The sequence below is a fragment of the Lonchura striata genome, chromosome 5, assembly GCF_050655825.1.
Source record: "Lonchura striata isolate lonStrDom1 chromosome 5, ASM5065582v1, whole genome shotgun sequence".
In the NCBI taxonomy this organism is placed as follows: domain Eukaryota; kingdom Metazoa; phylum Chordata; class Aves; order Passeriformes; family Estrildidae; genus Lonchura; species Lonchura striata.
In genome coordinates, this window is record NC_140707.1 from 62,557,013 (window position 1) to 62,629,101 (window position 72,089).

Here is a 72,089-nt window from a genome sequence, read left to right on the forward strand (position 1 = left end):
GGTATACTGAACTGGCAGGCTTTTAGTGTACCCTGGAATCTTACTGTTCAATCTCAGATAGTTGATTTTGATGTCAGTCATTCCAGACAGGTGAATAGTTATTATCATCTATATAGATAGGGAAGCAAAGACAAATATAGGGTCTGAATTGGCAGAATGCAGAATAGTGACAGCTTCCACTGACTTCAGGAGCTGTTACTGCTCATCAATTTTACAGCTCAAGTTATTTGTGTTGACTGTTATACAAAGATACACTTGTTTTTTAATGAGTTTTGTCTTTCTAAAGAATCACACGAAAGTTATTCCAGGAAATACTGTCTTTCTCTACATCAGAAACTTCATGGTGTAAATTCTACACTTTCATTAAGTGCATCAGGCAAGCATCAATAAAGCAAATTCTTTAGGAGCCATTAGTACATCATAATCACAATCTCTCTGGCTCACCCAGGATGAGGCAAATGACAGATTTTAGAGCTCTCTTCAGGGATCACCTTTTTCTCTTTAATTTAAATGACTATATCTATGCTTATTTTTGCTATGTCAAATACTCTTATACCTATTACAAAAACTAACACAGGCTTCAGACAGCAGTTAAAGATCTGTTTCCATCTATGTCTCCTTTATTACTTAAAGGTTTAATAGCAAACAACAAATCCCTTGCAGTGCAGCAAAGCAGTTGGCCAGTTGCTAAAATCCCAGACTACACTTGTACTTCAATGCTCTGCTGAAGAGGGATGGAGTGTTGATCTGAGGCCAGAACACAATGCCTGGGGCCTCCAAAGTTATTTGTTTCAGTACCAGAATTAGAACTCAAGTTCCCCATTCCCCAGCAGGTATGCAGGTCACTACAACTGTGCTTTACCTCTTATTGAAGTTGATTCTAATAATAATAATAATACCATTTCCACTGGGGTAACAAATCAAACAGAAATAATTGGAGATGGGGGAAACAGTTTCATATTTCAATTTAATGCATCAGCTCTTTTTTCCCCATGAGTAATTTACAGCTCATATGAAAGCAGACAGAGACTAGATTTCACAGATTTTTTTTTTCTTTTCTCTTAGCTTTATTGCTGGTAAAGTAGAAAGAGTGTGTAATTGCTTTTGTTTCCAAATATCTGTGATAATGATCATTTTTAATTTAATAAAATTAAATTAGGAGTTTTTCTTACCAGCTAAAACATTACTTCTCCTCACAGAACTTGATGACAAGTGGGTGAAAATTTATTCACGTACATCATGATGTAAAGATCACACAATGAATGACTTGATTCTTTAAAGTTATAACCAGTCAAAATCAAGACATTCTGAATAACACACCCTCAAAAGAAAAGGTTATTTGTTTCCAGCTGTTACTTAGCATGGTAGACTAAGTTCATCTCCATAAAATGCAAAATAAAATAATACTCTGTGTCATTATGGCTGCGGAACTGTAAGGAATGCTTTAGCAACGTTACAAACGCTCCCTGCCCGCGGAGCTGCAGCGACTCCGGCTCAGCTCGGTGCCAACACGAGCTCGTGTGCGTGCAGGGGTGGGGAAGGCAGAGATCAATCATGCCTCTGATGAAGGATGCTTCAACATCCATCTTCTCAGCCCCCAGATGGAAGCTGTGTGTTTCGCTGGGATGAAGACAGATTAGGCACCGATTCAGTAAAGCACTTGCAGGTGTAGGTTTGAGAGGGCAGGGGGACAAGAAAGAAGAGACAAGATTTTTTTTTAAAAATCTGCTAAAGATGAAACAAGGTACCTCATATCACATTCATAAAGAAATGGCTTTTGGATTTTCTGTCCAGACTACAGAATTCTTGTTAATAGCTAGTTGCCAAAACAGATGCCCTGATTAATGAGAACAGATGGATTTCTCCAGAGGGTGTGCAGATTTAGGCATTACTTTCACTAAATGAAATGCTAATGATCTGGCACCGTGCTTCTCTGTGTGGATTAGATGCCAGTAATATTTTATTTGTATTTGGTGGAGTTAGAATGATCCCTTTTAGGCCTTCTTTGATATAAAATTCTAGTATTATGTATCACCTCCAGATCCCTAAAAGCTATAAATAAACGAGACAAATTCTTTTGCAGGATTTTATTGCTTGCAAACTCTTTTAGTAGATTATACACTTCTTACAGGTTCTTCTCAAGATTTAGAGGAATGTCTGGTTTTGTTATGATAATTGCATTTTCACAAGGCAAATTAATAACTTGATTCATTCTGGTAAGAAAATGAGATTACATTAAATTTTTTGCTATTATATTCAGCACAAGTTTGTTTCCTTGATTTTTTTTTCCACCACAATTTCCAAGTAAAATTAATCTGAAAATTTTGTACTAAACACATTTTTTGTGGAACCAGTCGATTTTGTTTCCCAAATCTGCCATAACCTAATATTTCTGGTGCTAAAAAAAAATAATATTTAAAAAACCCACAAAAGGTTAATGAATTCTGCTCAGAAGTAGCTGACTCAAATCCCTCTCTTATTCTGTAATCTAAAAATTTTCTTTGGTGGAATAAAAGGTTTTTGTCTGTTATGTTTTTATTTTCCTGATTTGCCAGTTTGGTTATTTCAAGACAAATCTTTTATCTGCACAATTCACACCTGCCTGGCTATATATTCTGTAATGTTTTTTGTTTCTGGGAAGACTGTGAGGAAAATAACGCAGAACTCAATAATTTATAAGGGGGCTTTAGGACTAATCTGTCTTTACAATAAGGAAAAAAAATCTCATTAATCTCCAGAGGATCCCTAGCTGCTACTTGCTTTATAGAACCTGCATCTATAGCCTAGCAGATACATAAGCTTCAAACAACTTTTTTTCATTTTTAAATAGATGTTTTTGCTAAATGCCATTTCCTTTCAGAATTATAAACTCCTTTAGGAGTTTAAAGCAGCAAACTCCTTTAAGAAAAGTACTCACTGGAGGTGGGTGTAAAAATTAGAGACCAGGACTAGAAAGATGACAGGACAATAAAACAGTATAAAAGAAATAAAGGAGCTTGACATTTACAATCATCATAATGACTAACTGACAGGGAAATTGGCCACTGACATTTTTCCTAAGAATAAATAAATTTACAGTTTCTCTGATCAGGTACTGAATACTGGCAGAGAGAAAGATGTGTCAGTAATATCCAGAAGTGGCAGTAGATTTGGGTAGCAGGATCTGGAGCTCTCCAGCCAGGCTGTGTCAGTGCTGTGGGCTGTGTCCACAGCTCAGAGGTGCCCCCACAGCAGGGACTCCAGAGGAGCTGGGGTGAGGTCTCACAGCCTGGCAAGGGTCACTCTTCTGCCATCCCTGTGCCATCAGGGATTTGCCAACCCTTTACTTTCTGTGATGTTGTTTCAGGAGTATAAAATTTGTGTCAGACTGTCTAATCCATGGTACTACACTGAGGAAGACAGGACAGCTTAAAATAACTTAAATTTGATGCAGAGTATCTTCAGTTTCCTTGATTTAATTAAAGGAGGATAGGACACCACTTGGAGCAGAGATCTGATGATGACTTCCCTTTCATAATTAATTTTCCATACCAGCTGTCTTGCCCCTTGTAAATCCATTTCACAGATTCCACAGTTTCTGTTCTCTCTTATTGAGAGTACTGTATGCTATCTTGTCCATGAACTGTACAGAAATCTCAATTACAGTGACACCATTGCATTCACCAGCTATATTTGTTCCCTCAAAAATGTATCAGATTTGACAGGTTCTGGATGCTATGAATTCATGGTGATTGACATTAATTATATTCCTTGCCTTTAGTTACTTATTAATCACCTAAATCTCTTATTCAGTTTTCACCTTCTATGGAGCTGTGTAGGACTTCAGATCTGAGGGAAAAAAACTCAGAATAAGGCAATGTGGATAATTCCAACTTAGTAAATAGTCAGAAATACCAAAATCTTGCAGCTAAATAAGTAATCTTGCCAAATAGCCAGTGGAACTCCTCTGTTCCTACCCATCATGCTAAATATACCAGTCAAAATTCATCTTCAGCTCTTCATTGGAACTTCCAGGAGTGCATTAATATACGGAATGAAGGCGGGCTTTAAACTTTCTGACAGTTTATAATTGCAGTGCAGCAAACTTGCCCACCAGAAAAAGGGATGTAGTCTGAGTCCTGTTATATGTTATTCTTTGCATTAACCCATTGAAATTCAAACTCTTTATTGCAAAACTGAAATGTGAGACCCATTTTTGTACTGGTGTTGAAGGCTTAAGCACTGTACTGGTGCTGCTTAAGCCATGCTAAAGACAAGTGAGTCCTGTGTGTGACAGTGGGGAATGTAAACCATTTCCTTTATCTGTAGCACTCAAAAAATGTTAGGTAGTGGCATTTGTATCTGAACTGAATGTTGCCATAAATGCAGCCACCCATGCTGCTGGCTTTGCTGTCTGCCTCAAAAAGATAACAATAGAGAGCCTTGACCGTATGGTATTTATGCTGCATTAGCTGCCTGGTAGATCCCACATATGTTTCAGGCCAGCAGGATGAATACTGCATTTTCTTACCCTCTCTTTTCCTCTCAAAAGGGAATGAGACTCTAGACCTCAAGCCTTTGTAGTGCTGGAGTCAGACAGCAGCATCCACTGAGACAGCTGAGTCCCTCCATGGCAGGGCAGGATTTCACACAGAGGGAGCTCTCCATAGTGCTCCTGCTGAATGGTGGAGCAGCCCTGGGGTTCTCTCCCATTTCAAATGCTTTGGGAAGGAAATTAACTCTCCCTGAATTTGTAGAAGCATTTTGTGAGAAACTGGTATCTTATTAAATTTGCTGTAAAAATGCCAAGAGAAAAACATTTATGAATGGAGAAATTAAATCCCTGAAAAGGAAACTTCTGGAAAGGAAGTGGAAGATTAATGTTGCCAACATTCTGTGGATTTTGTTTTTTGTTTGGGTTTTTTTTTGGCACTGTTCAGCTCAATCTGTCAAATGGCCACCTTGTAGTAAACAGTTTTTTTGGCAAATTACCATAAGAATTAAAGCAAAACCTTTAAATTCCCACATGAAACTAAAAAGCACTCTACCAGATCTGATTAATTCTAACATAATCACTGTTAGATTCCTTTTATGTACGGTTTGCATAAGGCTAAGGTAGATGTAGCACTGAAAAAATTCTTAGAGTACAGATTATTCGAGTCTCACTGTATATCAGACTGAGTACAAGAATGACTTCTTTGGTTTTGGGACACACTCCAGCAGCTTCTGACACTGGTGGAAGGAATGCTGTGGCTTTTGATGTCTACAAACCCAGCTCAGGTCTTGAAAGAAATGTAGTGAAAGAGAACCAATTCTTACAGCCAGATAATAATGAAAGAAAAACTAATTTTAAACATTTCCATGATCACAGTTCTGTGACAACTGCAAACCCAGTTTGTACAGTTTACAAGAAAAAAATACTTTTCATTTTTCAAACTCAACCTGGGATTAGAGACCCAGGTAGATTTTTCCAGCTAATGCATCAGCTTGGAAAAAAATTACAAATATCCAGGAGTTACAGCTTTGCTAACAAGTCTGCATGTGATGCATAAAGCAGAATTTGAGCCTAGCTCTCATTCTCAAAAGTTTAATTGGCTCCCTTGGGCAAACTGTGAAGAAAAGAAACTGACATTACTCTAGAACTGAGGTGGCCTAAAAGCAGTTTCAGATCATAGGAAATGTAATGGTCGGCCCTGAGTTACTTTATTGGTGCATCTTCAAGGCAGGATTTTACACAATTTTTGAGTGCACAAAAATATTTATTTCTTAACAGTAATAGTAGAATGCTGGGAATAACATGCCAGTGAGACCAGTTCAACATCCACAGATTTACCCCTTTCTCATGACTACAGGAATTACAGACAAGTCTTAAATGGACATGTAAACTTTAAGGAAATATTAGGGAAGAGCTGTGTTACTCAAAATAGACTGATGATTATTTTTGCCAAGCTGCTATTTTCAGTCAGCTTTTTTTGGTCTTTCTTTTCTCCTCTCCTCAGGTTCTTATAGCTTTTCATGTCAGTATTCATATCAAAAGACTTTGAATTACTGATAATTCCCAAATCATTCCTCTTAGTCTATCTTTTTTAATCTTACGTGGTCTTGCTTTACACAGATTGACAACGTTTTTGACAGCAAAACTGAGCCATTGTTATATAACTGATATAGGGTAGGATTCACTGCTGAGAAAAGGTTGCTGAATCTACTTTGTTTTTCTTACTCTTATTCTTTCCTCTCTTCCAGCTTCTGCTTCCAAAAGAAAAGAGTCAATACACAGAGACAGGCATGATATCTTGAGTATAGCTTCAGTTTAGAACTCTGGGTTTATAGCGAAGCTGGAGAGAACGTAATTCAATTGTTTCCGCAATGGGGCTAAATTGTTTCTGAGAGGGGGAAATGCGTTTCACGGTGCCTGGCTGGGAGATGATGCTAAACTATCACTGAAATTGAGATGACTGATGAAGCAGGAGCTGATGCTGAGTGACAGGGCTGTGTTCTAATCGGAGGACACGGGCACTGGCTGTGCTCGTGAGCACAGGGCTGCTGCAGGGCAGGTTGGCTGGCACCAGCTCTGCCTACCAGCCAAGGGCTGGCTCACAGTCCTGCCCATGCTTTGTTCCCTTCCCTGATGGATGGCAGACTGCAGGGTCTGTAAGACTCGGAGAGAAAGCCAGCTTCTGCTTGGAAATTCAGTCCAGAGCCAACTGGCATGGCAAAAGAGCTGAGTAGCAGTGGTTTGTTACAGATGAGTGACCCTTTTCAGGACAAGGCACTAACTGCTTTTATTCTTCCAAATGCTGACATTTTCCCCAATTTTTTTTGCTGACTGGCTGGAGTTAAGCTGTTGGTTCTTGAAATGCTGCTCTCTTCAGCCAGTCCTTGTGGAGAAGAACTTTGGCTGTGCTGCTGTACTGGTATTTATGGAGGTCTGTGATAAGTTGATGCTGGCTAGGTACCAAATGCCCACCAAAGACCTTCTACCACTCCTGGGAAGGACAGGGGAGAGAAAACACAAGGAAAGGTTTGTGAGTTGACGTAATGACAGAAACAGATCATCAGCAGGAACACTCACCAATTATGGACTCAACTTTGGGGAAAAAAATATTATCAATCAAATCAAAATTAGATACAAAGAAACAAAAAACTAAATCCTAAAACACCTTTCCTGTGCCATTCCCTTCTTCCCAGGCTTAACTTCACTCCTGATTCTCTACCTTCTTGACCCCAGGGACACAGGGGGACAGGAATGGGGGCTGCAGTCAGTTCATCACATTGTCTCTGCTACCCTTTCCTCCTCATGGAGAGGTCTAGGACTCCTCACACTTTTCCCCTGCTCCATGGGACACCTTCCTCGATGAACTTCTGCAAGCGACTCCTTCCTGTGGCCTGCCACCCTTCACAAACTGTTCCAGGGTGAGTCGCTCTTCCATGGGATGCAGTCCTCCAGGAACAGGCTGCTCCAGCTTGTGTCACCCATGGAGTCACCAGTCCTACCAGCAGACCTGCTCCAGCATGGACTCCTCTCCTCACTGGCTCACAGCCTCCTTTGGGCATCCAACTGCTCCAGCATGGGGTCCTCCATGGGCTGCTGGTGCATCTCTGCTCCACTATGGATCTTCACAGGCTACAGGGGCACAGCTGCCTCACCATGGGCTGCCAGGGAATGTCAGCTGAAGCAGGGGAATATCAGCTGGGCACCTTCTCCACTGGTCCTGGTGGAGCTGTTCATCTCCAACCTGGACACCCTGCTGGTATTGGCTCTATGGGACACAGGTGAAGCTTACAGCACATTCTCACAGAAACCACCCCTGTAGCCATCCTCACTACCAATGGCCACACAAACCCAATGCAAAGTCTAGGAGAGGAAGAGAAGAGTTAATAAAGTATTTTTAATAATGTTTAGTCAAGTAGTGTTCCTTCAGAGTTTTGTATTCTGAAAATGCATCCAAAACCCAGCAAAGAAAAATCCCTTTTGTTATTTTCTATTTTCTCTTTCCTTTATGATGTAAATGCTATTATATTTCCAACTGTACCCAGATTACCATTAATGCAAATAAAACTAGATGAAAAGAATGGTACCACACTGCCATTTTTGAGAATAGTAATGTTGCATCTTGCAATGCCTGATTACCAAAACCCAAAGATAATAATTGGTCCAATTCTGAACAACAATCGGTAGCATCATGAGTATGAAAACCAATATATTGCAATTACATAATTGAAATAGGATTATATTTATTTATTGGATAATTGAAATATATTGAAAATAGATAACAAAAAAATAACCAATTTCAAGATATTGAAATTTCTTCTTTATGCTGATTCTGATCACACCAGGTTTGTGTTTGCATGAAACCTTTGTTCAGGAGTGTATACCTGTAAAAGATCTAGAAGACCTCTTCTGAACAGAGTCCCATTGATTTCAACAGGTTAATGCAGCTCTGGAACTTACTCCATGACACTAAATTAAAAGGAATTTAGCATAATGCCTTTTCTGTTGTGTTTCTTACTCATAATTTTCTTGTTATATCCTCATAAACCCTCCAAAGCTCAAGTAGAAAATCAAATTCTTTGCTTGTCACAATTTAAACTTGAATTCAATTACTCCTGTTCCCATGCTGCTTGGATAGCATAGTCCTATATGGACAACAAAATAAGAAAAAGTATGGTAATTACCATGCCCATAGGCAGTATGTCAGCCTGTGAGACAGGCAGTGGCTTAAAAGGTAGTCTGATTTTTCTTTAAGTGGCTTGTCTTTTTATTTGATGACATAAGAAACACAGTAGGCTAGATATTCTGCTAGGGTAATGGGGTGAAACTGTACCCATTTATAGCACCAGAGTTCCCACAGCAGCATATAATTTATAGTTTTTTATGTAACAATGTTCGCTGTTAGTACATCTGAAACCAAACCAATCTTTGTGAGACAGATGGCTCTTATTATTGGAACAAAAAAGATTTCCTAAAACAAAAGATCACACTCCTAGTTTTCCAGTAAAGGTTCAGTGGTGTTGTTTTGGGTCTTTTTGGCTAAGGTAATAAAAATGGGCATTTGAAGAATGAGGCAGGTTTGGGCAAAATTCTCATGCCATACCCTCCATTGTACTGCTTTAAACTGGGACATATATAAACTCTGCCTTCATTTAATGTAAATATTGGCCTATATAAAAACCCCTCTTAGACTTTCAAATTATTTAAAAACAGGTATGTTCTTTTAACTGCTTCTTGCTTGCCTTGCTGTGGAGAAAGTAGGCACTGATCAATATCCTGTGGCACATAGGAAAATGTGAGTCCACTGTGTGTGCCTCAGGGTTTGCTGGGTTTTATGCCTGTGCCCCAAACTGCTGAGTTACTGAGACGTTTCAAGGCCTGTTTCCTTTGCTGCTAGCATCTCATAATGGTAACACTAAGTTCAAAATTAAAAATCAGTCTCTAGGTTCCCAGAATAACTTTGTTAACTCAGTGAAGGGAATGTATTTCTTGTTTTGTGGCATCTCAACAGCCTGACTCCCCTAAGGTAAGCATAATTTGCCTCTCATGACTAGTTTATTTCAAACTGTGGGTTCCACAAAAAGAGAAGGAACTGAAAAAAAAATTCCAAGAGAGCTAAAGATCACTTGGAAGTCAGTTTCTTAAAAAAGTAGGAAAGAGAATTTCTTCTGGGATATGCACCTTGTAGGTGGTGAGTCACAGTGGAAGGTGTACTTCTCCTTCAGAGTGGGTGACAGACACTCCCTCTCTTCTGTCCTATGTGGTCTCCATTTGAGAGCTAATTACAACTGTGGCAGGATCATATCATGATCAAGAGCACAAGTTTGTGCACTTGGCTGAGGTCTTGGGGATTCATGACAGCTGATCTATTAGGAAAACAGTACTCCTTTTGGGCACAATACCCACAAAAATGTGGTGTCATAAACTAGTAGATGCCGTCCACCTCTGTGATCTGCAGTGATACTATACCTAGGGGGTTCAGCTACTTGATTTTTGTAAAAGCAAATCTAATAAATTCAATTCTCACTTCCCACTCTCACAAAGAGTGGGATTTTTTTTTAATTATTATTATATTTATTATATTATTATATTATATATTATATATATAATTATATTATATATATCATATTATTATATTTATTATTTATTTATTATTATTCCACTCTCACAAACAGAAGATTTATTTCAGGATGTTGTTTGGAATAAGTTTTTTTCTTGTACACATGTTGTATTTTTATCTGTTCTTCCTTTGCTCAGTGTAAGTGTCAACAATTTATTAATGGCAGGGGAAAAAAAGTCATATTCTGTATAGCAAAACAGGAAATTAAGAAAGATTTTTATTATTTTTTAGCTTGAACCAATTTTTTTTCTTGTTTTTGCATATAAAATTGTCTCCTTTGCTTCTAGTATATTGTAATGGTACAGCTGGCCTCAAGATGAAAAAGCAGTTTCTATCCAGAAGGCACAGTACATATACTGAGGAAAATCTGCAAGAAACATTGGTAACAATGGTCTCTTTGCAAAGTATTTATTGCTTTAGTCAAGCTCATAACTTTGAATGCCTCATATTTCTGTACCCAGGAAGAGTCCTGTGACAGAATTATTATTTTTAGAAATTGTTGGTCACCTGCATTGCCATTCATTTAAGAGACAAAACTATTGTTTCTACACTCTTTGTTCCCATATAGAAAATGAAAATAATTCCAAAACATATAAAGACCAATACATCACAAAAGACAGGTTTGTGTATTGCAAACATAATTTCTGCATGCAGAGATAATCTGAGTGTCTTGCAAATGGAGACCACAGAAGTCAACCATGACAGCAAGCCAAAAGCACTGTTAATGATCAAATTGTACATGCAAATCAGGCAGGTAGGCACATGATGATTCAGATTGGCACCTTGAGGACTCAGATGTTGAGGGTATGAACTGTAGCTGGAATAAAGTGATCTAATGTATCAAACTTATGAAAATGTTCTAGCTAATAATTTACTATCCATAAATAGACCTTCTCGAGGAGCAAAATAATTTGTACTCTGAGATATGAGAATCCATTTTTAAATGCTATTCTTTTACCGAATTACACAGTCAGGGCAATAACAAAAGCTCAGTTGCAACTAGGCAACTGGGTGTGGGTCTTTTCTTTTGAGCTCCTCTGCAGAACGACGATGGATTCTAGCTGCAGGCAACACTTTCTGTGTCTCCAGAACCTTGGCTGAAAGGTATCAGCTCCAGCTGCTCTGTCAGGTTTCAGATCACCATTGTGACCGGGTGTTAAGATGATGAGCATTGTCCAAGAGAGATGCTACTCTAGAGGAAGGAATAGATGTAAAAATTACAATTTCCTATTTCTGTAGGATACCTCACTCAGAGAAATCTACTTTTTTTTCCCCTTTTGTGTAGTGCCATTTAAGTACTTTAAATTATACTTTTAAATGGGTAAAAAGTAGTTTTTCTGATGTCCAAGTGATTTAGGAATGCAAGCCCAACTGGAGAGTAACTTCATAAAGATGTTTATTATTTAAGATAATAAACAAACTTTGATGATGAAAGCTAATGCTAGTAGAGCCAGAACATTTAGTAGGACAGATATTCTTAGATGGTGGGACTTAGCAGACAAGTTAAGGTTTTTTATAACCTGTGACTTCTAATCAACAAGATGTCTCCTGAAAGCACCACGTGCATCAAATGCAACTGAAACTACAGAGCTTTCAGAATTTAATTATGCAAACATTTGGCTAGGGCAAGAAGGTTTACTTTACTGATCTTTTGGTAACTGATCCAGTTTCATGACATGTTCAGGGCTTTGCTTTCATATGTGGTCTACATGACCTACATGTGTGATAAAGCATGCAAGAAAGGAGCTGTGTTTCTCCTTCCAAGTGGCAGAACCTCAGGTTGTGTTTAGACTGTTCTGGCTTGATTCATTCTATTCTTCCCAACTTCCCTAAGTCACTGATGTCCTAACAGACAATCCCAGTTTCCATACCTTGAATCCCCTAAAACTGTTTTAATTTGGGCATTTGAGTCAGGCTGATTTCATTTATGTCCCTTATGGATGTCAGAGCACTTTAATACAGGCTGTTGCTTTAGAACAGCGTAGTGAATAACATAAATATCTGTTCAGAGAATATACAATAAATACTGTATCATTACCAAATTATTTACTTCAACCAAATATTGGTGCCAGGATACAAGTCAAATTAATGGTGTTCAACAGTGCATAGTGTTCACATAATATCTTTATCATATAAGCTTTAAACTGGTCTTGTCTGACAGAAATACAACAAGTGAACACCCTTTTATATGCTATAAAACCCACTCTATCTGATTTGTGAAAGCCAAACTGTATCTAATTACCACAATAATTTTCTGAGTCTTTATTCACATTTCATAAATGAACTAAAGAAGAGCCTCTAACTGAAGACTCAATCGAGCATTTTGATGAGATGAATGAAGAAAAAATGTCCATCAACTCAAAGCTCATATCTATAATCCTCCTGACCAACTGAATTTTAAGCACAGCAGACTTCTGCCTATATTCAACCAGGCTTTGAAGCTATATTTGGTCCTCTAGGAACTGTTCATGAATAACTTTGGTTCTTCTATTCATTACCAAAGCACTGTTCAAGAAAAGAAACTCTCTAAATAAAGATGTCTGTCTATAAGATATTTTTCTAATCTTGAAAATGCTGATTTCTTATCTTGCCACAACAATGAGGCATTCTGTTTTTCCCAAAAGGGGCAGTTTGCTTTTTGTACCTGTTTATAAATTCCTATGTACTTTGTTAAAATTGACCTCAGTCTAAGCAGCTGGTTTTGAAATAACTTGACCAGGTGACTACTGCATTTACAAATATACTTCCTATTTATAGTTTATTTACAAATTTGTAATTAGTCAGTGTAACAAACCAAGTTGTTTCCATGTGACCAGAATTCCCAACACTTTTTGTTCTCTTCTAGGGACAGCAGCACAGGAAGGATTCATTCGGGTAGTCTGTGAAAAAAAAGAGGACATGAAAGAGTCACTCTTTCAAAGACAAAATATTCATAGATATATCTCAGCACACCGTCTCACCTTTTCATCTCAGTAATTATTGTGGTTTTACAGAGCAGAATTGTTTCCTTTAAGAGCACTTGCTGACAAATGTGCTTGTCTCATTGTCCATGCCTTTCATTCTGCCTTTTCTGCTGGACATAGAGAAGTCACCTTCTCCACTGCTTGGTATGAAAATCATGGATCTTCTCCAGAAAAGGCTCAAGCATCATCTAAACCTTTACTTAATCATACACAAGTTTTCAGCCTGAATTGGAATCCTTTTGGCATTTCTCTTGGTCTGCTATCAGCCCACTGAGGTTGGGGTGTGGCTCTACTCACAAAGCGCAGTCTAAAATCAGTGCAAGGTTTGGGCACAGCTTAGGCCAGGTCTGATCATCCATGCTGCCAGGTCATCTTGCATTGTGACAAGTTTTCCTCTCAGTGATCTCTGCTTGGATGTTTCATTGGAAGTTCTTTAGTCAGGTTCCACAGCTCTTACCCACAATAAATTCTGTGATGTTCTGTAGCAAATGATTGGCAAATTGTGAGGGGAAAAAACGTGGTTTTTCTGAGCACTGTGGGACACTGAGATTGATCTTTTTTCTGGCAATTAAACTTCTCATTGTAGTGTGAAAGATCTAAAAACAAGAGAAACAGTGAGACCTATCTTTTCTCTTTAAGACAGGTGGAAAATGTCACTATATCTGTATAAGAAGGTTTTATGATTGGCTGGAAAGGTTCTGCTGAGACAGCAATGCCTTCATTCTCAGACACTGCTCCTTTTGTGAGCTCTGACCGCCAAGTAATCAATCCTATGAGCTGCACTATTTAGGATTTGTGAGCTTCCATGTACATGCTGTGGTCTGAATTAGCCTCCAGCAAGGCCCTGCCTTGCCATGACAATAATACACTGTATTTCTTTTGCTGTCATCTGGCAGGAGAGAATCTTACTCCACAAGCCTATCTGTTGCCAGTGCTATTCACAAGGGAACAGGGACTCAGTGGACAGAGGTGGGCAGTGGCAAACAGGGGCATCAGCAGCACAGTGAGCTGTTTCCCTGTTTGAACCTGGGTTTCTGCCAAAGAGTGAAATCTGCAGCTACAACCACTCACCATCTCTTACATCTCCTTTCTTGGCTAGAGAAGGGCTCAGTGTTCCCTCATGAGCACTTTCAGCCACACCCAAGTATTAATTGTTCAGTAAATTGTTTTAGTAAAGCTTGAATTATCAGCTTATTACAATTTTAATGACTAGGAGATTGACAGAAGCTGAAGTCATACTACCTGTGATGTATTATTTTTTATAATTGTGGATCTGCTTTCTGTTCATCCAGGAAGAAATCTGTATACAAGCATGATATTTATAAGGTTTTATTCCTGTTCTGGGCAAGATTTATGTGAAGAATCACAAGCTGCTTCTAACATTTACTATGCATCCAACTTGGATTAAACCTCGCATGAAAGATTTTATCTCTTGGTTTCCAAATTTGCAGAAGGTCTTATCCAAACTTGTTTTTAGTATATAAATGCTCAGGCAAATCACTGCCTATAACAGAAAGGTAGAAAGGCTTAGAAAATATGACCTTAGAATGCAAAAACTTTTACATGGAATACATTGGCGCAAAGAGAAAGAGAATCAATTTTTGGATGCATCTACAATGAACAGGAGAAGTAGTAATGAGGCTAAATTGTATCAAAGGAGATTTGGGATAGACATTAGGGAAAACTCTCTAATGGTGGTGATAATTAACCACTAAATAGCTAAACTTGAGAGAACATGGGCTCTTCCCCATGGTTACAGCTTTTTAATAATGAAAAACCACCTATGAGAAGCAGATTAGGTTTCTCCGTTTCTCCCTTGCTGCAGGGACTAGATGCCCTCCTGCAATCTCGCCTGTAACTTTATTAGCATTATCTGGTGAGTCAGAATGAGACTATGGATTTATTGATTATTGTAATTTTGTAATAAATGCTATGTAGAATTGATGATTTAGATGCATTTACATAGTGCAAACATTTTCACAGAATGGTGTTCAGACAAAGCAGATAATTCCAATTGTGAAGTGCATACTAGAATTAAAACTGCTGGCTTCCCTTGTTTTCTCCCTGGAAAACAATTTCAATATTTGTTTTATAGACAATTAGATAAGAGTTTGTAAGGTATTTTGCTGTGAATTGCAGGCTTACATTTTTTTTCCCTCTGTAAACTGAGAAATTTTGTGGACTACTTAGGGCAGTTTGATAGCAAACAAATGTACATACTTTTCTTTCATAGAGACAGAATTTTTACCCTTTGGAGGTGTTGCACTAAAAAGTCTTAAATAAAGATAGCAGAGATGGATCCAAGTGTTTGGAGAAAAGTTTTGAGTGTGACCTAATCAGTTAGATCTGAACAGATTATTTTGACTGCATTTTTATTCTGTGAATTGGCTGAATTAGATTCACTCTTGTATAGATAAAAAGACATTTTTTTCTGTTTTTATTTATAGCTTTGGTGGAGAAACGATTGCACCTGGTCATATTCACAGATAAAACCTTTCACATTTCACAGAAAAAATTATGTCATTTTTTTAATGGAAAAAAAGAACTTTTGCTACATAAAAATGTTACTCATTTCAGAGGACACTCTTTCTGCCAGCAGGGCCTTGCAATTTTGCAAAAGCTACTTGTGGAATCAGCAGTTATTTCACAAGTTATGCCCAAGTGTGCTTATGTGTCTAAATAATATACTTGCAGAAAGGTTGTGTAAAGGACAATATGGAGCCATGTTTCAGCAAGGGATCAGTGTGAAGTTGAAAATCCCAGCTGGAGCACATGAGAGAGAATCCTCAGGGATATGTTAAACATCAAAAGAAAAGCAAAGACAAGCAGGCAGGTAGAGGAGAGGATGATTGTCAGAAGGAAAGGGAGTAGATGGACATGAAAGCAGAAATCTAACTGAAATACAAATTCAAAAAACTTCTCAAAAGACCAGATGCTCAATTTTTGTGCCAAGAGTCAGAAAAAAGAGTTGAGTAAGAATCATGTGATTGAAAATGACAAAATACAATGCTTAATGGCTTCAATAGCCAAGGCTGAGAATGCAGTTTATTCTGGATATTTTTAGAGTGTCTCTAGAAATGCTCTCTCAGCAACAAATCTGAGAAACTCAGAGGAATGTTGAATCAGTCGGAGAGAAGTGAGGTAGGAACTGGAGCTGCCTGTAGTGATCAGGGGAGGTTGCAACTTTGGCAACTCTTCATAGGACAATAATAAGAAAATCATCACTGCTGGAAACTGCTGAGGACATAATCAGGCCTGGGTTAGAAATTGCTATTATTAAATAGAATGTTGTTTACATTATGAATTGTAAATGAAAAAAAAACAAACCAACCAAACAGAAAAATAAATTAACCAAATTAAAACAAAAAGGGCAAACAACAACCAACTGGACAAAAAACACAACAGGTGAAAAAGTCCTACATAGCTCCAGGATTTGTCAATATCCAGGCTTTTTACAGTAGATTTTTGCACCCTAAGTATATTAGCAGCCACATTTTATTCCATCACGGCCACAACTCAGGCTATTTGCAAGAGCATAAAGAGAATTACTCACAGTCATGAGAATGGCTCTATTATGGTGATCTGAACCCAAGGGAATCCCTTGTCACGGCAATTTTTTTTCTTGTTTTTTTTTTTTTTTTTGTTTGTTTTGTTTTGTTTTGTTTTTTTGTTTGTTTTTTTTTTTTGTTGTTTTTGTAGAAAGCCTTGAGGAACCTGGTTTATTTTTGGGCAGCCAGAGTTCAATATTGAAATCTAGGAGCTGTTCATTGACTCTGGATACATTTTTTTCTATCCAGAGGCTGCATAAAATATTAATGAGCATGTCTCTTACTTTCTCTGTAGACTAGGAACTGGGGATTTAGGCAGCTAATTTATTATCACTTACATCAGCATGTAAATGAATCTATCACTTATACCAGCATGCAAATGAATCTGCCTTTCTCTAAACATAAAGTAAGAAACATCCTTATTAAAAAAAGTGCATTAAAAAAAAAAACAAAACAACAACAAAAAAAAAAAAAAAAACCACAAAAATCTATTACCTCTATGATTCTCCTCCAGAGAGCCTCTTAGTTGAAAAGGAGCATGTTTCCTGCCATAGTTTCAGGCACACTTATGTGCTTTTTTCTGGTCTTTGGTGTGGGTGATAATTGAAAAGGTCTGGGGAAGAAGGGAATATGAAAGGAAAGGAGACTTGCAATGGAGAAGGAGTAAAGGAAGTGGGAAAGAAGATTTAACTCACCTAGTTATCATCTGGCCCAAAGGCATTAAACAGAACTGGTGTAAAGTGTTCATAGTAGCACAGAGTGTACTAGCACACCAGAAAGTATTATGATTTGCCAGCAAGTAATATAGATCATCTGCTAATAATGCTGAGAAGGAATTTGTTAGGAAGGACAGGCTGCGAGATCTGCAATAACTTCATATGCCTATGGAGAAATCTAGCCCACAAGTGGTGTCCAAGACAGCGATTGCTGAAGATTTAAGAATTTTGTCAGGAATTTGAGACCAAATAAGACATTTCAAGTGATGAAAATATGAGGTCTACTGTAGATATATTACTCATCTCTACTACAATGGAAGTCTGCTGCTAAAAATACAGTTTAGCAAGTGAGCATCAAACTCAGTAAACCTCCAGTGCTCCCCTTGTATTCCTCTGCACTGTTTCCCACTGCTCTTCTTGCCCACCAGAGCCTAGACTTGGTGACTCCCAGGACATACTGGACTCTCAAATCCTGTTTCTAGCCCAGGTTAACAGGAGAGAGAAGGAAGGAGATAGTCATAGCAGTGGTTTTCCATAGAAGCCATAAAAGCATCCTGAACTACAGTTAAAACATTATTTTGTTACATCTGTCTTACAGATGGTCTTTATCTATCCAAGCTGTGGGAGTTGACTCTGGGGAAGCTTTGTGTGAATGTTCAAGGTCAGCCAGGCCTTGTATAAACTATGGCACAGATTTCTCTGCATTAATAACCCAGCTGAGGAATTACGGATGTTCTTTCTTCGCTTAACGGTATGTTAGGTCATAGGCTAAAGGAGGAATGAAATGTGTCCATCAGGTACTTCTATTCCCTCCCTTCCTGACATTAGTTGTCCCCACTAGGACTCTTTTCCTCCTTTAGTCCCTGCGTAGCTCAAAGTAGCTCCAGGTCATAGGAGAGGGCAGCAGGAAATCCTGAAATAAGCTGCATACATGCAAAATCCTATGCCTGCATTAAAAACAAAAATACACAGAGATATAATAGAAAGTATGCTAACTCTATGTGGACCCAATTTCAACACATCTGGTTTTCTGCAAAGCTATAAAAATTGTTAAGCATGAGAGAGTAATTCAATTTTACCATCCTCAGTATCTCCCACTAAGGATATGTGCAATTAATATTTCATTTGTTAATTATCAAAGGTATTTATAAAGCTTTCTGCTTTAAGAACATCACAAAGACATAGTATGAAGCTATGTCACTCTTGTGTCCTATTTAATTTGTCTGCCAAAAGGTCTTCTACAAGACAATATGTACTGAAAAAAAACATTTGCTAAATTATATAATGAAAAATATAACAAGCCTGTTCACAATTCCTATTTTATATCTACTTTTATTCCTATTTGGGTAGTTCAAAATAAAATAATTGAGGGATATATTTTAGAAAAGGAATGGTATACAGTAATTTGTTTCTTTGATGCCGGCCCACTACTTTAGTAAGCATGTGAAAAGTGATGTTTCTACACCCAGGAGGACCTAAGAGAAATATCTGTTTTTAATGACTTTTTGACACCTTTTTCAGTAGCATTAAGCCTGACATGTGGCATTTTTAGTGTCCTGCTCTTGGCCAATCTCAAAGGAATTGATGAATTAGACTAAAATGTAGATCTTGTAGCAGCCTTCCCTCTGGCTTGGCTGCTCTGGTGTGTGGACATCCTCCAGCCAGCTGACAGCAAAAATCCTTCTGAGTTTTCATGGCAGCCCAAGCAGCTTTGGAGCTGTAGTGCCTTGGCATGGAGCAGCTCTTCCTGTTGTGGGAGTTGGCTTGTCAAACCTGGCTCTGGCATCTCTACGTGCCACTTCATGGGTCACTGTGTGCAGTGAGAAGCATACATTTGTGGTGAAAGAAAGCGTGTTTTGTACCAGGATCAGAATATGTTTATGAATGTAGCTCATGGTATTGTTGTTATAGCAGCCCACACTTTTCAGCGAGATTTAATGAAAACCTATAATATTACTTTGTATTACCTTAAGAGCTTGGCTTTTTTAAGCTACACCTTGTACAAGTGTTCTAGGGAATAGGGTTGAATAAACCCTTGAATAAACCATAATAGAAAATGTAATTAAAGGTATTCTCCCAGCAGCAGGCCAAGCAAGTTGCCTTTTAAAATAACAGGGAATTCCACATGTATCATGTGCATATGGTAAGAAGGCTAAAAATTGCTATTTATAGTAAGGGGTTATAATTTTCTCCTCTCTTAAACTGTTACTTGTTGCAGATGTGAGATGATATCCTCTCATACTTGGATGACACAAATTATTTGTTGGAATATTGAATCAAAATAATTTATTTCTGTAGAATGACGGAAATTGTCTTATGACTTTATTAAAAAGTCTTTAGTAAATGTGTTGTAGTCTTAACAAAAGACAGAAAAAATATTACAAACCATTCAGATCTTCCGTACATATTTACAAATGTGAAAGCAAGAAAAAATTTTCAAAACTTAGCAAGAATTTTCTCTAGTTGTGGTCCCTTTTCAGATTTATAATAAAAATAAGAAATTTCTGAGAGCAGATATTTCTGCTTAGTAGAAACCCATCCTTTCCACCAAAAATAATTTATTTGAAAATTTAAATTTGTATTTTTCATTTGAAAATAAATTTACACTTTATTTGTACCATCTGCATGTATGGAAAGAAGGATATTACATTTTTAGCAGTGTAATTTTAAGGTCTGCCTGGCAAAGTACAGGAATTGTTAAGAGCATGCTGGATTTCCTCAGGAAAGAGAACCAATATCCTCAATAGCATTGTGTATTTATTAAAAGACAAACAAGAATTGGCTTTCTGCATCTTCCAACTTTGTAGTGTTGCAGAAGGTCCCTCCTTTTCCTATTTTTTTTTTCCCACTTAAGAAGAGTAAGCCATAAGGTATTTGTGTTTTTAGTCTTCATTTCTGGAGTTGCTTTGCAGAAGACAATGTAGTTTTCTTACATGCCCAGTAGGGACATTTATTTCACTGAGGACAATCTTGTTGCAGTCCTCCACAAGTCAGCACAGAATGTAGGAATTCATTACCATTACTTGGCAATAAGTCTCCACTTGCCCTAAACCGGTCTTTCAAAATTCTCCATAGGTGGAAGAAAATCACAGGAAGAAAAAAACCCAACACTACTCTGAATCTCACCCTTCCCTGGATGTGAGGTTTGCAGTCTGGTCCTGTTTCCAGCCCAGATAAACTGCCACGGTCGGTTTGGTAAGACATCTCTCAGGTAGACTTTAGTTCCTCCTGAGAAAGAAAGGAACAAAACAACTGAGAACACTAAATGAGAAAAGCATGCAGCGCATTTAATATTTAGAAATGAATGAAGTGCAAAATTGCAGTTGCAATGCCCTTCCAGGAGCTGCTGTCATGGGGCAAGAGCCTCCTTCCTCTTAAAAATACATGCTGTCACATAAAGAAACTCCACCCACCCAGCATCCTCAGGGAGGTATCCCCAAAGCAGCACTGATTTTCCATTCTTCTCTCTCCTGCCTGGCTGCACAGGTCTCATAGAGAGCTCCAGTGGCTCTCTTGAGCCTTCAAATATCCACCTCGGGGTGATGATGCTGAGCCAGTGGGTGATGACACTGAGTCAATATGCTGGGTCAGGGGTACCATTCTGGTCCTGAGGTGAAAAAATGGTGCCTAAGCAGGTTTTCACAGCAGAGATGGCATAGCCAAGCCAGTCCCTTGCTCTTCTCATCAGCAGGAGCAGCATGCATTTAGTGTGGCATTGTCCTTAGCTTGCATCCTGCTACAGCAGAGCTAAGGCAGAGCTTGCTGCCATCCAGCCTGCAGAGCTCTGCAATTACAGCTTTTCCCTTCCTTCATCCATTTTACCTGTGTGCTCCTCTGTGGGTACCTCAGGAAAGCTGACTGAAATCAAAAGTTCCCTATTCCTTCCTCCAGCCACAGTGCATCAGCTACTCAAAAGACAGACCTGCTGTGAAATAGAAAGTGTTCCCCAACTTGCAGCAAGCTCTCAAAAAGAAACTGTACCAATCAGTTCAATACCTGTGGCTTCCTACTAAAAGCAGATGATATTTCACAGCAGATAGCCACAGACACAAGGATATATAAATTTAGCAAAATGCTCTTTATTAGCCTTCTGCCTTTACGTGACCACACTGTGAGCATGGAAATACAAAGGGTTTCCTTCTCTTTTTAAAGGCAGCCAATGAAAATATCTAGGTTTTGGATCATGAATGCTTCCAGAAATAAATCAGGATTAACTTTCTACTTAAAACTCAATTTTTTATTTGAATTGAAAATTTTATTTGCACCAGAATATCTTCTTGGTAATTAGCAAAGAAATGTGCCCAGTATTTAAATCATGAACCCACTGACATGAACACCAAGACATACCTTTTACTAAAAGTTGTTTTAATTTTTGGAGTAAGGTTGAATTTTGTATCATTTGTTCTTCCAGAACTCTACATGCCCTTAAAAGAATATCAATCTAGGTTGTAAGTTTAGCTCATAATCAGTAATTCTGAGTTCTTCCAAGGACAGCTAATGTAACAACAGGTGAAGAAATGTCTTTTACATGGGGGAGGAACTGTATGTAGATTGGACTTATCCAGAAACTCATTTACAAAGTTCCTTGCCTTCCATTAGAAATCCCAGACACATCCATGCCTTTGTCTTCTCTGAAAGAGAAGTAGAGCTGCTAAACGAGTTGAAAAACTCAGGTGTATGACATGAACTGTCCTTATCAACAGAGAAAGCAAACCCCAACATTACAGTCACCAGCCCTGCTGTGCAGTTTGTGCCTAAAACACCCTCATGTTATGGGACATAAGGCTGGGAGTCTGTTGAGTGTATCTGCAAACCTTTTGTAAGATACATACGAACCCTTCTCCTAAAATATCACTTCCCACTGGAGTGAGCAAACACATCCTTTGCATAATTCTATTTAGAAATCAAACACGTTTATCCTTTTAATTATACTTACTGAAACACATTTCACTCTGATTTCTTATGGCATCTTTCATTAGGACAGAAGGATAATAATATCTTTGACGAGTTCCTATGCTGCAATAGCATAAGTGCTTATTTCTCCTGAACTTTCTCCAAGATTTTAATAAATCACAGTTTTGCATTTGCCAAGCTCCATTTCCTTCAGTTTTTCCTGTATGTTCTTCAGATTATTTATTTTTTAGTGCTGAAGGTTATGGTTTTCTTGTTTATAATTGATGTTTTTCTGTGGAGCTATCCATCACTGAATTCCAAAGAGCATGAGCCCAATCCGTAAAATTTGAAGGAGATCATTTACACTAGCTTAAAACCTATGATCTCTTTGTGTCTTAAAAAAAAAAAAAAAAAAAAAAAAAAGAGTAGCAGGGTTTTTTTTTACATACATAGTATATTCAAAAACCCAACACCAAAATCCAATCCTAAAGGTCATAAAAAGACATCTATAAAGACATCTATAGCTTGATTTTTAGCTCTGGCCAAAATATTCCCAGCACAATGAGGAGAAAATAGCTATCTCTTATTTCACCAGCTTACACCATCTATGTTTTTTAGCCATTTTTATCTCTTGTCTATCTTAAGCCACATCTCTGACCTTTGCACAGTGGACAGGAGATGAAAGAGGAGAAACATGGTCCTCTTTATGTGGGGAGATCTATACAACTGCAGCTCTGGTTGATGATCTCTTTCCCCATATTCTCTTCTGCACAGCTATACCCTTCATGAAATCATATCACCACATGGTAATGCCTACTCTGCTGCTTATACTAACAGATATTATGAATCTCCAGGCTGATTCAGCTATTTTCATTTTAAACTCAGTAATGGATTGGGACCTTGATCACTGTTCAGATTAAAAAATCTGGAAATAGCTAAATATCATCAACAATTTAGAGACAAAACTAAAGCTGTAAAATAAAATTTGCAAAACAATGAAAGACACTTGTATTGTCCACCCTATAGAAGTAAGAGAAAAAAACTGGTGTAAATTGAAAAGGTGAATGACAAAAATTACTGTGTCTTGGTGTTCCAATGATACTCAGTGGATAGCAAGAGAATAGCTGAAGTAAAGATGACAAAAATTACAGTGCTGAGAAATGACTGTAATAGACATCAATCCAGGTACTTTCATCTGAAAGTGACTACTTTTCAGTCATCAGAAAAGCATAAATGGGGCATAAAATCAGGTAGATTTCTGCCAAGGACCTAGAGGGATAGGTCCCTTGCTACCACAATACCTGCTACACAGAGGGCACCCTGCTGTAGCTGTCAAATTCTCAAGCTGTCGGTTAGAAAGAGCTGTAAGTTAGAAAGAATTATTTGATCATGGTTACTACAGGACATTCTTCTGTCATTGACCAGTGTGGCATAATATCCCTCTCTGGTCTCCCTGAACAATTCACATTATCTCTTTGCCTGTTTTCTTAAAAAACATCTGTTTTGCCAGGATGAAGTTGAGTTGATATCTCAACAGCCTGCCTGTCTCTGAGCCCACTAAGGATGCTTCCACTTGTGACTTGGTGGCAGGTGTTTCCAAAGCTTTCCTGCTAATCAGGTTGCTTGCCAGCAGAAATGCTCACATTTGCCCATAGCTGTGATGGACAAGCTCTCTGTGGCTCTTTTTCTTGTTTTAAATCATGTTCCATGAAGGGACTAACTGGGTGAGGTTGGCCCCTTTAGAAAGCAGAAGATTCCTATTTGTCAGGGGATTGGTTTACTACTGGAACTGGAGTTTCTGTGGCACAAGAGGGACTCTGAGACCTTCTCAGAGGAGTGAGCCAACAGGTCATGCATAGGCTGAGAAACTATTCAGAGTGGAAAACTGGGACTCTCAGATGGTAATAATAAATACCCCAGGACCAGAAGGGATTGCTTTGTGTTTGTTGCAACTCAGGAATATTCTGTTTTGTTGGAAAACAGCTATAGGAGTAATCATGTATTTACAAGGATAGACTGGGCAGGAATCCTCTTGGCTACATCAGAAGAACATTATTACAGCCATGGTAAGGCAATTGTTCATTTTGCTCTCTGCTCTGTCTCCTACATCACACATGCAAAGATGCAGGAAAATGCATATACTCTCAAAAGCATTCTGAAAATCTAAGGATTTACCAATCACATCATCCTTATCCATATTTCTGGAAAAATTCTGGAAAGAACTGTAAACTATTTTCAATAAAGAGCTTCCCTTGACAAAAAAACCCCATACTGACTTCTTCACAAAAAAACCCAAGGTTGACTCTTGCCAATTAAATCAAATGTATCACATATCCATTATTTTCACTCTTTATTATAGTTTCTACTAATTTTCTCTTCATTTCTCTCCTTTAAAAACAGACTTCATGTCACCCCTGAGTCTTCAGATGCAGATGCAATTTAAGTAAAAGGGCATATACCATGATTAGTAATTCAGCTATTTCATCCTTGATTTCCTTTGGATCCCATGAGTGAATATACCCTGGTCCCGGGGATGTGTGACTGTTAATTTTTTCAGTCAGTTCCAGCATCCCTTCAGAATCACTTCACTTGATGAGTCCCCCATAAAGAATGATTTTTCAATAGGAATGTCCCTCATTTCTTCTGCCATGAACAGTGATGCAGACAAAGCTTCTACCACCTCTGAAATTGCTTTGTGTTCTCTGAACATGTTTTTAATATCCTGTTCATGCGTGGACCTGACAAATTTTCCGGCAGACCCTTTGTTTCTCATGAGTATTAATAAATACTTATTAGTTTTGATTACTTTTGCTATTTGTTTCTTCAGTGTCCTTGCTGTTTCTTCTTTGTTTCTAGACATACAAAGGGTGTAAATATCTACATTCTTTCCTACACAGCCTCTATTTTAAAGCAACTGGTTTAGTCCATCTTTCATTGAAATCTCGTTTATTTGAGTTTTGAAACATTTCAGTCTTTGAGACATCACTCCAGGATGAAGCCCAGGCAAAGCCTTCTTGGAGAACTGGCCAATGTAGGGTCTCTTCATAATGCTGTTCTTCTGCATCCTGTTAAAGGGTCAAATTTGATTTCCACGTCTCCCAAGCAGGAGTCATCAGGGTCTACCATCTGCACAGATCACAAGGAAAGAAAAAATTTCTAACTTGCAAGAAAATATTTATTTGATGCTCTTGAGTACCTGTTCTTTTTCAGATACTGTACACTTTTTGTCATTGATTCGTACACCCACCAGCCTAAGTCTCGAGAGAGGACATCTGTTGCTGAGCTGTTTGTGTGTAAGCCTGGACTTTCATCTGAAGAAACCACACAGGAAATAAAACTCTACTGTCCAGTTTGTTCTTGCTATCCATGCAAAATGTAACAGTTTAAGGTCTCACTGCTTTAAAAGAATACACCAGAACACATCTGTAAGGGTGAAGGATGAAGGAAGCAAATACCAAAGATGAATTTCATTACTACCAGGAGACAAGTTCCAGGTTGCATTCACCTCAGAGACAGTAGCTCTAATCTGGATTCCAAGGGGCAAAGGGGCAAACCCTTCACAAAAAAGCCATGGAAATTCCATGGTTCATCTCTGTTATGCAGCAACCTCTCAAGACTGGTGTCCCAGGAAACTGTTAAGATGTGGAGGCTTGTGAATGTGAGCTCAATTGAGATGACATTTTAAAAGCAGTTTTTGGAAACCAAATTAACTATAAGTCTCAAAAAATTTTCCAAATGTAGCATTCATTTAAAATTATTTAGCTTCCCTTCACTCATTTATTTATACATAAACAAGCCACTCTCACTCATCCTATACAAGTAGACATAAACAAATTAATTAATTGTTTTCTACAACAATCTTAAAAAGGAAAGAGTAAGAGAGATTTTCTACTTCTAAGTACTTGGAAACTGCTAGTATAGGTACTTGATAATTGCCAGAGTAACAAGTAAGAAGCAAGTCTTAAAATGGAAACACGTAACATTTCCTTGACTTGCAGGAGATGCATTAGAAATCAATCATTCTTCACTTGACAAGGCTAACAGGAGAAAGTATTATATCTGTAAGACAAATCATATGGTAGGTATAGAGGCCAATCAGTAACAACTTCAAAACAGTGGTTTTACCCCATTCATGGTATGTGTTTGAATTGCCCTTGATATTCCTTCTAAAAGGCTATTCAGATTTCCAGCCAAATTTAATTAACAACCAGTTCAAACCAATCTGATTTGGTGCTAGCTTTATCCCCTGTACAGGTAACTGCTCTGTCCTCAGTGAAACATTTATAGACAGCAGCTGCTCTCAGTCTGGGTTCAGTTCAGCTGTCTCTTCTGATCACACCCAGGTCTCGCCATCTCCTTCCCTCTGAACCACACAACAATCACTTCTCTGGGTCACCGTAGGCAAATAAGTGATTGTGTTGTGGGGACAATTCAGATTAAGAAGATTTTGCAATGCCCGTTCATGCATTGCTTCGCTCAGCAGCTGTGTGACTCTGCCAACAGCAATCAGTAATGGAGCCACTATTAGAGTGACAGGAACGGATCTATATTCCCAAATCTCCTGAAGAATATAAATAAATTACATCTGATCTAGAGGGATACATAATATGCTTGCTCACTGACATACATTTTTAAAATAATTACTATAGTTGTTTAAATAAAAATGTACAGAGCCTGGTAAAAGACTCTTGCTTTGAAGACCTAAGTTCTACAGCAATACAGAGTATTATTCTCATCCTTAATAATTATCATAGTAATAATAATAATATAAGCCCTTCTATAACAAAGTACAATATTAAAGATAATGTTGCAGCAAGCAACATTAAGCAAGGTATGGAAATGACTCAAAGACTCAGCAAAACCCTTAAAGGAATATCTCTTATGTGATTTGTATTTGAGAACCCATTATTTCTTTAAAGAAAGTTATCTCTGGCTCATAATAAGCTGGTGGTGAAATAATTTTCCTTTCTACACCAGCTGAGGTAGTTGCTCATGGTAGGGAGAACAAGAGTTGTTTATTTTATCTGTGTTAAATACAGAACAGTCTTTATCCACCATTCTAAATCAGAACTCAGGTGTATCTATATATGTTTCCAATGCATATCTACTTACAGATCTCAGCACCTTCCACTCCAGAGGAAGTATTCTTTCTGCTGCAATGTGAATACAATTCTGTCCCTACATCTATAAGAAACTGTTGGTTTCCTTGGGTATTTTATTTGCAGAATTATAAATTAAATTACCTCCCCTTGGAATTAAAAAAAAAAAAAATTCCCATCTAATTCATCTAATCCTCTTTAGAAAAAACCTGTAACATTTTTTCAAACAAATGCTAAATTCTGAGAGCAGACCTCTGCCACTTCAGATGAGCTGCACCTTTCATCTTGCAGAGGTCAATGCAGTTCAGTGGAATGATAATGGCCGAGTCTCTTATGTTATTTTTTTAGAGTATCATCATCCCCCAGCAGCAAGGCTGCTCAGAGCAGCATTCTGTACTGGGTAACACATTGTCATGGCAACCAAACAAATGGGTCATCCCACTCCTGCTCACTCCCATTGTTCCACGGTGAGAGAAATCACAGCAGGAGCAGGGAGGTGTCTCAGCTTCTGAGACCCAGCGAAGTTTCCTTCCCAATCTGCTCTTGGGCATGGCACCTCTTGGGGCAGCACCAGACCTGTGTGCTGCCAGGGATGTGCACATACACAGGTCCATGGTCCATGGGCTCAGCAGGCACACAAGGGCTCAGGAGCAAAAGCAACTCCCAGGAAACAGTAATGATCTCCTACTATAAATTATTAGATAATAGCAATAAACACACTACTAAAACAATGACAACAAAGTGGGGATGGCCAAGCCAATCTCATGATGAAATTACCTGGGCAATGTGGTGATTCAGGGGGACAAGTGGATGAGGGAGTTCTATGAGGATTGTGAAGTGGTGTTTCTTGAACACTGCTTTCTTCCAGCTCTGTCTATCCTCTGCTTTCCTCACTGCTCCAGTCTTGTTCTTGTTCTTCTTCCTCACAGTTCATCTCATTCCCATTCTTTTCTGTGTTCTGTAATAACCCTTTGCTGAAACTTCATCTTCTGCTCCTGTGGTCCTATAGGCTCACACCCACTCTGCCACTCTCCATAGCTTCTGATAGGACTGTTTCTGAATCACCCATATTTCACACTGCAAGATACATTCTCTCACAGGGCTTTACTTTCAGGCAGATGAGAACTTAATCAAGTTTACAGCTATTCCAGCTGGAACTGTATGTGCCAGACATCTGGATGAAGAAATTATTTTCTTGAAGTTTACATTATTACTGTCAGCCAAAATTCATGAAATGTTTCCAAGATTTGGGATAGGGTTGACATGGACATGGGCCAAAATTATTGTAATTATTAAAAAATTTAAACAGATTTCCCACATTTTGCCCTATCCCCATAGTACAGAGCAGGATATGCAGTTTACCAGGACATCCTGCCTTTTTATTCAGAGCATGATTCCTTTTTTACTTACAAATATCTGTTCTTTTCCAAATAAGATATAACCCCTGAAATATTGTCATTTGCACATCTCAACAGAAAATTCTTAGTGTTTGCAACATGAGACCTCAACAAATATTGTTTATTCTGTGCATGTTGCAGGCCAGAGACTGAAGTGCGGTGTTCCCCAAGGAGAAGATGAGACTGAGATAGTCTGAAAAGCTAAGCAGACTCTAGAGATAGGAGCTGGATCAAGAGGAAACCCAAGACCAGTAGATGAGAGATGAGTTTAAGATGATGAGCAGAATCACTGAACCATGAAATGATAAAGGGTTGGGAGAGACCTTAAGGATCATGCAGCTCCAACACCACTGCCATGGGCAGGGACAACTTCCACTACACTAAGTTGCTCAAAGGCCCTTCCAATTGACCTTGAACACTCCTAGGGATGCAGCAACCTGTTGGCAACCTGTGCCAGTGCTTGTTACCTTCACAGTAAAGAACTCTTCCTTATATTTAATCTCAGTCTACCCTCTATCATTTTAAGACATTACCCCTATCCCCTGATAATGAATCCCCCATCATCTTTCCTGTAGAAGAAAAAGATGGCTCAAAGCCAGTGAGTAGATAATTTCAGAGTGAGGACTTAAGGATAGGAACAACAGAAAGTTTAGGAAAGAAGAAAGTGGGGATGTTTCTAAAGGAAAACTGATGTGAGAAATCCAGGAAAGCATAATGGAGATTGAGCAATAGAATACTCTAAAGGAGAAATGCTGGAAACATGGAGCAGAAGATTGATCTTAAGGAGAAACAGCAAGAACTATGCCTGGAATGGAATTAAAAATTCATGTCTCACCATTCACATGCCCTCAGTGAACATGTGTAAAATTCCTCAGCAAAGGCTCTCATTGCTTCATCAAGAATGAAAATCTGCTATGACTGGGAGTTACCAGCTTCAAGCTGAAGCATTCTGTGAAGTAGCTGTAATTGTTGCCAACATGCAGGCAAACCATGAAGACATCAGCCTGATATCACATTATGGGATATTATGCTCCTGTTTCTAATTCAAAAACAAATAAGTCATCAAAAAAAGCTAAAAGTCATAATATTAGCTGCAAGCTACTTTTAAAGCATCACGAAGCTCACATAACATTGGCAATGCACTTCTTGCATTTTCTCCCTGCAATCTCTTTTCAAACCACTTGTATGACTTTTTATGGTGGAAGGCTTATATAAATGTCATGCACTTTAACTGCAACAGGAATCAGGGCTCAGTGCCATAGAACAGTGTGCTGTGAAAATGAGCCAAGGCTGTGCTGTGAAAGGTGCCCAGTCCACAGGCCCACAGGCCAGAAGCTCTGTACAGAGGGAAGCAGGAGGAGAAAAACTCACCTCTGCTTTAAAGCTTCTGCAGAATTATGCTCTACCATGCCTCTCTCCATGATATTGCTGACAATGCCAGGCAAGTGGGTAGAGCCAAACTATTAATGTGTGGCAATTACATCTACTCATTTTCTGGTCTCTCACTTGAGCCTGATCTGATAAGGTGTTGTGCACCATGACCTTTCATGTCTTTGAGAGCTGTGATTTGAGTGTCTAATGTGCTAAATGCACTGAAAATGTCTTCCATTGGCAACACAGAACAAGTGGGATCTGGACTTTTTTATTTCTTTTGTTTCTCTGTCCTCCAGATATAAATTGGATGTATTGGTACTGCCTTATGCTACAGAGATAATCTGAAAATATTTTAGTTTATATTTTTGTAGTGGTTGAACACTAATACAAACAGCATGAAAAGCCTCAGAAAGAGTTCAACAACTTTTTAGAACGGATTTTGAAAAATGCAAGAGGTAAGGCACAGGAGCCACATGAGTAAACAAAATACTGAAAAGCTATTTAAAAAGTGAGCACTCAATCAGGCAGATGTGCCATGAAAAAACACAGTATGTAATGATGAGATTGCAGATGGAATTAGAAAGCATAATCACAAAAAGCCAAATTAAGCTTGCCTCATTTCCCATCCATCAAGGGCTTGACTTTTCAGCCTCAAAAGCAATATAATATTATTATATGTACAGGTTTTGTACATACTTTTACTTTCTCCAACAGGCACAAAGAAATGCTGAAGCAAAAAGAAAACCCCGTTCCCCAGGGTCATGGGGATAGTGAACTCTTTCCTGGATCATTGTGGTCACACTATTTTGTTGTGTTTGTGTCCCTGTTTGTTGTCCTGCTTCCATTATTGTGTTCTTTCACATTTTTTCTGAGTAAAAAAGTACCTTTCTATCTATCTTTCTTTCTTATTTAGTCCCTTGTGCAGTCAGATTACAGTCCTGATGGCAGTAGCAAGATCTGTAATGCAACACAAATGTTACATCATCTTAATATTATCGAAATTCCTAGGAGCCCATGACAGGGACTGGTATTTTAGAAATGCAATGTAAAAAGACAGCACTTGAACAAAGAAATTTATAAACTCAAAGTAAGAGACTGCTATAAAAACAAGACACAAACACATAAGAAAGACACAAGCAGAAGAAAAAGTAATAAAATACATTGCTCATATAAAAAAAAATCAGTTGTTCTCTGCATTTATGAAAACATAATTGAAAGCACTGTTGTGCTTTCAATATCAGACTTGCTTTACACTGCTTTCCTAAGCTGCAGTTAAAGGAAGAGCTATTTATTCCTTTCCTTGTCACTGGAGGCTTTTACCTATAGTAAGCAAAATGCAAGCCAGCAATCATGTAATACATTACAGATTCTTTGTTCTGTTTGCAGTTCCCAAAGCCCTGTTGTGTCCCATTTTTCTACCATCTACAAATTTCATACAGTATAGCAGGGAGACTAAGGCACAATTTATATGGTAGCAATGGTAGTGAATAAAAAAATTAAGTGATTCAATGTTATTGCATTATGCAAGAGAACAGGATTCAAAAGATTTATGACACATTTCTGTTTGAAGATTCAAAGGGAATAATTGGAAAAATACACATTTGAACAAAATTCCTAAGGATTATTGCACTTGGAAGAGAAATATCATAATTTTGCATACATTCAAATTCACAAGCAATATGCAGATGAAACATTTAATTAGTTTAGAGAAGACCTACAAGAGTAAGCAATAGTATAGCTCCCATAGTTCATGCTAGCAGCAATAAAGGTTTTAGAAGACAAGCATAAAAATATCACTGTTCCAAGAACATGAGCACAGAAGATCCATAGTTCATATTAGTTCAGGAAACTGAAACTGTGCCCACTTTTGACACAAAGAACCAGTATTTCCCTTGCCAATAGCCATCACTGGAAATTCAGAATGCAAGGGAATTCTGCATTTAGTTCCAATTTTTAACATGGCCTGTACCAAATCGCTCCTTTTTTTTTTTATGCTTAATTTCTTTCTTCCTCTTTCCCAGTCTAGTTCATTCCAACAGTGAACCTTATGATTAAGGTTCTTATTATTAAACAAAATAATACTAAGAAGAATGAGGGATGCAGAAGACCTAGTCATGCATACCTGATTTAGCCATAAGTGTGAGTTTGAACTAGTTACTTTATTTCTCTGTGCCTCAGCTTTTCTCTCTGTGAAATGGAACCAACAACAAACCAGTGCAAAAGGAGGATCACAATAAACTCGTTCTTGCTTATCAAGTTATTTACCTTTATATGATTTGCAAGAAATACTATTAGTCAGATAAAAAATCCTATTAGTCAGTTTGTTTTAGGAAAAAAAAAAACACAGTTAATTCAGCCTTGCTCTGGCCACCTCACTTAATTTTCACCACTAAGGATTGAAGATGTTTGAGGCACAAGAAAACAACAATTACATTCTTGCTTAATTAATTTCTTACATTAATCTAAAACTATGCTTTATAAAATATTTCCTATCACTCAACATTCTACATTAATATGTATAAAGTATTGGATAAACTTCATTAAGTAGTTAATTTGTTTCATCAAAAATTTTTCACTGAAATTTGCATTCTCAAAGTTATAGATTATCTCAGATCTGACACTAGAATTACAGGACAAAAAGTCATGCTTTTTGTTTTGCATAAATTTTCAGGCCTCCTGACCACAAGTGTTTACCACCATGAACAATTTAAAATATATTATTGTGGCAACATTAACAAATATTTGTCCTTCACATAAATATTCTTTCAAGATAAAGCTAGAAAGAAAAAAAAATCCTGGGAAGTGCGGAGCTGACACATGGACTTAACCAAAGGAAACAGGTTGTGTATCTTTGTGCAAATTACTTTCTTGATATTACTTGTATGTAAAGGGTTGACAATTTGCCAATCTCTATTTTTCTTGGCCTTGATGCTAGACTGAGGGAAAGAACTTCTGGCTATGGCAAAAAGGACTGTTTCTGGCCTATTCTGCTTTATTATTCCCCTCAGATATTCCTTCTGGTTTGGGTTTTTTTAATTTGCAAATAATTATTTTTATGGCACCAATTGTTATAAAATCTTATCTTCATATTTACAAGTGGAATGATACTCTTGAGGCAGTTTCTTCATGTGTCCCTCACGCAGCAGGAAAAAATGCATTGATAAAGAACAGTAGAAATTTCATCAAATTTGATCATTTTCAAGCAATGGTTATATAATATCCTATAACAAATTAAAGATTAAATAGACCTAGAAAAAATGCAAGGTAACCATAATAATGCAAATATAATGTAGTTTGGGTTCCATTTTATAGCTTAATGGTATCATTAGAGAGAGCAATGAAAGCATAATGATAAGACACCACATTAAAAAAAAGTAGCAGAAGAAAAACTAATTAGAAAACAGTATGGAAAAGGAAAGAACTGTACAGCATAGAGATGTTTATAATATAAGAGGGAAGAACTATGAAAAATCCCACTAAATGGGACTATTACAGAATTAAGCTGACCTGATTTCTAGAATTAGTATATGTATATTAAAAGAAACCAGAAATTTGAGAAAATAAACATATATTTTGGAGAAAGCTGAACAAAAAACAACCAACCAAACAACACAGAGTAGAGGAATGATCTGGTCTCTTTGTCAAAAGAAAAACAAAGCAAAAACACTGGAAACATTTTTGTCATGTGACAGAATCAGCAGAGCATACCCATATGTGAGGGTGTATAAATAACAGCAATGGATCTGTTACAGCTTGGATATAATGGAAGAAAATGCAGCATCTTTTCCTTAAAATGGCTCAAAATCAGAGAAAGCACTAAGACTGAAAATAACAGCTTGCTTCTGTAGTTTGCAAAAAATCCAGCTGAGATCAAGACAAAATTGAAAACTGAATAGCAACCAGAGTTCTGACAGCAGTAATGAGCTTAGAAAGGCATGTGGATGAATTTTCATTTATTTTTTGCCACCTAAAACCTCCTTCAGGGCCAGTTCAAAGCTTTAAAAGCAGCAGGCTCCTCTAAGTATTAGAGTTCAGGTTGAAATTGTTAGTATCAGAACACACTGGAGTTTTCAGAGTGTAAAAGTTGTACATTGTCAGAGTACCTCTACTCCGTTCTGATAAATTATGATTTTTAAGGTATTTCTTCCTGCATTTATTTTTCTGTTATATACTTCCCCTAGATCTGTGTTTTCCTGTTCCTTCTGCATATATATCTAGGATAGAGAGAGAAAGAACTCTTATAAACACTAAATTTAAATAAATTTTACACACACTCAGATATATATGGCAATGTTTCCTCTTTCTGTATTATTTATATGTGGACAATTTTCCAAAAGACCTGAACAGTGGTTCAATGTTGAATTTCCTCTTCTCCCAAAATTTAATCCTTGATGACTCTCTATCATTTCAAACTCCATGAAGATAAAACTCAGCTATTCATTTTGATATACGTCTGTCTCACAGTGAATTGTCCATTTTTCTTTATAAATATCCTTTCAGCCAAAAGACAGAATTTATTTTGTCAGTTCAGAAAACCATAAGAACATTGGGCATTAATAGAGATATTGGTTTTCCCTCTCTTACTTTCTCCCCTTTGTACACACAGTCAGCCCCTGTCCAGAAATGTAGTCTCAGTAGTTCTCTCTTCTTTTACATAAGAAATAAAATTATTTTTCTAGCCTCAGGCAAGTACTTAAAAATATATTTTAAGATTCATTACTACTAACAAGGCCAGAAAAATTGTTCTGTTTACTGGATGACCAGTAAGAATCTACACTTGTATTCACTACACCAAATCTTTTACACTGCAGGAAAATAAAACATAACAAGGTGATGTGATTTACAAATTGAACATTACCTGCATCTCCAGGCTGGTACAGCATGTTGGACGTATTTGACATGCTATGATAAAAACTTCTTCATTACCATTGACATCTGTCAGCCTGTCAACTACTTCTTAAAAATCCCTAGGATTCAGACTTTTTTAACATCAGTTTTCAAGGGAATGCTTGCCAGACCAAAAGATATCACAGGACCATAATCCAAACACCTGCTTCAAGCAATTATGGTTTTATATTAATCTCCTCATAAGAGCACTTAATATTCCCTTAAAGACATCTAATTAATTATCTTGCCTCTACTCTGATGGCAAATTGTCATACTGTCTGATCAACCTCAGTGTTAGAAGAAAATGTCTATATACCCAGACTAAATTAATTATTCTTCCAGGTACAATACTGGCCATTACTTCTCTCTACCTCAAGTTCTTGCATTTTTGTCTTTCCTGGTTTCACACATCATGATGGATCTATCTTTTATAATTTCTCTGATTTCATACTAAAAAATCCAGTCATGATTCTCACAGTGTCATTTGGTGAACATGTTATTCTATAACTCTCTATGTTATTCTATATTTCAAGAACAGACACACCACTACTATTATATAAAATGACAGTAATACTCTTCCAGATCTTTAAAAAATGACCTTGCTTAGACTTCTTTAAATACTTAGGATAAGATTCCATTTTTCATGTTTGCATTAGTGGTAGAATCATGGGTTTATTTTAATGTATTTTATTTTATGCCTATGTTCCTCCAGTTTCTCAGCTTTATGTGCTGTGAATAGTAGGATGGAAAAACTACTAGAAAAAAAAAGGTTTTTGCTATTGTCTTGCTTTGCTTTTTACAAATTATTTTCTTGACCCTGCATTTTAATTGCTAAGTTGGAGCATCTGACAGAGTAAAGACTTTGAATGTAGAATCTTACTGAATATTTTGAATTTCTACATTTAGGTCTATTTCCTTAAAATATCAAAGCAGAGCTAGACTATGATCTCAGGGATGGCAAAATCTCTGACATCCCTCACACAGAGAAAGGGGAAAATCACATCTAATTTTTGATCAAGTTTGCTACAGACAGTAGAAAGGTGTTCTAGTGACAGAAGTTTTGCCTCAGTCTTCAGAGCAGCCAAGATTTCATACAATGTACTTTCCAAAACAGCTGGCAGAATTCTCTGTGCTATAGCAATTGGGTGATAGATAGCACTGAGCTACTGCTTTGACAATAGTTAGAGAGGGAGGCTGTGAGGATTTTCAGTACTGGGCAAGGGAATCAATTTGGCTTTAACTCCTGTAAATTATTGCAGTATATTTTAGCTCTGCACATTTTGGCTACCAATCCAATGGGGAAAATTTACCATGCTAAAAAAATATATTTTGTCAATCTCAAGCTCTCTGGTGATAGCTGCAACTTCTGTGTGCAGTGAAATCTATTCTGTGAAGAAAAACTTTCTGGTTTATGTGCCCTGCCACAGCCAGAACTGGACAAGGTGTCTTCTTCCCAGTGATGTCTGCAGGCATTATCTTGTTGTCTTTTTGAGTGCAGAAACATGTTTTTGAAAAGGGTATGGTGACAGCTGAAATAATTTATATTTTTCTTGTCAGTCACCTGCCAGCACAGTGCACTGAGTCAGCTCACTGAGGAGCCAGAGGCAGCACAAGTCAAGCTGGCATGGTGGGGAAAATGCCATTGTGCATCTGGGACATGGCAGGGGTTAGAGGGAAAGGAAAAAGAGGATGTTCTGCTCAAACCCAGCAAGTTTGTAGGCTGGTTCAGCCCATCTGGTCCCAGCACGCCTAAGGATAGGACAGCCTAACAGAAAGAGTGAAAAATAGCTCCTTAGGGCTCCAGCTGCACCTGATGAGATTTCTTCTAATGGACAGCACTAGTCACTGAGTACAAACTTGTAAAACCAGGTAACAGAGCCTAAAACTTTATACTTGTGTATATTCATGGCTGCTGAGATCAAGGGATGAAAGATAAATGTCTTCACTGATAAGTTTCTGACACAGTAATTCACAAAGTGCCAGACAAGCAGCACGGCCCTGTAATTTATATTTTTCCCTTTCTCTTTGCAATATGTATAAAAGTAGTCAAAATTAATCAGTTATTTCATCCCAGCATGTGAGGCCTCATTTGGTTTATGGTTTCTTTGTGACTGATAACCTCAGATTCCAGATATCAGAGTTTTCAGGGACCCTCAGGAGCTGTAATACCAATTAATTGCTTTGTGTTTCTTGTCACTGATGCAGATTCTCCAGCCTCAGATTCTTACAACAATGAAATTAAAAAATGTGATTGTACTTCTCTCCAGTCAAAATGTGTTAGAGTAGTAAACAGGACACCTAGCCAGGACATAACTTCAAGGATTTCTTGTTGCTTCTTAATTTTCAGGCTTTGCAAAGTTCCTTGCATGTTACTGATCAGAAGGATGAAGAACTCTATGTTCAATGTACAAAAGAAAGTTCTTGCTGACTTAAATTCTCAGTCTCAGTCTGACCATTATAACATTGTACATAGCATTGGGAGAAACAGATTTTCCTAGTGATTTTTTGTAAGAAGTCAGTCTTGAACAATACAGCAGGTATTCAGTAGTTATCTCAGAAAATAGAAGAAATGTGTCATCATATGTCAAAGCCTCTATTTACAATGCAAATTAGAGAAGACAATTTGACATTGATTAGTGTATGAATAAAACCTATGAATTCTACAGATTTTTTTACTCTTAAGGTCTGAAGAAAGAATAGAAGGAGAAATTTCTAGTGTAGAAGGCAGAAAGATTAAATCCTTCCTTTACTAGTTGGTCATGGTAATATTGGAATATCACAGAAACCACGGAATGCTTGGAACCTTTTTAACTACCCAGGTTATCTCTTGGTCCAAAAAATCAAAAAAAGGTGTAATGTAGCAGGTATTCTACAATAGCAAGCAGAGAACTTACCACCTAAGGGAAGAATAAGCAACCTTGGACCTCTCACAACCGGAATGTGAATAACTAAGAATAAAGTCAAAGTGAACAGACAAAGAGTTGCTAATATTTACCCTACAGAAGCACAAGGCTCACAGAAGGGCAGAGTAAAGGATTAAGCAGTCATCATTAGCACTCCACATTCTCTAGGGTGCCATTGACAATACCCCAGCAAGGCTTGGTCTGGTGAGCTACAGAAAAAGCCGTGAGGCAAAGTAATCTTCAAACCCGTAAATGTTTCAGTAAAAGGAAAGCAAGACAAGCAGAAAAGGCTGCTGTGCCTATGGAGTCAGATAGGCATAGCTCATCTCAAAGCTTCTGGAGTGTCTGCCTCTCACTCCCTGAATGTTCTCTTTTAACCCAACCCTCATTTTCTACTCTTCCTTTTTCTGTCCTTCATTTCCTCCATTCTTGGTTAAAACTAAAAGGCATCATCATCATTGCTAGTAGCAAACTTTTTCAACCTACGTGAGATCACTGTCTTGAAACACCACTAAATGGACAATCTGAAGCTAACGAGTGCTTTCCACCGTGCATTTTCGAGCAGGTAATCTTGAATTAGCTCATTGTGGTTTTCTCACCATAGTGGAAGGATCTCTAGTTGCTTCACATAAAGGCAATCAAATTAGTAAATGAGATCTCAGGGAAGAAAGCACTGCATCAGCAGGCAAAAAACAGGTCCCTCAGGAATCCTAAAAACCAGGCAGAACTTCTTTAAAAGAAAACAATGAACTAGAAGGAACACAAAGAATAAGAAATAGCCAGTCTATTTCCTTAAGGGACAGCACAAAGGAAGACTAAAGAGATAAAAAACAGAAATGTACAATCACGGAATAAAATTCCGAATTTAAAGTGCCTCGTGGTAAAAATAATGCTTTTTAATTTTTTTTTTTCCGTGACTGCTAAAGGTACACTTTGGGGCGTTTTGGTGGGATCTTTTTTGAATTCTCAAGCCTCAGAAACAGAATAGTATTATACTTTCCCTGCCTCCGCTGAGTCTTTCCTGAAAGAGTTGGAACTCTGATGGGAATGACGGAGAATTCTTTCGATTTCTGACAAGCCCCAGATTAGGATTTAGCGGACAGCCAGACGAAGTTTCAAGGAGACCAGAGGCGTGCTTAACACTCCCCCTCGCCCCAGACCTCCCTTCTCCCGCGCCCCTACAGGATTCCACCCCTCGCCCGCGGCAGGAGCCGAGCTGCCGGAGGTGCGGGAGCTGCCGGAGGTGCGGGAGGTGCGGAGCTGCCGGAGGTGCGGAGCTGCCGGAGGTGCGGGAGGTGCGGGAGCTGCCGGAGGTGCGGGAGCTGCCGGAGGTGCGGGAGCTGCCGGAGCTGCCGGAGGTGCGGAGCTGCCGGAGGTGCGGGAGGTGCGGGAGCTGCCGGAGGTGCGGAGCTGCCGGAGCTGCCGGAGGTCGCGGCTCCCGTGCGGCGGCGCTGGCCGGGGGCTCCCCGCCCGCGGGGGGAGGCGGGCAGCCCTCCCCGCCCTCCGTCCCTCCCTCCTCCGCCCGCGCTCCGGAGCCGGCGGCGCTGCGGGCGGGGGCCGCCGCCTTCCCGGCCCCGCGTCCGCCGAGCCCGCGGGGAGCGGAGCGGCCCGGCCCGGCCATGGGGCTGCGCGCCGCCGGCATCCTCGGCTGCTGCTGCTGCCTGCTGCCCCTCGTGCTCCCCGCAGCCCCAGGTAAGGCCGGGGGGCGAGCCCGGACACCGGCACCCGCTGCCCGCCGGGCTCCGCCGCCGCGGGAGGGGAGGCGACTTTTGGGAAAGTTTTGGGAGTTCGCCGGGCTCCGCCGCCGGCGGCAAAGGCATCCCCAGCTCCGCTCCGGGCGGAGACGCTGGCGTGGTCGGGAAGCTTTGCCTTGGAGCGCGTTTCTCCTGCCGTCGGTGCGCGGTGTCAGCGGCTAGCGGGGATCTTTCAGAGGGGCATTGCTCGGTGCAAATGCTTAAGCAAGCAAACAAACAAAACAAGAACCGCGACTGAGATCTCTTCTCCTTAACTTGCGTTATTTATGCATGATTTAATGAAAATGGTTATTTTCATCCGATGTAGGGTTGAAATGAATTCAGCACTTTTATTGTAAGTAGTTTTAAATGGATTTTTTCTTCTGACTGAAAGTACTTCGGTACTTCATTGTTCCAAGCAGCTCCGAAACAATGCATTTGGAGTGGCATGTCGTGAAGCAACATCCGTGAATCTGCTCTGACATTACTCCCTTAAAATGGTTTGTAGGGATATTACATACACTTTTCATGTACTTGTATTCTGTGATTAATTCTGTATGTCATTTCACTTGCCCTATAGGAATATTCTATAAAATGTTCCAGATAAGGTTAATTTAAAATTTTATAATGCCAAAATATGTGTGAAGAAAAAAGAAAAGTAGCATTTTGCAGTCTGGGTTCTTTCAAAACATCCATAATGTGTATAGAACATGATGTGCTGATTTTTCTGGTTTTATGTTATAAAAATCTCTTCTTCCAGGCGTGAACTGTAAAGCTGGCTGCCATCCAGAGAATGGATTCTGTGAATTTCCCAGTGAATGCAGGTAAAAAGATCTGTCAGACAGGGGTATTAGTACAGGAGTGGTCAGCTTCAATAATTTGTAGTCCTGGTAAGAGTGGTAGAAACTGAAATGGTGTGTTCTCTGAAAATATGGAACTGTAATGAAACAATACTCTAGTCGGATACAGTAACTGGAACCATAGAGCATGGATGTTTAGACACCTGTTTAGTTTACTTTTTCCAGTATGAAGTATTTACATTGATTAGTTGGGTTTTTTTTCTTGCTGAATGAAATTTTTTTGTTCACATAAACAGCTTCTAGTATACCAGAAGCACTGATGCTTTTGTTCAAATAGTACAATTTGGTATGCAAAAGTTTATTTATTGTGCCTCAAAAAGGGGGGATACATCCTTGTAATTATGTTTATTAAAAATAAACTCTGTTTCTGTCATGTCTTATCTCTTTCAGGTGTCAACCTGGCTGGCAGGGTGCACTCTGTAATCAGTGTGTTCCTTTCCCTGGGTGCTTGCACGGCAGCTGTGCCAAGCCCTGGCAGTGCATCTGTGAAGAGGGTTGGGTTGGCAGCCTCTGTGACATAGGTTTGCACATCCTTTTCTCTCCATGAAAAAGTGAGGGGAAGCAGCCCCATCTGGTGTTGGAGACATGCTAAGTCCTTCTTGAGAGCTAATTTTAAAATATTGAAAGTTAGCTCCAGCTAATGAGTTGATTCTGGGCAGCAGCACATAAACCTCGAACTTCCATAATTATTTAGGCAGAAGCAATGCAGTATCTTTTGTAATTGGGCATATGTGTGAGCAAAGTGTAAATTCATTCTATTTTAAACATTAATTATCAGGGACAAGGCAAACAAACAACTGCTCCCTTCTTGTCATGTAAGCCCTTCTAATTAAAATACAAGTTGGTTTGTATATATTAAATAATTTTAAATATTTATGTAGCACATTATATATATTTTTCTTTTCTTAATACTTCTTGAAAGGAAAACACTGAGCTTATTTTTTCCTTTACTTAACCTGGTGATGATTCAGTGAAGTAACAACACTATAACTGAGAAAATGGTCATCATGAACAGGCTGCCATTTCCTCCTCAGATCTGAGGGATAAGCACAACTCCATGTGCATTCTCTCACCCTTTGCCAGTCAGAATCAGCCAGCTTAGCATGAGCAAGCTGAAGAATTGGCCTTTGTTGAGGTGGTTTATTTTGGCTCACACAGGCTAATGTTCAGTCAGAGAGATCTGATGGGATGGAAACCACATGAGCATCCAGGAGCATGCACGGCTCAGCCCACACAGCTGCAGCTGCAAGAGGACAAATGTCCAGGGTTTTGTTGGTATATGGCTTATAATTTATAGAGCATGTATGAGGTCTCCAATACATAGCCAAAGTGGTGATTGATGACAGTTTGAACTGCATAAGGTTTTCAAGATGCCTAAAAGAATCAGAAGGTTTTAGGTAGGTCACACCTTGCAGTGACATGGAATTTAGTGCAAGGTTCTCAGGTATTGCTCATTTACTCATCAGGTTTTGCAGCCTGAGCTCACTGACTGCACACATGAGCAGAGAGAGGCTTCCTAAAGTCAGTCCTGGCATGTTTGCAGGAGCTGTAGTAGCAGTGGTAACATCTGAGGTACAGATGTTGTTCTGGACACATCTCATAGATGTATTTGTACCTGAGACAGACACCTAGATTCCCATTACAGTTAATGAGGAGGAATGAGTCCTTCTCTGATCTACAATCAGAGATTTCTAAAGCTACAAAGAACAATCTCCCCTCTGCCACCTTAGGAGGCTCAATTCTTTTGCTTATCAGTGAATACAAAGTTCCACATCTTTAAAGGTAGCATCTTCACTGCTACTTCTAAAAGCTTTAATTGCATAGCTGAATTTCTTAATATTAATATATCTTTGCAATTCTGAGCCTTGCAATGTTTCCCTCTGGAATTGCTACTCAGGATGCAAAAGAAAGCATTGAAAATTGAACCCACGTCTTTATGATAAAACATTATTTTAACAAATATTCATTAAGGTAGTCCTATAATACCAAAAAGGGTATCCCTTGCTTAAGTGCAGGAACTATTCTTTCTCTCGACACTCAGAGTGGTCTCAGAGTCTTCTTTGCCAATTTGAATTTAGATCCCCATGAAGAGCTGCTGAGAATTTTCAGCCAAAAGGATAACTGTTTTTTCATCTGCAGCAATGTTATGTTGATAGTCTTTCACCTCAGTGGTTTTATCTACTCTAAATGCATTATTTGTCATAAGGGATCAAGAGAAGGGTGCTCCTCCTCATCTTCTTGCTACTGGAAAGTTGATAGGAATTGTTATCATAACCCAATAAAGCACTGAAACCTCAAATGGGTTATTGCTCAGTCCCTAATCCTATCAGCCTCTGCCAAAAGTTGGTGTCAGTTTCCTGCCTGTATACAGTCATTACAGGTAGCTACAGTTAATTTACAGGTCTCATTTAATGAAGCTTGATCAAATTAGGAAACAGTAAGGAAAAACATAGAATTGATCTGAAGTGCATTGGCCACTACAAAAAACTGAAATATTTCTAAAATAGAGATATAGTCTTAGCAGTTTATTTGCTTGCTTGCTAAGCATGGGAGGAAAAAAGATGATTTGGATTGGTGGTGCTACCTCTTCTTTTTTGTAGAAAAGTTAGAATATGTATATGATTTCCTTAGCTTTGATCATGGAACTTCTTTTCTGGAGTAGTTGTAGATCACCAACTGGTTTGATAATACCTCTGATTGTGTGGCTGTTTTTAATACAGGCAGCCCAGTTCTCAGTTTTGGCCAAGAAACACCTTCCTAGTAATTTAGAGACATGCAGGTTATGGGTTGGGCTTGATCCACTGTAAACACGTAGGGCAGAATCAGTGGTAGCATTTGTGACTATTATTGCAGCCACATGAACAGACAAGGCACTTGAAGGAAAACATCTGTGAGTTGGTCTTGGTGTTAACACCGCTGGTTGACCTATTTGCAATGGAGCATCTCCAACTGGCTCCATGATGCCAATGACATCTTCTCATCTTGTGGAAACACAGCCTTGAAATCTGGTGTGTGAACCCCTGGAACTAGGCTGCATGCACAGCACAGAGCTTCCCTCTGCAGCTGATATACACTGCACAGTACAGGAACCACATCAAACACTGACCATAACAAAAGGAAAATCAATTGAGTCAATTTGTTACCAGAAAAAAAATGACAGCCCAGTGAGAGTGTTTGATCCAGCTTGCTAAATCGGATCTGTCAGCCTGTCACCCCTGGCTGTGCCTACATATCGTGTTAGCAGCTCCATGACCTCCTGCTGCAATCCTGGCCTCAATTGGCTAAAAAGCCAACATGCAGTGTGAGCTGGGACTAAATTGTCCTACTTGCCACCAGACTGCTTTGCCAAGGCCACATGTTGGCAAACTCATCAGAGAGTACAGATGGAGTCTCTAATGCCTGTGTATGAATGCATGAGACGGGGGCTAAAAATTGTCCTGTGACAAACTACTACTGAGCATATCTTCCTCATAAAAAAACTCAGTGATTGCTTCATGCACTGCAGTATGACAGCTTCATTTGATGGAACTATTAATTATGGCTAATTTGATTGAGAACACTCATATAAGTGTTTAATAAGTAATATAAGTATAAATGTAACATCCTGGTTTTGCGTTTTTGTCTCAGTTACTACTTTGGTGGCTGTCCTTTTGAAAGGTAAAATAAACTAGAGAAAAGGGGCTCATTGAGGCAATTTATGTATTATGTTTGAGGCAATGTATGTATTATGTAAAAGTACCTGATATAACACCCTTTTAAGATGTATTTGAAAATTAAATGCCTGACACCAATTATTGACAGTAATGTGTGTATATATATATATATATGTATATATATATGTATATATATATACATATATATATATACATATATATATATACACACACATTATTGACAGTATATATATACATTATTGACATATATATATGCATACATACATATGTGTGTATATATATATATCTATATATACACATACCTATTCATATATGTATTTCAGAGAGTTTCCATGCTCCTGCATCAAAATTCATGTTTTCTCCTCCATCAAAGTACACAGTTTATTAGATCTCTTTAGAGTCTGTGAAAATAGCTGGCAAACAATACTGGTTCAAAAAGCATTCAAGATTATTTTGGTCCTTGCGAAAACTGGAGTTTTCACTCAAAGTTCATGCTAAGTTGCCTATCGAGAACAGACTAATGCATTAGGAAATAGACCCTTTTATCCAGGGAAGATTGTATTTGAAGGCTTAGGACTGTTGTTTTCTGTGGTTAAAATTTTGCAGAACCCCATGATATCATCTAAATTTCATGTTTTGCTGTGGAAAGTAAAATATAAATGCCTTTAAATCCCTTTTCATCTTCTTAGAAAGTGTGTATATGCATATGTGAGGCATCAGATACCTTCTAGTCAGCACTTCTCTGCAGCTGCTGCAGTAGCTTGCTAAAATATGCACTTGTTTGTTTATTTAGTTTTAATTATTTTAAAAATTCAGTAATCATTTGAGTGGGAAGTGGCTCAGCAGGGCAATTGCAAAGAAAATGAGATGTGTGACTTTGGGCCCAGACGTCATACAGCTCTGTTTTCTGGCACAGTTATATAAGAGTTGAATGTAGCCCAGCCAAAAGATGAAATTTTAACAGATTTTTTTGTAAATTGCTCATCGCTGTTTTTATGAAACATTTCTTCAAAAGCATATAATGACATGGGCAGGGAGCAGGGAAAATTCCCCTTTCCTGATTGCTTTTTCAGAATTCTTGCACATGGAGAAGCCAAGATTGTGAAAGTATGGCTAGACTATCTAGAAGTTATTTGTCCCATACTAATATTTTATTTCTAAGACTACTTATTTATGGAATGGGGCAATTGAAATACATTTTGCAAGCAGGAGCTAGAAAGAGAGAAATAAGCTGAAATTGTTGCAATAGTTGAACAATCTGAACTCCATTTTAACAAAGTGGGGGGAATAGATAAGAATTTATAAAATGCAGGTTGAAGTATTGTTAAAGCTATATTTTATTTGAAGTATTGTGTACCATTTACTAAATCTTTCTCATTAGACTAATAAGCCCTGTTGGGAATTTTTAAACAGATATTCACCCATGTTCAGCAAAGCCCTGCACCAATAATTCAACATGTATAGAGACTGGTGACGGAGGATATATTTGTCTGTGTGCCCAAGGATTTACAGGAAAAAACTGCCATCTCAAGAAAGGACCCTGCATTATTAATGGGTAAATATTGATTTCTGACATGCATTTAAAATCTACACTTCTATTATTCAGAATCCTTTGCTAAGTGGAAATATATCTGTGTTAAAATAAACAATGCTTTGATAGTTGCTTATATTATCAAACTGCAAATCTGATCTGTTAATATTATAAAGACTTAACAGGTTATCTGTGTGGCTTTCTATGCACAATCTTGAGTACTAAAAGTGCTAATTTGCACATTTTATTGTGGTGAATTTAAGCCTTCTTGTGATTTTCATAAACAATCTTGAAGTGCCTCCCATCCTGTGTTCTAGTGAGGGATAATTTATACACAGTCCAACAAGAACAGTAGTTAGCACAGAAGCTGTCTGCATTAAAACACCTAGCCCACCCAGTCTGTCCTTTTTTCTTCACCAACATATGATAGTATGCCCATGGTTAACTGAAGGAGAAAAATCTCACTTCCATCACAACAGGGAAACCATTGCTCTCCATTCTTTTAAAGAAATGGGAAATTAAGAACAGCAGTGCCAGTAGGTTGAGAGAGGTGATTCCTCCCCTCTGCTCAGTCTTGCTGAGGCACATCTGGAGTGCTAGGTCCAGTTCTGGGTTACTCAATATAAAAAGGACACAGCCATAATGGAGTGAGTCCAGTGAAGGGCCATGGATATGATTAAAGAATGGGAACATCTCTCCTATAAAGGGATACTGAGAGCTGGGTCATTTAGCCTGAAGAGCAGGCTCTGAGGAGCTTGTCCATTGTGTATGAGTTACCTGATGAGGGAAAGCAATGATGACAGAGCCAGACTTCTCATAGAGGTGCTCAATGAAAGGTCAAGAGGCAAAAGGCTAAAGAATTTCCAGCAAACTCACGTAGAACTTCTTAAAAAAAGGAAGACCTTTCGGTGCTAGAGAAAATGTGAATTGGAGTTTCTGTTCAAATCTAGAAGCATCTGCTGTCTTCTAGCTCATCAAAGTTCTGATCCCATAAATGTACAGAATGCCTTTATAGTGGATACAAACTTGGTAAATCTATGACCCTAAAATCACAGTTATCTTTTAGGAGCTTGCCTTCTTGCTCTCCTTTGGTTCTCTTTTTGCTCAGCAATAGGCAATTATAAGTATTCAGATCTACCTTATGAATGAATCTTCCTGAAGTTGTTGTTTAAGGAACATTAACACCTCTCACTCTCTCTGGCAAGAACTGCCATTCTTTCACAACTTCATGTCATTAGAATTTTTTTGTCATCACCTTTATTTGGGGGATACTCACATAGTTTTTTTCTGGACTTACTTTCAGCCTCTAAGATAGCTACTCTGATTTGCCTAGTTTTCTTCATTGACAATGAGGAAATTTAAGTTTCTTGAAAGAGCCACGACTCACATCCAAGCTACTTGCCTAAAATGGGGGATGTGAATAGGTTTTTCTGATTCTCACCTGTAGACCAAATATTTCAGTAATTCAGTGTGGACATATATACTAGCTATCCTAAAAAAACAGTTGAGTTCCAAAAATACAGCATCAACAAAATAACAGATTACTTTCATGTACTTCCTTAAACACTTTATGGTTTTAAATTGCTGAAACTTTTTTTTTTTTTTTTTGTATTGGCACTGGTTTTGGACTGAATGCTGATGAACTAGCCTGGAAATCATGAACAATTTTTCTGAAGAAAGCAACATATTTGAAACAGTGATTCTTTTTCTCTAAGAAGCTGTCTTTTTCAGAAAAAACAGCAGAAGGATCTGTAGATCTGCATTTAATTCAAAAAGACAACTGTTGTCAGCATAAACACTCCATGTCTGCTAAGTCACAGTCCACCAGAGTGCATCCCACATTGTAGAAAGAAAGCTTATCAAATTGTGTCATTTCATTCACATCTCACTTCCTCTCAATTCCTCTCTACCTCAGTGGTAATGTTAAAAATGTTGATATTACTGAGCATTACTGCTGGCTTCTTAGTTAATATTCACAGATGGAACCGGGACAATTTACAAATCAAAGTGTTTATTCTAGTCTGTTTACATATATCTGCATTAGTGACCTCGGTGTGATGTTCTGAGGTTTCTGCTTGGAAGCAGAGCAGCGAGTGGTACTTTCTAAAAGAAACCAGACTATCTGGGAAGCAAAGAAGAACGGTATGGAATGCTTCCTACAACTAACCCTTCATGTACTACACCTTGCTGTGTTAAATGCCAAAAATGCAAAGTAGAATAATTTATTCAAGGAAATTAATATTTAGGCTTTATTTATTTAAACATATTTAAATTAGGCAAATGCAACTCTGTTAGTAATAAATAAAGAAAATTTTCAAAATTCTGCATTTTCCCCCCTAACTGTTTTTTTATTTCAACATTTTACATTTCTGAAAATTTCAGAAAAAGGTTTACATTTATGTTCTCCAGCAATTTCTTCCAACTTCCCTAGAAACTACTGAGATTCAGCCCTGAACGTTCAAACTTGTACACATTTTCATTGGACAAACCAGCTTGTCCAATTTTCCATGAGACCCATAAAGCTAAGGGAGTGCTAGGTTCTCCAAGACAGCCATAACCACTGAAGTACTGTGTAACTCCAATTTACATATTTTGCTTAAAAAGACATAGTGTCTGGTTAATATGTTGAAATTCCTTACCTCAAGTTATCACTAACCATGTCTATGTCAAAGCCCAGTTTTACTTTCCTGATGCTGCTCCCAGACTTCCAATATGGTCTTTTAGTGTTTTTTTTTTTTACCCGGCCAACATCTATAGGGGAGAACAGTACTAGAGGAAGCTCTAGACATGTGGAATGTGGAAGCTGCAGAAAACAGACACATGATTTCTCTGCCAGAATGTTCAGTCTCTCCTGATGGGTGACTGCTGAGTGTTTCAGTCCCCAGTGGAGCTGGAGGTGCTTGGAGCAACCTCTACCAAAGGTAATCCCAGAGCAGTGGTGACTAGCCCAGCCGTGTTCTGACCTTTGGTTAGGGACCATTTGTTGTCAGGAGCTTATACCTCTTTCACAGTCATCTCAGCCAGACATCAACAGATCTTGTAAATCTCTGTCCCACCATAGAATTCCATAACAGCCTGCTGCTACTGACTGCTGCAGATGTGAAGTATCTGTATCTGAAGCTGTGATGTTCATTACCCCTGGGATTTTGCCCTGGAAGTGGGGGGCCTTAACAGTTTGGACTTCTCAACTATCATATATTGCTGTGCTATATGTCTTCAGGGATACATAAGTATTCAGAAAAGTTTTGTTGCCAAAGAGGCTTGTCCTAAACTTTGCCTAGACTTTAATTCTTTACAAAGTGAGTTTTAAAAGCTTTGCTGATATGTGATGGTAAGGTTTGAGGTTTGTTTGTAAACCTGGGACGCAGGGACTCTTGTCAGCCAGCAGGGACAGCTAAAGGACCAAATGCACTTTGCATAGATCCCCTGAACTGACACATTTGTACCAGTCAGTGGTGGCCTCATCTTTTAGCACTACACTCAGTAAGGCATAGTTTCATTGTAAAGATAGAATAGCTCTCTCAGTTAATTTATGTCATCTATAACATATTAGCTACGAGTTGGGAAATACTAAAAGACTTTGTAGAAATACTTGGTTTGCTATGGTCCTGCTCTCACATTACAGCTGTCTTTGCCCAAGCTGAAATTCTCTCATTGATATTTTTTATTAGAATTGTATCTATCAAAAAATTTGGCTAAACAGCAGAACAGCAGTTTATAGGAAAGTATCTGTTTGCTTCTAAATTGTTTGTGTCATGGAACACAAGCAGAATAAAAACAATCAGCTTTATGCCTAGCTGCTATGGCACTGTTTTGCTCTGCCAATACAATATATAGATTGTTTTAGGAATAATCAGGTAGAAAGGAAGCAGCCATGGCTGCTCATGTCTTTGTTTCTCTTGCCTGAGTAGTTTCTCAGCTAAATAGCTTCAAGCATACAACAATAGTGAGAAGCTTAATTTGAATAAATGTTTGAAATAATTTAAAATCCTTCACAGCACTTTGGGTTGAATTTATATACTGGTGTACTAACCCTGCCCAAAGGGTCAGCAGAAGATATTATAATCTGTATTGACAAGGCTGTTGAACAAACTCATTCTTTATTCAGCTTCACTGATTTTAGCGGATTTGCATTTGGAATTGGCTCTTCTAAAGAAAAACAGCTCTTTTTATTATATAAAGTGTTTCCTAACAGTTTCTTCCTTTGGACTTCATTTTGTCTCTGTGTTTGTTATGTATCCTAGTTCTCCCTGCCAGAATGGAGGAACATGCATTGATGACAATGGTTTTGCACCCCATGCTTCCTGTCTGTGCCCTTCTGGTTTTGCTGGCAACTTCTGTGAAATAGATAGAGACGACTGCGAATCCAGCCCATGTGAGAATGGAGGAACATGTACAGATGTTGGCGTGGGTTTCAGCTGTTCTTGTCCCCATGGCTACACAGGAAAGCTCTGCAGCAGCCGTGTCACATTCTGTGCAAGTGGCCCCTGTGAGAATGGAGGGACTTGCAGTGAGCATCCCCAGGGAGGGTTCGAGTGCATCTGTAAACCAGAATTTGTTGGCATGACCTGCAAACATCCCAGCAAAAACACAAGTCTCTCTGGAATGAATATGGAGACAAAGCATATGCAGAATTACAAGCCACCCTCAAAAGCTCACCACAGATCAGTGCATCAACAACAAGAAATCCTGAAAATAACAGTGAAAGAAACAATTCAAAATGCAGATCCCTTTCTGAGTAGAAGCCAGGTGATATGTTTTGTTGTGCTGGGCTTGCTTACGTGTCTTGTTGTCTTGGGTACAACCGGGATTGTATTTTTTTCAAAATGTGAAATGTGGCTTGCTAATGCCAAATATAGTCATCTCCTGCGCAAGAAAAAGAACTTTTTTCTGAAGTCTAACAATGGGGAAAACCTCTCAGTTAATATTATCTTCCCGGAGAAGATCAAATTGACTAATTACACTAAGAACTACACTGCCATCTAGGTTCTTGACAGCCAAGCAGCATCTTGCAACTTTTCATAGCAATATGTAAAATTTATTGCCTGTGTTTGGCCTCAGTATTTGTGTGTATATTTGCTGTAAATTGTTCTGAGTGATAATGAAGAAATGTAATGTATCTCTCTTGCTAAGGATTTTTTCATTCCCCAAAATAAAAGATAAAAAAAAAAAGAGCTTAATAAGCAAGGAATGTTATTTTGACTTCTCTTAAAGGCAGCTACTTTTTGTAAAATAAAAAATAACTTATCACTGGAACTGTATTGCAGCTTTCTCATCTTGTGCATAGTTCATTTGACAAGTACAGTACTTGCAAATTACTCAGTAATGCTTTTTTTTTTTAAATAAACAGCAGTTAAGGGCTATACTTGTTTATTTATTCATTTCTAAATCTTACTTTACAACGAAGTTTGCAACAAGTGTCCATACTGAACTCGTTTGCTATCTGATAAAGGCTTTAGAAATTGCAACCAGCAGGAGCAAATTCACACTGATAGCTCACCTATTCAGTCACTGTTGCTATTTTTACATACTTATAAGAGAGATTCTGTAGAATCTTAGAGGTCCTTGGGATATTAATTTCAGGTTAAAGGTCTCTTGCTTGAAATCCTGCATCTATAAATTGTTCTATTTATCTATTTTAAAATGTGAAAAAGGTGTTCAATGTCTTTCTTCTTAGAGACCTAGTAGAGATTAAAGGATCAGATTCTCACTTTTCTATAAATACTCCTTAAAGACCTCCGCTGAGTGAGGTATCCTTCATTACTTTGTCGTGGGGAAAAAGGAAAAGATGTCACGTGTCACCTGAAATAGGACAGCTGCTTTTCATTCTTCACTTCTGCTTTTTCTGTCACATTTCAAGGAGAGGACAAGGTTTTCAAGAATCGAAAGCAACCGTGGCAAATAGGCAAAGGGTCGTGAAAGCCATAAAACCATCAGGGGACTGAGGCCATTAAGAAGTGCTCACCTCCCTGAGGAGCCTGGCATGGGTCTCTTGCCCACCTCCTGCCCACAGGACCATTTTGGGTCAGCCCAGTACTGCTGGTTCTGGTCTGAGCTGCGCTGTAGCCACGCTGGGCTCCACCTCAGCCCAGGTGCTGAAGGGACCTTTGGAGCTGTGCTCCAGCCCTGTCTCTGGCCCTGTGGGCTCTTGCTGCTGCTGGGGGCCCATGGCTGGCCCCTGGAGCTGGTTCATGCCCTGCTGTGCCTGGAGCTGCCATGGGCCCCGTTCCCAGTCCAGCTCCAGCCGCACGTTCAGCCTCCATGGCCTGTGGGGCTGCCGGAGCCGCGGCTCTGCCCCACCATGGCCATGACCCTCCTGGGCCTCCCAGCTTCTTCCTAAATGGCCAGTCTGACTGCTCCCTGTAAGCAAATCAAGAGGACAAATCCCACTAAAACAACAAAAACCAATCACTTCCAACAGCAGTGCCTAAAGGTGTCTTTAACTGCAGTTTTGTAATGATTTATTTCCCCAGCCACCCTAGATAGGAATGATTAGGAGCTTCTTCTCAGCTCTCACAACTATTGAAAAATAGCCAATTAAAAATTAAAATTAAAAAGAAGCCCTAAAGCACATGCATGGCATTATAGTAGGATTTTTTTTTGTTAATATCTTTCTGAATTGTGACAAGTATATAGCAAGTTTGCTGTTGATAATATTTGCACATATCATAGTATTACAATGTAGTGCTAAGAGGAAAAATGGTATTCAGATACTACTGTGGAAGGTGTTGAATTCCAGATAAAAGGGTGAAAATTTTAAATAAAGAAGATGCCCCTTCTCAAAGCTCTTGTTGAAAAGTCAAACATTTATCAAACCTAGCAATTTTTCAGCCAGCTGTAGTGAAGTTTGAAGAAGACTTAGAAGCCCAGATTAATGTAAAACTGGGTAAGCAGGGTTCAATTTCAAGCCATGAAACATGTCTTAGGAGTTGACACGCTTCTTTTAAACCAGTATGTTTTAAACATATAATTAAGTATTGTGCATTTTAACATTATTAGAAATATATTTGGGTCAATTTGGAGATAGCCAGAAACATGCATAACTCCATTGGGTATCTTGAATCAAAATCAGTTACAACTTTAGGTACCTACTAGGAGTCAGTGCTTAAATTCCCGAGCTGCCTGTACACACCTTTGAGCAGAGGCTTCCTTATCCCTTATAGTTTGGTCTGCTCCAGAACAGAACAAGGCCTTAAGTAACAAAACTTTGCATTTTAAACATACAAAACGTAGGAAGTTATAATTAATACTTAAACACTTTCACCATTTTTATTTGGCCATGGTAGCCCAGTGGGCACTTCCTCCATCACAGCGCATTTCTTCATATGTAGACAGAAAAGCATTTTTGAGAAAAGGTCATTTGCATAGCATGGAAAAATAATAGATTTTAACTCTTAGTATCCTTCCTGTCATTGGTGGTCTGTTGTCCTGCTACCTTCTCCAAAGGGAAAAAGTGTTACCTTAAGCATGAAATTCTGGAAAAAATAGTATCTATCTTTAGCTTCTTTGTCCCAGGAAAGAATTAAGCAAGTATGTTTGTTTCTCATATGTGTGCTGTTTGTCTAGTGAATAGCTCCAAAGCCTTGTCACCACACAAGTGACAGACAACTGGGATGATAAAAAAGATTATGGATCAATAGCCTGCAACAGGTCTCCAAAGCAAGAAGTTTAAAATAAGCATTGTGCATAAATACTGACATAAGAGCAAAGAGAAGACAGAACATTGACACCAGTTCAATTATATGTTAACTCTATGTATTTTTTATCAATGGACAGACAACATATCTATGATACCCACTGCCATAGGTACCAACCTATGGTGCCATGTCTCACATTTGGATTTCTGAATGTTCTCCTTTAATCAAGCAATGATGCCTCTGAGACTCAAACCTCTCTATCTTTTTGCCTTTGTAAACCAAAAAATAAATAAGAACAACTAGGCTGAGGGATGGGTTAGGAAAGTGGGACACTTTGTTAAGGGCATTAGCTCCTTCTTGTCCACAACACGTGAGGAAATACATTGTTGTAATTTTTTTTATTTTAACCAACTCCCTTTGAGCCATCTTAGCCTCTGTACTTGATGTTAACAAAAGAAAAAAAAAAAAAAGATGTTCCACAAATATCTGTTTTTTTGAGCTAGGTCGTGTAGGTCGTGGTTACTTTTCCAGTTTGGTTTGTTTATTTTGAGCTTGTTTGGGTGGGTTTAGGGGTTTTTTTTTTGAGGGGGGGGATGTTGTTGTTTTTTTTTTTCCAGGGAGGGGGAAGAACACCATGGTGGGGGATAAGACTATGTGCTGCAAAAGTAGATAATATATGAAGGAACAATCACTAAATTCTGGAGAAGAATATCTGAATGGTAAACACATACATGGTTTTTCCTTTTACTGCCATTCTTGATATTGGTCCATAAACCAGCAATGTATGCATTGCTTTGGATCGATGAGGATTACATCTGTAATTGCTAAACCATCTGCTGATGATACATCCACAACAACCCAGCTAGATTGCTCTTCTTGGTTGATAGCACGAGGTTCTATTTTCAACTTTTGTTGAAAAGTGGAGCACAGTATTCCTCTTTAAAACAGACCTTCAGCTTTTGAGAGTGAAAGTGTTAAGGACCTGGCTGCAGGAATATGTACAAACCATCCCTGAAAATAACAGGGCAGTTTGCACTGGCTGAGTAAAATACTTTTCACAGCTATGTCATTCCCTCTCCAAGTTCTCAAATTTGCCTTGGCAAATTTATTTACTATCACAGCCTTAAGGGCAAAACAATTTGCTATAGATATGGAATGCTTTTTGTTTTTTATAAATACAGGACCTTCCTGGCAGAACTACATGTGTATGCATCCAGAGAACATGAAATCATTGCACATGTACTATACATACATTGTGAATTTTCCAAAACACTTCTCATTTACTATGCATTTCTTGTGAATGAGGCACGGACAAATCCTATGTTCCTGGAAGTCACACAGCCTAGGAAAATATCCAGTTATGCCTGGCTTAGGTGGAAGAAATGTCTTGTGAGAAGAATTTTGTAGTTGCTCAACCCATATTGGATTTGGCACTTGAGGTCCACACAGATAGGACAGCTTTGTTGCATCTCTGTGGCCATTAAATGAGAGAAACCCGGAAAATGTACTGGGATTTTGTCCTTTTTAACATCAAGCAATATTTTGAAGTTTCTCTAAATTTTTTTGAAGGAGATGAAAGTATGTTTTAAAATTATTATGGTGAAGTTTTTAAACTTCAAATTTTTAAACTTTAAACTTTTTAAACTTCAAACTTTTTAAAAAATTGTTTTAAAACTTTGTAAGAGGAGGAATAAGACTTCATGTAAAAGGGAATATTTCAGTTTCAAATAAAAACGGAACTGTTGATCTGGGATTTGAAGAACCATTGAATTAATTAATTTTTGTTTATTAGGTCTAAGACTCAAAATTATATTTTTTCTTGTATTTCAGTCCCCTGTAGGTCCTTGAGATGGGGAAGCTGTGCTGAAGCTCATATCTGAAAGTCTCAGAGAAGTCCATGAGTACACAGTGAAGAATTTGATTCTTGTCCCTAGCAATCGAGACAAATTCTACAGGCACAGAGCAGCCTTCTTATATTTTCATGGTCTCTCGAAGTCAAGTCTGTGCAACTTCAAAGAGGCTGAAATATGAAAGTGTTATAATACAGAAAGGGAATTAGCCAGACTTACTGAGAAATTTTTATTAGACCAAAAATGTTTTTTATCATATGAAGCTTGGAGCAAAAATAGTTTTCTTTTCTTCTTTGTCTCTCCATCCACTTTCCTCTTTCAAAACGATGTCTTTACTAACTGGTTCCAGTCTTCTGCTGTGTCTGTCCGCTTGATGGCAGCATCTGAACACAGAACCGTTTGAATCTCCTCTAACCCTTCCCTTCGCAATTGGCATTTTTGTAAAGTTTGTAAACCCGCTCCCGGTGCTTGGTGATGGGAAAATGGCAAAAACAGAGAACGAGAACATGCCAGCCATCCTTCTCCTGTAGGTAACCACTGCTCCTGCCATGGTGAACTACAGCAAAACCACATCTGCATCAGCAGAGAAAGACAGCAGTGTTTCCCCAAAGAGAATTACTGTTCTCCTTCGGAATTAAACTGACAGTAGAATTTGGCCATCCTTCTAACTTGTCCATGACTTTTGGTAGCCCAAACACAGATACGGTGTACTTTTCAAGGGTTCAAGGGCAGTATTGGCAAGTGCTGGATCAGGCTTTGAGCAACCTATTTGTGTCCCTGACCACAGTACAGGAGGTAGAACTAGATGATATTTAACGTCCTCTTCAACCCAAAATATTCTAGGATTCTGTGATTTATAGAGAACACTACATTAATGAAAGTAGCTTAAATTAGCAGCTACTGAGAGGAAATTAAGAATAATGAAAGGATAACCAAGAAATTATTTTATATAAATTCAGATAAATGAAAAGATGCTGGTATACTGGTATGCACCTAGGCTCTCTCATTTTGCTTGACTATTTTTTTAACCCAAAAGAGCATGCACAGCAACTTTGTCAATAATCTAATATCCATTCTTATGCTTCTCACACTGTATGGTGAGATTTTTATTTGCCCGTCTCTGCCTTTCTGGCTTTCTAAGGTGTTCAAATTGGAAAATGGAAAATATTAATTTTTAAAAATCAAATTGAAAAAGGGAAAATATGTGCTTTAATTTTTTAAAATCTTTTTGTACCAAATTCAAGGACAGAACTTCACTCAGATTTCCAAAGCAGATGCAGGCACACCACAACTTGCTGGGAGCTGTGCATCTACAATATTTACAGCAAGAGATAGTTAATATTTCAAAAAGCTATATAAACCTGGAGTTATTCCATTATACTTTCCAGTGTTTAAATTACTGGGAGTATTACATGAGTCCTGCATTTTATCATGGGCAAATGTAAGCTTTGAAGGGATTCAGGCCTCTACTCTCACCTGTGCCTGTTTTTCTTCCTAACTAATGGGACTTGGAGGACTAAGGAAATCTGACTGATCTGGTGGCTGGGAGCCTGGATTGCTGGGAGATATGAAAGGCAGCCTGTTTTCAGGGAGTGTTGGAGTAGTCCCTGTAGTTTTGAGCCCAAGAAAGTTTTTGATGCCTCCTTGCTGAGAGAGAACAAAGATTGCCTGGAAGCCAAAGATGAAAGCATAAGGATCACGTGTGGGCTTACTGTTGGGAAAGAGCCATAAAGGGACCAAGGCTGATGTGGAGCCCTCTCTGAGGCAGCTTTTCCTTAGACAACTGCAGGGCTGTTATATGCTAAGAGATTAGCTCAGCAGGGGAGATCTTAGTTTGTGCTTTATAGAGCACGTGTGAGGTTGAGGGAGCTAAGAGGGAGAAGCTGCAGCTTTATCAGGTTTGCTCTGCACAGACGCCTGCAGGCCCAGTCCTGTTCTCCCCTTCGGGAAGCTGGAATTGTCCAATAGTTTCAATGAAACTGCTGCTGTTACCTTGGGGTGTCATCTTCCTTTTGAATATCAGTCCTTTTTATATTTTGCTCATTACTGCACAGATTCTGCATTGATCTTGGCTGGAGATTTCCATTTTTCTATCCTACGGTTATGATCTTCATTAAAAAAAAAAAATAGAACTGATGAGTGAAAAAGGGTGCGAAAAATTCAGGCTGTCCCCCAGCCTCAAGTCTTTTCTTCTCCAGAGAAAAGGTTAGAGATTGTTAGCCCTGTTGGCCAAGTTACAAAATTATGACATGCAAATGGCTTTCCAGTAGCTCCCTCCAGTTTATGTAGGTAGATCCAGGGTGATCATATCTATCAACATAATTTCCAGAAGCATGGATCTGGGGAAAAGGGAGGTCTTTTAACACTAGTCTCTCAAATCCATCTGTCTTTGAGAGCAACTGCAATGGCATGGATAAAAGCAAACAAACAGAATACTGATAGAGCATTTAGAGTGGAAGATCATACCCAAATCAGTGCAGCCATAATCCACTAACAACTTTAGCAAAGAGCTTTATGTTCTACTTAGCAGAGGCACACAAAAAAGGAGAAGAAAATGGAGAAATAGCTTAGTTTAAAGAGACAATGAAATGGTGAGTCCAAGCATTTGCTTTGAGGATGTGAAGTAAAACAGTGGGATGGTCTCCACAGAATCCCAAGACAGAAGAGGAATGAAGGCCACCCAGTTAACCTGGAAACAATGAAAGTCCTCAAAGTCCTTGTCGTTCTAGCAGGCACAACTAGCTTCAGGCAGGGGAGGAAATCTAAGTAGGTGGCATAGCTAGAAGAAGCAGGGAATTTAGGCTTTGTTCTTTTCTTCTGTTCCCCCTGAGATGTCCTGTTTAGATTTGCCATACTCTACCCAATTGCTTACAGGCGGCAGGGCATGTGTGACCACTGCAAGATGATGAGGAATTGGACATCCTGGTATGGATGAGTGTCTACCATCCATTGCACAGTTTAAAGAGAGGCAAGAAGTGAGAAGGCTGAAATTGGATTGATGATATTCAGCAAATGAATTTCATGATATTCAGCCTGCCTGAGGTCCTTGCACATGAACAGGGCAAGTTGGAAGAAAATACATTTGCAGTTTAATTCAACTATATTCAGCAAACACTATCCTAAATAATTGAAGAGCTGTCTGTTTGTTTCCTGATGGTGCCTATAGCTGGGCAAAAATAGTGTTGTTCCTTTGGGTAGGACCATTGATGTAAGTCTTTCAAAAAAGCAATTTGTAGCTGAAAAGGACTCCTCACTATTCTTTCTTTTCTCCAGTCTTTGGAAGAACTTGATGTAGAGGAGACAAAATGTTATTGAAGCCTGTGGTACAAATGTTGGAGCATTAAACTATCAGCTTAAATAGGTCTTCAGATGTATTCACATAATAAACACTTACATATGTTCTGTCTCTTGTGGGCAATGCTGAGTTTGCAAATGAGTGAGTTTCCACTGAAAAGTTCCAGCTAAGGCTGCCCACAAGCTTCTGCCCAATCAATATTCATGGTTTTTTCTACAGAAATACATTTTCCCTAAAGTTCCAGTGAACCCAACTGATCGTATATTTAAAAAGGAGCACTTTGACACTTTGAACCATGGACAGTGTTGTGTCTGTTTGCAAGGTGATTTAGCAGGACATGGCTGTGGCAGTGAGCAATGCTGTGACTAGATGGTGCACTTGCCATATTATACATAGAAACTATGAATAGAGTGGTGATAGCTGCTTCTTGCACAGGTATTTGTGAAAGCTCTGGTAGCGATTACTGTGTGCATATCTGGGGGAGGATAATTACAGCTATGGGATAAGGAGAAACGCTGGATTTTGAGAACATATATTAAGTATAAACTAAGAATATATATTCAGTTTAATAAGTGCAAATTCCCTGAAAAAACCCCAAAACAAACAAAAAAACCAAAGCAAAAAACAACACAATGACTAAAATGCATTCACAACACTCCATAGTATTTCCATCCAATCATCCAGCAAGTCTTATTCACTGCTATTTATGTTGTCTTGTTGACATTTACACTGTAAATCCTGCCTGCAATGACACATGTCTGACAATTCCTTCAATGAGCCTGGGCTGGGGCTGAAACAGCAATGGCTGATGAATATCTTCGACATTCAGTTTTCCCATGCTTAGTCTCTGGCTCAGACTACTGTTGTTTTAAGTCTCAGCAAAAAAAAAAAACCAGCTTGGTTTCCAAGGATGAGAAGATATAGTCTCTTCTACTTGTTATTTAAAAATAATAATCTGACAGTCATGTTGAAGCATAACAGCACTGTTCTGAGGGCTGCTCATAAAGACTCGATGTCCTTTTGACATGAGTTTATTGGGCTGTCATTAATTTCTAGTTATTAATGCAACAGTTACAACAAGTGTGAGGGGAGAAAACACCATCTTCATTGGAAACAACTATTCCATGTAAATGTCAAGCTTTTTAAAAGCAGAAGTACACCTCCTGCAGGTCAGAGATCAACCTTTGCAACATCTTAAAGTTGCGACTGAAATACATTCCCTCACAGATAACTTTGTTGTGCCTCAATTGCCCTGCAGGCTGCATGAAGATACCCAGCCTCAAGCAAATATAAAAGTAATTGGAGTTGTTTTGTCTTCCACTTTCAGTGAACTCAGAATGCCTTGTGTTGGTTGTGAGCTGCCAGTTGCACATGATTATAGGATGCAGCTGGCTGTAGTGCCCTGTCACCCTGCAGGAGCATGTGGTTCCCTGAGTCTGAGGTGTGATGGACCTCAGAACTTTACTCTGAATTAGTTCCAGTGTCAGAAATGGGTATTTTAAGATTGTTAGAGTGAAAATCTTCATAATGTTTATTCAAAGCCTGCCTGAGATCCTTGCTTGTGAAAAGGGCAAGTGGTGAGAAAATACATTTGCAGTTTGATTCAATTTTTGCATGTGTGTGTGTCTCTGAATAAAGATTTCAAGATAAAGCTCCTATTCTGAAATCAGAACTGAAATGGGAGCCACAGAGGGCCCTAGTGTTGCATTCTCATTTGACTGGCTGCATTCTTCTCAAAGTGCAGTGAGGATGTCTTATGGTTACTGAAGATATGGGATATGAAAGTTTAGTCTTTCCACAAAGCACTGTGCATCACCCGTATGGCAAACTTGTTTTGCCCTGGCTGCTGGTGCAGCTCCAAAAGCTCAGCTGGAGAAGGGCTCCAGCAGTTCTTTCATTCTGTCCACTCTAGTCCAATGGTCAAGGATTTTCCAACAGGTCCACTCTGCACAATCAATCTGCATTTTGTGGTAGCATTTTGATATGAGGGAACACCAAAGGAGCTGTGAATTACACTTTCCTGTACAAGCTACAAAGTGGGAAGGCAGTGAGGTAGGGAGAGAAGGAGGAAGGAAGGAAGGAAGGAAGGAAGGAAGGAAGGAAGGAAGGAAGGAAGGAAGGAAGGAAGGAAGGAAGGAAGGAAGGAAGGAAGGAAGGAAGGAAGGAAGGAAGGAAGGAAGGAAGGAAGGAAGAAAGAAAGAAAGAAAGAAAGAAAGAAAGAAAGAAAGAAAGAAAGAAAGAAAGAAAGAAAGAAAGAAAGAAAGAAAGAAAGAAAGAAAGAAAAAGAAAGAAAGAAGTACCAGCTTTTCTTTGATGCAGCATTATGAAAAGTTGCTCTTGCTGTGAAAGCTCAAGGACTAATGAGTTCAAACTGAAAGGGAGGAAATTCAGTTTAGATATAAGGAAGAAATTCTTCCCTGTGCAGGTAGTGAGGCACTGGCACAGGCTGCCCAGAGAAGTTGCAGATTCCCCACCCCTGGAAATGTTCAAGGCCATTTGGATGAGACATTGAGCAACGTTCTGTTTGCTCTCATGGGAGCTGTGCCAGCCCATGGCAAACCATTCCATGGATCTTTCCAGAACAACTAAGCTGCTTGACTGGAAGAAGACTGAAGGTTTGTCACCAGTCACAACAAAGGCTGGATTGTAGAACAGTTTTAGGTTTTGATCTCTTTCTTCCTATGAAAAACAGAGATATGATATTGTTTTCAGATGAAGCAATTAGAGACACATATACTCTAGGCAAAGATTGACATGTAAATTACATTTTAGTGCACTGGTTTTGACTCATTCTGGATTTGGGTCTGAGTTCCTTCTTTCATTAATACCACTAAAATATTTTTAGCAAAAAACTTCAATTAACAAATTTCACCTCATTCTTTTGGAAGTTATGTGAGAGGTAAATACTTTTATTTTCCTCAAAATTAAAGAAATTATGCCTTGCCCAGGCCCTGACTTCTGGCTCTAATTTCTGCCATCAGGTCCCAGACTTCTAGGTCCTTAACCTCGGGACATATCTTTTCCATGAGCTTGGTTAGTTCCATGAATGATACAGCAATTCCAAGGCAACTATTAGCTGTCCTCCATGGAAAAAAGTTACTTTGGACCTCTCTGTGTACTATCTTAATACTGATATTCTCCTTAGTGCTTCCTGAGCTACTGAAAGACATTTGTTCCAGAGTGAAGATTTTAAATTTCTGAAGTTTAATTCCTGTTTTTCTCTTTTGTGTACTACTTTGGTGTCTGTGGTCAGATGGTAAAGCACACTGCACAACAAGCAGTGGTATTGTTTGCAGCTGAGTAAACCCTCTTTAAGCTTACTAAACCAAATGAAATTTTGCTATGTTTTCCAGCAGAGACATAGACTCTGTTAGCATAAAATAGTCAAAGGGTAGTTGATGATATGTATTTACCAGTGCAGGAGTGAATTTGAGTTGGTAAAGCATATGTGCTGAGGAGGCTGAAGAAACAGAAGGTTTCACAGGGGCAGGGAGGTGACTTTAACTGTCATGTTATGACAGCATGTGTTCATTACTTTTCTGGGCATGGCCCTTTGTTCTAGTGCCTTGCTGGATGTGTTAAATCCTACGTAGCTCTGGAGACTTAGAGTAAAGAAATAAAAAAATAAAATAAAATAAATTAAAATAAAATAAAATAAAATAAAATAAAATATGTAGTGCAGGCTGAGTGTTACAGTGCGTCTTCAGGAGAGTATGAACAGGGAGAGCAGGGTAGCTGTGTCAGCTCAGCACTGCCCCTGTGGCTGTGAACTCATTCCCTAGCTGGGTTTCTAGGTCAGGACAGAAGTGCTTTGATGGAGCTGTGCTATTTCTGCTGCCACAGCCTGTGCAGTCAGCACCAGTGCTGCTCCACTCCTCCAGGTACTGCAGCTTACCCAGACTGGCTGACCCAGAGCTCCAGAGTCACTCAGCTTCCTTGAAAACCTCCTTCTCAAAACTGCCCTATTGAACCTAAGGGACAGGCAGCAAAAGGCCAGTGAAATAACAGTTCTTTCTCATGTTCACATTCAGTTATCCTTTTCTCTTTTCCCACAACTTATGATTTAAAGTAAACTAAGCCAGTAGTAGTTAAATCTGAAAATCTGTGAAGTTTCTGTTCACAGGTGCTGGTATCATGAAAAATGCAAAGTAAGACATGTCTGTTTTGACTGCCAATAGACTGCTTCTACCTACGTGATAAGACTTAAATTGTGCAAGCTGGGAGGAAAGTGTATTTCTCACTGTGTGGAAGCAGCAAATGTTGATGGAACAGAGCACTACTGAAGAAAAAGCACTCTCCATTGCTTAACAACTCTGTAGAAGGTCGTTGAAGGAACAAAACAGGAGGTGAACTCAGGTACAACATCTATATGAAAACATGCCATGGTACTGAATAGTAAATGGATGAAAATACAGTAGAAATACTTCTGTATCTCTGGATATGCACATGAACACTGCCCAATCAGAACTCAGTTCTGTGCCTGTCTTTTGTTCACTCATTCATTTCAGTTCCTTGTATAGGATCAAGCCCAGATAGTGCTTTCTTTCTTCTAGAATAAATCTATACAATTGCACAAAAAAAAATTCTTTTACTAATAGGTAAAGTTTTTAACAATGCTAACAAGAAAGGAAGGTCAGTAATGATACTACATTCATTCAGATGAGAGTAGAATATCAACTGCCCTCATTCTCTTTGGACCCTGTCTTGCAAACCTTTGTGCTGATGTTATAGAAAAGATTATGAGAGACTTCAGTTGTACTTACCACCTGTAGGAAGAGGATGCCATTTTGGACATTCACAAACTGAACTGAAACTTTCCTTTGAACTCAGACTGATTTTGGTTCTCTTGAATTATGTTTTTTTCAATGCTAAATGCAAGAGATATTGCAGGAGAAAATTAAAAACACAACCTGATTTTTTTAGATCTCCATCCTGTTCTTGTGGACCAGAGATTTGGCTGACTATCCAAGCATCTGGAAGCTCCATAAAAGCATCTTCAGAGGTTTTAAAGTCAGCTTTTTACAAGATGGTTTCTAATGGTCTGTGAACCCTTCTATAAATAATAACATCGTCTGTGTGTACATCTGCACACATAACAGTGGTACTGAATCTACCTAGAAACAGGTGTCATTGATCCAAATAAAGTGATAGTTGTGTAATTTTTTTTTAATTTGCAATAAGTCTCTGATTGGCAGTGTTCCCAAAGAATGATTTATTTTGCCTTCTAAAGAGATAAAAATTTTCTTTTGCTTTAACTTTGGGCTTGATGGTTTTTTGAGAAAGGGGCAATAGTACTGGGAATTTTATTTAGAAAATGTACATATGCAATGAACAAAAATAATCTGTGCTAATGACAACCACTCGTATAAGAAGAATTTGAAGTACATGTGGCTGTTTCAGCACTCCCCATCTTTCATTCTATTTAAAAGTCCCTGGCAATATGTTCGTCCCCTGGACAGAGGGAGAGGACAGACATTATTTAGCGAAGGGGCGGTTATCTGATTTCACTGACATTTAGAGAACATCAGAATCACAACAAAGCTGGGGTGAGAAATCTTTTGGCAATTACTGCAGACACACAAATTCAGTGTCTAATACTGATGACACAGAACAGATTTCCCTGTTTCTGTTGTTTAAACTTCAAAACCAACTCAGAGCTGAAACTCTTTTCATATGTACACATACCTGGAAAACAAGTGGGACAAATTTAGCCAGACCAAAAAGGGCATCCTGCACAGGTGTCCAGAGTACTGACTTTGTTTAAGGAGTACAGATCTTGATTTTATATACAAAGAGAAATTTTCTGGTTCCATCTTATTCCATCTTACTACTAACCTGCATGTAGGGTCTTTTATTTCTGTTCTGTTCTACAAGAAAAGAAATGTAACTTACAGCAATAAAATTTTGCCCTTCAGCTTGTCAGGTGATCAGAATTACATGCAGAAACCCCCAGAAAGGAGCATGCAGGCAGAGAAGCTACATTCTCCTGTTACATTTGTGGCTCTTCACTCATAGGTGGTCACAGAAGTCTTCAGCCTTGACTCTCTCATCTTTTACTTAAGATTATCTCAGTGTACCTTTTAAAGGACCCAGTTTAAATATTCCTATTTGTCTCTAGAATCTCTGTGAAGTTAAAAATCCCATGAACTGACAGCAAGACTAAAAAACAACCTCCTGTGTCTTTTCCTGCAACCCTACCCAGTTTACAGTATCAACAGTTCAGCATTTTCCTTTTCAGCTCTGCTCTAGGTGATATAAGGAATTCACACATGTCAGTAAAGGATACATGGAGAAACAGCCATCAAGGTAAGCCCTAAGCAGTTCCAACACCTCCTGAAGAGATGCTGTGAGGACTGCAGGAGCTGGGAGAGGGGACTGAAGGGCAGTAATGTGGCATTCAGAATTGACTGAAGCAAGGGATTGAAGCTGATAGCCAGAAATTCCAGAGATAAAGAGTATTCCAGAGGAAGCTGAAAATCTTGTTCAGTCACCCTAATTTATACAATATGAACTTTTTATACAATACTAACTTTCTGAAGGCTGAGCTCTTGCAAAACTGCAAGTCTTCTGTCATAAACTTATGTACTTGGTAATGTGAAGCTATTTGTGCCATCTGGCAGCTGTCAGCTTTCTTTATTCACTTCCCCCCTACTAATGCAAAACACAGAAACTGGACCTTTTACATCTTGCTATGTGAAAAAGTTTGGTGTCTAGAGGCTTTTTGAGGCCAAACCATTGCACTGTTCTGGTGCCTGCTATTTGGGCATCCATTGCAAACATTAATAATAATTTATCCTGGCCAGCAACAACCATATATATTCCTTCTTCCTCTAATATTCCTTTACGGCAGTGTGTTTTCCAAGAACTTTGCATATGTCCTCTTAAACACCTGAAATTCACCTCGTACATTGCTTCAGAAGGATTTAAAAAACAGCTGGTGTTTATCTCATTGCTATCTCCATTTTTAGCTGCAGTTTGCTGACCTCCATAATTTTATCAAGGATTACATTTTTTTTTCCTTTTTGCCAGAACACTTACAGCTATTCTCAAATCTTTTTTAGTCAGCACTGACACTTTGCTATGAGACACCTGTGAAATGATTAATTTGCTTGTTTTCCTTTTGCGTTGTGTCCTGTGAGGAGAGGCAGTGGGTCAGGAAGGCCCTTCATGTGAAAATGGAGAGGTTGTGCCTGGAGGGGGCGAGAGGGAAGGGAAGGGAAGGCAGCAGGCAGGAATAGCTGCAGCAAGTAGCCAGGAACTTGCCCTCCAAACAGACTTTTGAGAAGGCAGTGGGAAACAGCAGCCAGATCTCTATGGGGAGAGGAAGACACAACCAACTGGAGTGGGTGCTTTGGATTTGGAGTGGATGGGAACAGCCTGGAAAAAGGGTTGTGGCCCAAAGGAGATGGCGAGCAAAGGCCGTTTGGTCTAAAAATGCATTTAGTCTGTTCTGCAAGCAGATTTCTTATGTCAGACTGATGAGAATTGTAAATCTAGGTTTTTTCAGATTGAAGGTTATATTTTTCTCTTTTATTTGTTTGTTTTGTCATTGTGGGGGTGCAGATTATAGGGAAAGAAAGTCTAAATACCCTTGTCATAAAGCTGTGGTTGTTGTGGGCATGGTCCTGTTTTGCAGTGATTTCTCTGGTGGCATTGACAGCTGCAGGATGGATGTCAACTCCATAAAATGTTCAAGCACTTTCTTGAGGGTGGTGAAGCACTGGGACAGATTTCCCAGAAGAGGTGTAAATGCTCCATCCCTGGATGTGTTCATGGCTAGGTTGAATGGGACTCTGAGAAACCTGGTGTAGCAGAAGGTGTCTGTGCCCCTGGCAAAGGATTTGGAACATAATGATCGTTAAGAGCCATTCCAACCCAACCAATTCTACAATTTTATTTTTTCACTATATCAATAAAAAATAAAACAGTATGAGGAGTTGTGCACAACAACGTGCTCTGAATTGACATTTCAATTGACATTGCTGGGATCATCCCTGCCTAGAAAAGATGCTCTGGCTTTGCTCTCTAGAGGCTGATGTAAAGTCAAAGGCTTATGATGTTCATAATGTAAATTAAAATCTCACGTATTTCACAGACTGGCCTTACAGCACCTCTCTTTGCCCTGAGGTGCTCAGCTACCTGGAGAGACCAGCTCAATGCACAACTGAGCTCACTCTAATACCTGGCAGAAGAAAAAGGAATCTCACTGTAATTCTTCTCTGCAGCTACACATTTCAGATGAAAATAGCGTAGGGAAAACAATAGCAAACAAATCCCTGCTGCTTTTCAGAAAGGTAAGACAGTGCATGAACCTTACTTTTAGGGAGTTTTTGTGCCTTTAGATTGAAAGTAGTATTAATGGAGCACACCAGAGTGGTGAGATTTTCTGTGTCAGGATGTCACAGTGCTGTGAGCATGCATCGTAGGCAATTGGTTGCCAATCCCCAAAACAGTGCCAACTTCAGAAATGAAAGATGTTGGTGGGGGTGCTGCTAACCACACATCTTAGGTTCCAAAAAAATAACATATTACCTGGGTGAAGTCCATCTGCTGAAGCTGTAAAATTCTGAGCTCTCAAAGGCCATAACAAACCTCACTGTGGAAACTTGATTCTCCGCTATTCAAAGAAATTTTCCCTGTTCAGCACCTTGCCAAATGTCTACAAAGTTCTGGCTTTACAAATTTCTCCTAAGTTCTTTCTTGGTTCCATTTCACTTTTATCCTATTCCTCCAAGGTCACCTCTGCTTGTAGCATATCCCACTTTTCCATTTTTTAATTTATTCTTGGATGGCTGTTCTGTGACTGTTGCTTTTTACTTGTAATGTAGTGTCATCTGTATTTCTGGACCAAGATTAGGGTCCCATTGTGACACAATGTAAGCAAACAGGGCAGGAGACAAAGCACTGTCCCAAAATCATATCAACAAAGCATGACAGAGTAAAAGATAAGAAGAGGGGAAGATGAACCATGATGAACCATAAGGTGGATGAGATTTGGTTAACAGTTGTTGTGACTCAGGAACAAGTCTGAGCTGGATAATCGGAGCTGCTGTCTTGCACCCGGAGCCTGGTGGCACAACCACAGCCCTGTCTGCTAACGTGGTGTGGCAGGTTTGTAAGCATCCTCAGGGTTGGCTGCATGCAGCATTATTTGAACCAAGATTGTGACTATGTCAGCTCTGATTCCAGGGCTCCTCTACAACACTCCTCTGTGACTGTTTCCTCAAAAGCAGAACTAAAAGAATTGAGCTCAATAGAAACTATTTTATTCTGTTTCATATGTTTGCAGCTCCTACCTCCCAAGAATCTGTTCAGCTTGCTAAAAAATGAAATTGCTACAGATGGATATTTCTTTCAATTACTGTAGAAACATGTAACAAAGCCTCTGGCATGCCAAGAACCAAGCATCAAAGCTCAAGAGCTTACATATTCTATTAAGTGGTTTAATATTGTAGAAAAGAACAGAAAAAATACAGTGTTTTGTCCCTCATGGCCTTCTTTAGGAGACCTCAGGGAACCAAAAGGTTGCCGTTTTTATGGTCTCCCTGCTCTAATATTAAAACACTTAATAGAATATGTAAGCACTTGAGCTTTGATGCCTGGCTCTTAGCATGGCTAGTACAGTTCATACTGGTTTGATGATTTGGGGTGGTCTGTGGGAGATTATTCCCCCTCCTGTTGAGATTCCACAGGAAATACAGGACTGGTGCACAGACTCTTCCTTGTGGTCCTGGGTGTAGCTGCTACTTGCACTACTACCCATAACCTCAAAAAAACTTTTAATTCAAAGGGAATAGTTGCAGCAAAGGTGAGTGGATGAGCTCAAAGCTCCTATGTTACAACAGAGACTTTCTATTGCATAGACCCATTTGGGGCTGCAGACTGAGACACACAGCACCAGCAATAGGAAAGAAGCTGAGTATTGCTATAGACCTGTGGTGTCCTGCAGCTAAGTAAACACAGATAATCTTATTTGTCACCATGGGCTGACCAAGAGGCTGTTTCATAGTGTTCCCATCTACCAGCACTACAATCCGGTTCTAGTTGTGCATTCACTAGAACTGAAACAGCAAAAAGTCACCCCCAAAGCTTATTTTCATTTATTTTTCCAGGGACACATGATCCAAATTAGAACTGAGTGAGAGTAGGAAGTCCAGCTCCATGGGAAGTTGTTCCAAACTTTTTTGGAAAAGAAGAATTGAAAAAAATAAAATAAGATTAATTTAAACAGTAAACTGTGTTTTGCAAATGACTTTGTTGCTTGAAGGTCTTGCACAGTGCTCAGATAGGCCAGAAGAGATCTCCAGCCATGCAGCAGCCATGTGACTCCAGGTTGTGCCACAAGGTTCAGAAGTAACCTGGGTATTTCCAACAGAAAAAAACCCTCTAACCTGAAATGAAGAATGAGGAGAAGCCTGAAAAGTAGGGCCAAACAACACTTCATCAGAGATAATGATATTGTAACAAAGCACTTTTGATTAATCCAGCAAAAAGATAAATAGAGCTGCAGCCCTTATGGGGGAATTGGCCTAGAGGAAAATGAAATAAAACACCATATAGGAATTAAGTATTGTGGTGCAGACTGAAGGTACCCAGGATAGGGGTGAAAAACAGGTTAATTCAGGTAAAAGAAATATTTCATTATCAGTATTTTGAAACAGCTTCAAAAATTCCTGTTTAGATAACTTGAATTATTCTCACAGAAACATCTGTCTTACTGAAATTTCAGATAATTTTGGCTGAAAATTGTTTTGCCTGTCTCTTGCTTTTTCAACATACTTTAAGAAGTTTTGATAATGATTTCAATAATGTATCTTTTATCCATCTCTCCTTTTAAAGCTGGATCCTTCTCTCACTCTTACTGCTTTTGTATCAGTACAATTTCATGCATTTGGACACATAACAAAGGCACAAATTGGTCTGTGACCTGAAACTATACCAAGATTTTCTAATCTTAGCAGCACAAAAAAGGAACAAGTATTTCCTGAATTCTGCACTCCACCTCCATTAGCTCAACACTGGCCGAAATCACTCCCTCTTCAAATGTTTTGTGATTGCTATAATGAAATAATCTGTCTGTGTATTAGATGTGGAAACATGTTCTTAAGCCTTGTTTCTAATTTTAAAATGAGTATTATGAGGGATTTCTATTCCTTGCTCATTTAAAATCTGGTTTAATAGCTGTAGAAGAGGCTATTGAAGGAGATCACCAAAATACTCAGCTGAACTTTGATAAACCTGTATTTTGCCCTTTAACATGAAGGGAATTAATTGTTTGTAAAGTTTCTTTCCTTCTTTTTCCTGTCTGCAGTTCAGGCAAGTTATTAGGTTGAGGTTTTATTGGTTTGAAGGTTTTATTGGTTTGAAGGTGTTAGCTACATTATTGAGTATATCCAACAATTTAGAACTTCACACACCATCTCTAGAGCCTTCAAAAACTTCTTGACAAATTCTTGTCTGTGCCAGAAAATCTGTATTAAAATCACAGATCAGAGATCACAGAATGGCTGAGATTGGAAGAACCTTCTGGAGTTCATCTGGTCCAACCTCCCTGCTCAAGCAGGGCTTCTATTAAACCGTGACCAAAGAGATTTTTAATACCTCCAAGATGGGAAAATCCTTAACTTCCCTGAAAAACCTGTACCAGTACTCAGCCATCCCACAGTAAAAAAGTGTTTCCTTTTTCTTATCACTGGGCACCACAGAAAAGGGCCTGGCAGTGTCTTCTTTGTACCATCCTTCATTTATATAGATTGATAAGATCCCCCTTAAACCACCTCTTCTTCAGGCTGAACAGTCCCTCCCATCTCTCTCAGCCTTTCCTCACAACAGAGATGCTCTAAACCTTTAATCATCTTTGTGGGCCTTTCTTGAGCTCTTTCCAGTGTGTCCATGTCCCTCTTGCACTGAGGAACCCAGAACTGGACACAGCACTCCAAGTGGGGCCACACCAGGGCTGAGTACAGCAGCAGGGTCATCTCCCTCGACCTGGCAATGTAATGCAGCTCAGCATAGTGTCAGCCTTTTCTCTGGCAAGGGTATGTTCAATTTAGTGTCCAGCAGGATGCCTGGGTCCTTTTCACCTTATCCATGGCTGAGAGCTGTAGAAGTAGAGCTTGTATACCCTGGGCAGGGAAGCTTTTTGTCCTTTTTCACAACCAGAGAGGTAGAAGTGGTTGACTCTTGCTGCTGAAAAACTAAGTTAGTCTGCTGAATCCTTGTGACTATATCCTGCCCTCTGCAAGGGCTTATTTCCTCAGGCCTGTCACCAACTGCTATGTCTACAAGGCTGCAGAAACTGGATTCTATGGCAGAGTGAACACAGGGTGAGCTTCTGGGAAGACAGATATAGAAGAACATGTAGTGGCACAGTGGTGCTCAATACTTGCATGAGGTGGTGGGCAGAAAAAGTCATAATTGTTCAGAAATTGGAAGATGAAGTCAGATGAATGCACAGGAATCTATTTTCATTTTTTGTGTAAATGAAGCAAGTAACCTCTGAAGCAAAGTTCTGAGTGTGGCAATGGATTTTTTTATCCCTGTAATTCTTCACACAAAGGTTAGCTACATAGTTAAAGGGACACTATAGCATGATTACTTGACACAATATATGTTTATATTAAGATTCAGAGAAGGGAGTTGTGCAAAACATGTCAATTTGGTTTTTCAGCAAACTAGCTAAGGCACAACTAATAGGCATAATATACAAATAATCTGCAATAAGAATTATCTGTTGTAAAATAGGAACACAAAATAATAAGCTGTTACACTGGTCACACCTTGTTTTGTAAGTTTTAAACATTATAAAGTAATAATTAATATTATTATTTAAGACACTTGGGTTTTTGTACCTTCCAAGATAAAGTTTATCAGTGCTAAGTATGATGATACTGTGGTACAAGAATACTGGAATGAGACATTAAACACAAAAGATGATCAGTGTACTCAGCTGAGTGTATTGCATTATAATAAACTTTCTAATTACATATTGAATTTCTATTTAATCTTTACATGTTAAAAAAAGCTGAAAGTCTAGTGTGGTAAAGTGCTAGGTCTGGTTATGACTTCATGAAATCTTATAGACATCCACATACACTAATGCATTATAACTATTGCTTCAGAATACTTTCAGCATACTAATGAGTCTACATAAATGTTTTAAACAATAATTTTGCAGCTTTTATGTTTGCTTTACTTGCTTCTTAGACACACTAAAACATTTTAATAAAGCTTTTTAATTCCAGATTATAGGACTTTCATGGAGAAGTCCTCAAAGCACTTCACAAATTCCATTCACAAAACCCTGTGGATAAAGATTATCCTCATTGTACAAGACCAGTAAATTAAGAAACAGAGTTTCAGTAATCTGCTTAAAGTAACTGTGAAGTACAACCCTCAGTTCTTAATTTTATCCCTTGTTCTAATAATTTCCTTTTGTATCCTCATGTATTATTCCTAAAAATATGTTTCAAATGTCAAGTGACATTAATTAATAAAATCAATAGGGGTGGGTTTGAAAGAAGAGCCCAGTGTAATGATATCTCTATGTTCAAAACTGGTTTTCCACAGCTTCAGTTTAGGCTAAGAACAGCAATATCTTCACTAATGCATCTCCCTGGGTACCTGCTCTCCCTGTCT

General features: G+C 38.8%; 1 protein-coding gene and 1 long non-coding RNA gene across 4 annotated transcripts; one reads left to right on the forward strand and one right to left on the reverse strand.

The window, feature by feature from the left end:
• Positions 1–1,506: 1,506 nt before the first annotated feature.
• LOC110481155 (uncharacterized) lies at positions 1,507–31,303 on the reverse strand. Of its 3 annotated transcripts, none has more exons than XR_014955769.1 (4): positions 27,324–31,303; positions 20,445–25,337; positions 12,886–12,970; positions 1,507–6,965 (listed from the first exon to the last, which is right to left on the reverse strand). It is a non-coding gene; the product is annotated as an uncharacterized LOC110481155 (long non-coding RNA). The 3 variants fall into 3 exon arrangements; XR_002467215.4 differs by having other exon boundaries at positions 20,445–20,546; positions 24,671–31,303; XR_014955768.1 differs by having other exon boundaries at positions 20,445–31,303.
• Positions 31,304–39,306: 8,003 nt separating this feature from the next.
• On the forward strand, positions 39,307–51,030 carry DLK1 (delta like non-canonical Notch ligand 1). Its single transcript, XM_021549627.3, has 5 exons — positions 39,307–39,563; positions 40,365–40,428; positions 40,855–40,985; positions 45,552–45,693; positions 49,914–51,030. The coding sequence occupies exons 1-5, from the start codon at positions 39,491–39,493 to the stop codon at positions 50,653–50,655; spliced, it is 1,152 nt and encodes a 383-aa protein (XP_021405302.1). The 5' UTR covers positions 39,307–39,490; the 3' UTR covers positions 50,656–51,030.
• The last annotated feature ends 21,059 nt before the right edge of the window (positions 51,031–72,089 follow it).

Excerpts from the sequence above, each read along its gene's own strand:
- DLK1 (XM_021549627.3), top strand. The coding sequence starts at position 39,491 with ATGGGGCTGCGCGCCGCCGGCATCCTCGGCTGCTGCTGCTGCCTGCTG. Across the intron at positions 39,564-40,364 it reads CGTGCTCCCCGCAGCCCCAG|GCGTGAACTGTAAAGCTGGC; the intron begins GTAAGGCCGGGG and ends CTCTTCTTCCAG. Across the intron at positions 45,694-49,913 it reads GGACCCTGCATTATTAATGG|TTCTCCCTGCCAGAATGGAG; the intron begins GTAAATATTGAT and ends TATGTATCCTAG.